This window comes from Triticum urartu, chromosome 5A, assembly GCF_056163025.1.
Source record: "Triticum urartu cultivar PI428250 chromosome 5A, HENAU_Tu73, whole genome shotgun sequence".
NCBI classification, from domain to species: Eukaryota; Viridiplantae; Streptophyta; class Magnoliopsida; order Poales; family Poaceae; genus Triticum; species Triticum urartu.
In genome coordinates, this window is record NC_141877.1 from 591750831 (window position 1) to 591822919 (window position 72089).

Here is a 72089-nt window from a genome sequence, read left to right on the forward strand (position 1 = left end):
CTTATTTGCTTAGAACAACGGTAGTAAATAAGATGATCCCTCACAATAATTTCAAGAAAGTGTTCCCCCTAACTGTGCGCCGTTGCGAAAGTTCGTTGTCTCGAAGCACCACGTGATGATCGGGTGCGATAGATTCTAACGTTCACATACAACGGGTGTAAGCCAGATTTACACATGCAAAACACTTAGGTTGACTTGACGAGCCTAGCATGTACAGACATGGCCTCGGAACACAAGAGACCGAAAGGTCGAACATGAGTCGTATGGAAGATACGATCAACATGGAGATGTTCACTGATGATGACTAGTCTGTCTCACGTGATGATCGGACACGGTCTAGTTGAGTCGGATCATGTATCACTTAGATGACTAGAGGAATGTCTAATCTGATTGGGAGTTCATTAAATAATTTGATTAGATGAACTTAATTATCATGAACTTAGTCTAAAAACCTTTGCAAAATGTCTTGTAGATCAAATGGCCAACGCTCACGTCAACCTCAACTTCAATGCATTCCTAGAGAAAACCAAGCTGAAAGATGATGGTATCAACTATACGGACTGGGTCCGGAACCTAAGGATCATCCTCATAGCTGCCAGGAAAGCATATGTCCTAGAAGCACCGCTAGGTGATGTACCCATCCCAGAGAACCAAGACGTTATGAACGCTTGGCAGTCACGTGCTGATGATTACTCCCTCGTTCAGTGCGGCATGCTTTACAGCTTAGAACCGGGGCTCCAAAAGCGTTTTGAGCGACACGGAGCATATGAGATGTTCAAAGAGCTGAAAATGATTTTCCAAGCTCATGCTCGGGTCAAGAGATATGAAGTCTCCGACAAGTTCTACAGTTGTAAGATGGAGGAAAATAGTTCTGTCAGTGAGCACATACTCAAAATGGGTGGGTTGCACAATCGCTTGTCCCAGCTGGACATTAACCTCCCGGACGAGGCAGTCATTGACAGAATCCTTCAGTCGCTCCCACCTAGCTACAAGAGCTTTGTGATGAACTACAATATGCAGGGGATGGTGAAAACTATTCCTGAAGTATTTTCAATGCTGAAATCAGCAGAGGTGGAAAACAAAAAGGAACATCAAGTGTTGATGGTCAATAAAATCACTAGTTTCAAGAAAGGCAAGGGTAAGAAGAATTTCAAGAAGGACGGCAAGGGAGTTGCCACGCCCGGTAAACCAGTTGCCGGGAAGAAATCAAAGAATGGACCAAAACCTGAGACTGAGTGCTTTTATTGCAAGGGAAAGGGACATTGGAAGCGGAACTGCCCCAAATACTTAGCGGACAAGAAGGCCGGCAACACTAAAGGTATATGTGATATACATGTAATTGATGTGTACCTTACCAGTACTCGTAGTAGCTCGTGGGTATTTGATACCGGTGCGGTTGCTCACATTTGTAACTCAAAACAGGAGCTGCGGAATAAGCGGAGACTGGCAAAGGACGAGGTGACGATGCGCATCGGGAATGGCTCCAAGGTCGATGTGATCGCCGTCGGCACGCTACCTCTACATTTACCTACGGGATTAGTTTTAAACCTCAATAATTGTTATTTAGTGCCAGCTTTGAGCATGAACATTGTATCAGGATCTCGTTTAATACGAGATGGCTACTCATTTAAATCCGAGAATAATGGTTGTTCTATTTATATGAGAGATATGTTTTATGGTCATGCTCCGCTGGTCAAATGGTTTATTCTTAATGAATCTCGAATGTGATGTTACACATATTCATAGTGTGAATACCAAAAGATGTAAGATTGATAATGATAGTCCCACATATCTGTGGTACTGCCGCCTTGGTCACATTGGTGTCAAACGCATGAAGAAGCTCCATACAGATGGACTTTTGGAGTCTCTTGATTTCGAATCATTTGACACGTGCGAACCATGCCTCGTGGGTAAAATGACCAAGACTCCGTTCTCCGAAACAATGGAGCGAGCAACCAACTTATTGGAAATTATACATACCGCAGGATCTGTTGTGCCGTCGTATGATTCGATATTTACAGGTTTCAAACCCTCTGGGATTTGGTGATCCATTACTTCATCTGTGAAGCATACGGGGTGTGAGGTGCCTCTGTAGTGGGCTATGTCGCGACGCAGCTCGAATGAGTCTTGTCCGCTGTGTTCGGCCCGGCTGGATTATCGTCTCGCGTAGTGGCGCGCCCCCATGATCCGTAGATCGATCTTGCGTGTTTTGCTTTGTCCTCCAATACGTCTCGCAGGTCTAGCGTGTTTCCCCGTGCCTTATCATTTTTATTTGAGTGGTGTTGGGGTGCGGGCTGAGTTTTTGGCTGAAATGCCTCTCTGTCATGGCCACAAGGTGGCCGATCAGCTGCGTCATATGCTGGAGATGTAGGTTTTAATGCTTCCTCCTCCAGTAGGGGTAGCAACCTGCGCTTTGGGTAACTCTTGGAGGGGCGTTCGAGTTCATATTCCTCGGCCGCAAGGACGTTAGTCCATCTGTCAGCTAGCAAATCTTGATCAGCTTGAAGCTGCGGCTACTTTTTCTTAAGGCTATTTGCCGTGGCTATATGCCGGCGCTTGAAGCGCTCTTGCTCGGCGGGATCCTCTGGAACGACAAATTCGTTGTCGTCGAGGCTTGCCTCGTCTTCGGAGGGAGGCATGTAATTATCATCCTCCGCCTCTCCATCTGCCGCTCTCTCGGGAGGGCTGGCTTCTCCATCCTCCTGCTCTAAATCTGGCTGGAGGGGATAGTTGTCGTCTTCGGCACTGTCCGGAGTGCTATTATCTCCTGTGCCGGTGTCATCGCTTTTGCTTTGGCGAGACTTAGAGCGGCGCCGCTGACGTCGACGATTGGGTTGTTTCTTGGAGGGGTCATCCTCCGATGTCTCGTCGCCATTGCCTTCTTTGGGTGTGTCCACCATGTATATATCATATGATGAGGTGGCTGTCCAGTGCCCTGTGGGCAGTGGTTCCTCTTCGTCTCCCGCATCATCGTCCATACCGTCGATGTCTTCGGAGTCGAAGTCGAGTATGTCGGTCAAATTGTCAACAGTGGCTACTAAGTGGGTGGGGGGTGGGCGACGAATTTCTTCGTCATCCGCATCCCAATCCTGCTGAACATAGTTCGGCCAGGACTCTCCTGACAGGGAGAGAGACCTTAATGAGTTCAGTATGTCGCCGAAGGGCGAGTGCTGAAAGGTATCCGTGGAGGTGAACTCCATGATCGGTGCCCAGTCGGATTCGATAGCCACGGCCACAGGCGGTTCGGAGTCTGTGGCCGCGGAAGAATCCGGTAGTTCGGCGTCACGGCTCCCGTGAAGGGTAAGGTCGATACTCGGCTCGATCGCTGCTGAGAATACGGCCTCCATGGCAGGGTCTATCCACCCGTCCATGGATGGCGCAATTGGCTCTGAATTGAGGGTCGGAGCGGTTGCCGGTGCGGTCTCCTGAACACTGTCTGGTGGTAGAGCTAAATTATGCTCATCGTGACCGTGCGGCGCACTCGGCAGGGGCTCGAATCCGTCGAAGATCAAGTCTCCGCGGATGTCGGTCGTGTAGTTTGAGCTTCCAAACCTGACCTGGTGGACAGGGGCGTACCTCTCGATCTGCTCCAGATGGCCAAGTGAGTTGGCCCGCAGTGCGAAGCAGCAGAATACAAAGATCTGTCCGGGGAGAAAAGTCTCACCCTGGATTGCTTCGCTATCGATGATCGAAGGAGCCATCAAGCCTAACGGTGACGACATAGAGGAACTCTCGATGAAAGCACCAATGTAGGTGTCAAAACCGGCGGATCTCGGGTAGGGGGTCCCGAACTGTGCGTCTAAGGTAGATGGTAACAGGAGGCAGGGGACACGATGTTTTACCCAGGTTCGGGCCCTCTTGATGGAGGTAAAACCCTACGTCCTGCTTGATTATTCTTGATAATATGAGTAGTACAAGAGTAGATCTACCACGAGATCAGAGAGGCTAAACCCTAGAAGCTAGCCTATGGTATGATTGTCTGTTGTCCTACGGACTAAAACCATCCGGTTTATATAGACACCGGAGGGGGCTAGGATTACACAGAGTCGGTTACAAGGAAGGAGATCTAAATATCCGTATTTCCAAGCTTGCCTTCCACGCCAAGGAGAGTCCCATCCGAACACGGGACGAAGTCTTCAATCTTGTATCTTCATAGTCGAACAGTCCGGCCAAAGGATATAGTCCGGCTGTCCGGATACCCCCTAATCCAGGACTCCCTCAGTGAGGGAGTCCTGTACTAAGGGGTCCTCGGGCATCCGGACTGATGGGCTGCTAAGATGCGAAGACCAAAGACTGCACCCGTGTCCGGATGGGGCTCTCCTTGGCATGGAAGGCAAGCTTGGCGACCGAATATGCAGATTCCTTTCTTTGTAACCGACCTTGTGTAACCATAGATCCTCCCGGTGCCTATATAAACCGGAGGACTTAGTCCGGAAAGGAGAGAGATTCATTACCATAGCCATACCAGCTAGACCTCTAGGGTTTAGTCATTACGATCTCGAGGTAGATCAACTCTTGTAATACTCGTATTCATCAATATCAATCAATCAGGACGTAGGGTATTACCTCCATAGAGAGGGCCCGAACCTGGGTAAACATCGTGTCCCCTGTCTCCTGTTACCATCGGCCTTAGACGCACAGTTCGGGACCCCCTACCCGAGATCCGCCGGTTTTGACACCAACATTGGTGCTTTCATTGAGAGGTCCACTATGCCATCGATGAAAGGTTCTATGGCCCCTTCAATCGTTGATAGTGACGCTGTCCAAGGAGAAACCTTCCTCCCCGGACAGATCTTCGTGTTCGGCGGCTTCGCACTGCGGGCCAACTCGTTTGGCCACCTGGAGCAGATCGATAGCTACGCCCCTGGCCATCAGGTTAGATTTGGGAGTTTGAACTACATTGCGGACATCCGTGGAGATCTTATCTTCACCGGATTCGAGACCGCAGAGACCGCTCCCTGTGACCTTGACGAACATGACCTAAATTTGTCGTCAAACCGCATCTAGGAGATAACTCCTGTGACCACTTCGACCTTAGATCCATAGCATACTGCGACATCCAAGGATCGGAGGTTCAACCCCACCATGGAGGCCACAGACTCCCCGGCATTGCAGCCGCACATGGACTTGATCTCACGCAATACTCGCGCCACCGGAACTACGGACTCTTCTCTGGGTATAAGTTTCGAACCATGTGAGTCCGCGGATGCCGAACTTGATTGTTTATCGATCTTTGAGTTCAGCGTTGCAGACATCTTCCAGCACTCGCCCTTGGGCGATGTGCTGAACTCATTAAAGAACTTGTCCTTGGCGGGGGACTCACAGCCGAACTATGTACGGTTCGAACTAGAGGCTGATGATGGGGAATTTTGCTTCCCACCCGCCACCCACTTCATAGCCACTGTCGAGGATATAACCGAAATGTTTGACTATGGCTCCGAAGATGTCGCCAGTACGAACGACGATGCCGACAAGGAGCAAGGCCAAAACCCGCCATTCACTGGACGACGGACGACCACTTCTTCCTACCACATATACATGGTGGACACGCCGGGAAAAACTAACAACGATGACAAAGAGGATCTAGTTGAGGATAAACCTCCTGAGAGACAGCCCAAGCGCCAAATTCCTCAACGCCGCACTAAGTCACGTTGTTCCAAAGATTGCAGTACGGGCACCGGAAAAAATAATACTCCGGACGATGCCGAAAATAATGAAGACCCCGTCAAGGCAACCTCCGAACAGGGGGAACAGGATATTGGGCAAGTTAGCCCTGATGAACAGGCCATACATGTAGATTCAGAGGACAGTAATTATCTTCCGCTCTCCGAGGAAGAGGAGAGCCTCGGCAACGAGGATTTCATCGTGCCTGAGGAACCTCTCGAGCAGGAGCGCCTAAAACGTAGGCTAATAGCCACTGCAAGGAGCCTGAGAAAGAAGTAGCTGCAGCTTCAAGTGGACCATGATCTGCTCAATGACAGATGGACCAAAGTCCTGGCCGCCGAAGAATACGGCCTTAGTGGCCCAGCCAAAAACTACCCGAAGCATAGATTTCTACCTCAGTTCGATGACGAGGCACTGGAGCCCGTACCATCATCGCACAATGCGTCAGGTCGACCACAACTTGGTTCGGATAAAGCGGCAACTCAAGCCGAACACCAGACCGCCCACCTCGCCGTAAAGGCAAGAATAAAACAGCTCGGGGTTGTACATATGACCTTCGACAGGACTTGGACAGTAGAGCAAGATACGCGAGATCGATCTACCGATCGCGAGGACGTGCCTCGAAACGCGACGACGACTACCTATTCGGACGTGACAAACCTAGCCACGTCCGGGCCTAAAACCGAAAATGGACTCCATCGGAGGTACGTCACAGTGTGGCCCAACATAGAGGCGCCGCACACCCTCTTTGCTTCACAGACAAAGTAATGGAGCATGAATTCCTAGACAGGTTCAAACCCATGAATATTGAATCATACGACGAAACAACGGATCCCGCGGTATGGATCGAGGACTTCCTCCTCCATATCCATATGGCCCACGGAGATGACCTTCATGCCATCAAATACCTACCACTAAAACTCAAAGGACCAGCTCGGTACTGGTTAAACAATCTGCTGGAAAATCCTATTGGCAGCTGGGAAGATTTGGAAGACGCCTTTTGCGACAACTTCCAAGGAACATATGTCCGGCCACCAGACGCCGATGACTTAAGTCACATTGTCCAGCAGCCCGGACAATCAGCCAAGAAGCTCTGGACTAGGTTCTTAGTTAAAAAGAACCAAATCATCGACAGTCCGGACGCGGAAGCCCTTGCGGCCTTCAAACACAGCGTCCGGGATGAATGGCCTGCACGCCACCTCGGTCAAGAAGGACCTAAATCCATGACAGCCCTTACCACTCTAATGACTCGCTTTTGTGCGGGAGAAGACAGCTAGCTCGCTCGTAGAAACAACAGTGCCAACGACTCGGGCACTGATAACCCACAAGTATAGGGGATCACAACAGCTTTCGAGAGTAGAGTATTCAACCCAAATTTATCGATTCGACACAAGGGGAGCCAAAGAATATTCTCAAGTATTAGCAGCTGAGTTGTCAATTCAACCACACCTGGAAACTTAGTATCTGCAGCAAACTATTTAGTAGCAAAGTAATATGATAGTGGCGGTAGCGGCAACAAAAGTAAAGACAGCAAAAGTAATGTTTTTGGTATTTTGTAGTGATTGTAACAGTAGCAGCGGAAAAGTAAATAAGCGAGAACTAGTATATGGAAAACTCGTAGGCACCGGATCAGTGATGGATAATTATGCCGGATGCGGTTCATCATGTAACAGTCATAACATAGGGTGACACAGAACTAGCTCCAATTCATCAATGTAATGTAGGCATGTATTCCGTATATAGTCATACATGCTTATGGAAAAAACTTGCATGACATCTTTCGTCCTACCCTCCCGTGGCAGCGGGGTCCTATTGGAAACTAAGGGATATTAAGGCCTCCTTTTAATAGAGAACCGGAACAAAGCATTAGCACATAGTGAATACACGAACTCCTCAAACTATGGTCATCACCGAGAGTGGTCCCGATTATTGTCACTTCGGGGTTGCCGGATCATAACACATAGTAGGTGACTATAGACTTGCAAGATAGGATCAAGAACTCACATATATTCATGAAAACATAATAGGTTCAGATCTGAAATCATGGCACTCGGGCCCTAGTAACAAGCATTAAGCATAGCAAAGTCATAGTAACATCAATCTCAGAACATAATGGATACTAGGGATCAAACCCTAACAAAACTAACTCGATTACATGATAAATCTCATCCAACCCATCACTGTCCAGCAAGCCTATGATGGAATTACTCACGCACGGCGGTGAGCATCATGAAATTGGTGATGGAGGATGGTTGATGATGACGACGGCAACGAATCCCCCTCTCCGGAGCCCCGAACGGACTCTAGATCAGCCCTCCCAAGAGGTTTTAGGGCTTGGCGGTGGCTCCGTATCGTAAAATGCGATGATTTCTTCTCTCTGCTTTTTTCTCTCCGAAAGCAAATATATAGAGTTGGAGTTGGCGTCGGAGGGCATCCAGGGGGCCCACGAGGTTGGGGGGCGCCCTAGGGGGGGGCGCCCCCCACCCTCGTGAGAAGGGTGTGGGCCCCCTGGCCTTCATCTTTGGCGAGGATTTTTAATTATTTTTTCTAAGATGTTCCGTGGAGTTTCAGGTCATTCCGAGAATATTTGTTTTCTGCACATAAAACAACACCATGGCAATTCTGCTGAAAACAGCGTTAGTCCGGGTTAGTTCCATTCAAATCATACAAGTTAGAGTCCAAAACAAGGGCAAAAGTGTTTGGAAAAGTAAATACGACGGAGACGTATCAACTCCCCCAAGCTTAAACCCTTGCTTGTCCTCAAGCAATTCAGTTGACAAACTGAAAGAAAGAAAAACTTTTACAAACTCTGGTTGCTCTTGTCATTGTAACTATGTCAAGCCATCATTCAAGTTTTCAGCATAGATCATAACTAACCACATTTGCAATAATTCTCAGGTCTCATAATTACTCATATCAATAGCATAATCAACTAGCAAGTCATAATAATAAATCTCGGATGACAACACTTTCTCAAAACAATCATAATAGGATATAACAAGATGGTATCTCGCTAGCCCTTTCTGAGACCGCAAAACATAAATGCAGACCACCTTTAAAGATCAAGGACTGACTAGACATTGTAATTCATGGTAAAAGAGATCCAATCATAGTCACACCCAACATAGATTAATAGTGATGAATGCAAATGACAACTGTGCTCTCCAGCTAGTGCTTTTTAATAAGAGGGTGATGACTCAACATAAAAGTAAATGGATAGGCCCTTCGCAGAGGGAAGCAGGGATTTGTAGAGGTGCCAGAGCTGGGTTTGGCAATAGAGATAAATTGTATTTTGAGCAGTATACTTTCATTGTCAATGTAACAACAAAGAGATGGCGATATCTTCCATGCTAAACACATTATAGGCGGTTCCCAAATAGAATGGTAAAGTTTATACTCCCCCTCCACCAACAACCATCAATCCATGACTTGCTCCAAACAACGAGTGCCTCCAACATACATCAGGTCCCAGGGGGAGTTTAGTTTGCAATTAATTTTGATTTAGTTTGCATAAAGCATGGGACTGGGCATCCCAGTGACCAGCCATTTTCTCGTGAGTGAGGAGCGGAGTCCACTCCTCTTGAGAATAACCCGCCTAACACAGAAGATAAGGACATCCTTGGTTGATACATGAGCTATTCGAGCATACAAAACAGAATGTTTATTTGAAGGTTTAGAGTTTGGCACATACAAATTTACTTGGAACGGCAGGTAGATACCGCATATAGGAAGGTATGGTGGACTCATCTGGAATAACTTTGGGGTTTAAGGGATTGGATGCACAAACAGTATTCCCGCTTAGTACAGGTGAAGGCTAGCAAAAGACTGGGAAGCGACCAACTAGAGAGCGACAACAGCCATGTACATGCATTAAAATTAATAAACATTGGATGCAAGCATGAGTAGGATATAATCCACCATGAACATAAATATCGTGAAGGCTATGTTGATTTTGTTTCAACTACATGCGTGAACATGTGCCAAGTCAAGTCACTTAAATCATTCAAAGGAGGATACCACCCCATCATAGCACATCATAATCATCTCAATAGCATGTTGGCACACAAGGTAAATCATTATAACTCATAGCTAATCAAGCATGGCACACGCAACTATGATCTCTAATTGTCATTGTAAACATGTTTATTCATAATAAGCTGAATCAAGAACGAGGGACTCATCATATTTACAAAAACAAAAGAGGTCGAGTTCATACCAGCTTTTCTCATCTCAGCCAGTCCATCATATATCGTCATAATTGCCTTTCACTTGCACGACCGAACGATGTGAATAATAATAAGAGTGTACGTGCATTGGACTAAGCTGGAATCTGCGAGCATTCAATAAACAGGAGAAGACAAGGCAATATGGGCTCTTGGTTAAATCAACAATAATGCATATAAGACCCACTTCAACAATTTAATTATGGTCTTCTCCTACTGACCCCCAAAGAAAAGAAAAAAAACTATTTACACGGGAAAGCTCCCAACAAGCAAAAGAAGAACGGGAAATATTTTTGGGTTTTCTTTTTAATTATTACTACTACGGCAGAAAAATAAACTACTACTAAATTATTTTTTTGGTTTTTCTTAAGGTTTAACAAACACACAAGAAGAAAGCAGGAAAAGGAAACTAAACTAGCATGGATATTACAGTGAAAAAGTATGAGCACCGTCATCTAGTAATGAGTGTGTGTGAACATAAATGTAATGTCGGTGAGAAATACGTACTCCCCCAAGCTTAGGCTTTTGGCCTAAGTTGGTCTATGGCCACGGCTGGCCTAGCGGATATCCATAATAATAGTTGTTGGGGTCATACTGTGATGAGGAGTAGTTGGGATCATACTGATGTGCAGCGGTTATCGCCTGCTGAGCTGCAGTGTGGAGTCGAGCTGCCTCCGCTCTCCTCTCGTACTCTTCTGCCTCCTCTCTGGTAATAACATATCTTCTTTTTGTCTGTGAATCAAAGAAGGCAGGAGCAGGGAGAGTAATATGGAAAACACGTCGTTTATCAAAAATTAAACGATATAAGAGAGGTGATTCAGGCCTCTCGACAAACTGGTGCGAAGCCATAGAGTCATAATCTAAATATGAAGGAGGCAACTCCGTATCACCCTCACGAATGTCTATCTCAAGAAAATGAGCTAAGCGGGTTGCATAAATTCCTCCAAAGAAATCTCCATTATGTCTATTATGATGCAACCTACGAGCTACAATGGCTCCCATATGATAAGATTGGTCTCCTAACACAGCACTCTAAGAATGCTAAGATCAGGGACACACATATGACATGCTTCATCCTTAGCATTTATGCATCTACCGATGAAGAGAGCAAAATAATGTATAGCAGGAAAGTGAATGCTCCCTATGGTAGCCTGCGTTATATCTCTAGATTCCCCCACAGTTATACTAGCAAGAAAGTTTCTAAATTCAGATTTAGGGGGATCCCTAACACTACCCCATGATGGAAGTTTGCAAGCAAAAGTGAAATCCTCTAAGTCCATGGTATAAGATTTGTCATAAAGATCAAACATGACTGAAGGAGAATTACGCGAAGATGAATACTCAAACCTCCTCACAAATGAACTTGTGAGATCATGATACTGGGGGCATTTGTTAGCCTCAAAATCCTCAAGGCCGGCATTGCGCAAATATGCTTTGAATTATTCTTTAATTTCCGCATGGTCCATAAAATTTTTCGACGGCCATTCGCAAGGCCGTACCGAAGCGTCTCTTGGTGGATCCTCGTCAGCATCGCGCATAGCAATCCTGGGTCCTTGCTTCTTAGAGGAACCACCTTGGAACATCTTCCTAAGCATATTGTTTTTCTCTGAAAAATTCTGAAATTTTTAGTAACTTCAAACAAAAGTGAACCAACTTCAATAAAACTGATAGCAACTACTCCTACAAGTGCCTAGAGCCTAAATCAAGCATTAGAACTACTTGGGCCATATAAATTTGACATGCAAGCTCAAGAACATGGTCACCTATGCAGCACAAATTTGCAAAGAATAAAGCACTAGAACAAAAACTAATTGGACCAATGGAGGAGTCACATACCAAGGAACAATCTCCCCAAGCAGTTTTGCGAGAGGTGCTTTGAGCAAGGAGGTCGAAAATCATAGCAAAAGTGGCTGGAACTCATGCTTGAGTTGGTTTTTCGGGTTTGTGTGAGATAGAGGAAGAAGATGTGTGCTGGGATAAGTGGAGGAGGGCCACCATGGGCCCACGAGGCGGGGGAGTGTGCCCTAGGGGGGCGCCCACCACCCTCGTGGCCAGGTGGCAGCTCCTCCCGCGGTAATTTTTGCACAGTAAATCCTCAAATATTCCCGAAAAAATCATATTAAATTGGCATGGCATTCTGAGGACTTTTATTTTCGGGATACTTTTATATTGCATGGATAAGTCAGGAAACAGACAGAAAATACAATTTTTACATTATTTAATATAAATAACAGAAAGTATAGAGAGGGTACAGAAGTTTGTGCTTCTAGTTTCATCCATCTCATGCTCATCAAAAAGAATCCACTAACAAGGTTGATCACGTCTTGTTAACAAACTCATTCCGATAATCATGAAACCAGAGAAATTTCGAATAACACTAAGTTACCTCAACGGGGATATGCACATCCCCAATAATAAGAATATCGTATTTCTTCTTGACAGTAGGAAGAGGAAATTCAAAACCTCCAAATATAATCGATGGAATTTTTCCAATGGAGTTGATACTATGAACTTGAGGTTGTTTCCTCGAAAAGTGTACCGTATGCTCATTACCATTAACATGAAAAGTGACATTGCCTTTGTTGCAATCAATAACAGCCCCTGCAGTATTAAGAAAAGGTCTTCCAAGAATAATAGACATACTATCATCCTCGGGAATATCAAGTATAACAAAGTCCGTTAAAATAATAACGTTTGCAACCACAACAGGCACATCCTCATAGATACCGGCAGGTATAGCAGTTGATTTATCAGCCATTTGCAAAGATATTTCAGTAGGTGTTAGCTTATTCAAGTCAAGTTTGCGATATAAAGAGAGAGGCATAACACTAACACCGGCTCCAAGATCACATAAAGCAGTTTTAATATAATTTCTTTTAATGGAGCAAGGTATAGTAGGTACTCCGAGATCTCCAAGTTTCTTTGGTATTCCACCCATAAAAGTATAATTAGCAAGCATGGTGGAAATTTCAGCTTCCGGTATCTTTCTTTTATTAGTAATGATATCCTTCATATATATAGCATAAGGATTTGTTTTGAGAGCATCAGTTAATCTCATACGCAAAAAGATAGGCCTAATCATTTCAGCAAAGCGCTCAAAATCCTTGTCGTCCTTTTTCTTGGATGGTTTCGGAGGAAAAGGCATGGGTTTCTGAACCCAAGGTTCCCTTTCTTTACCATGTTTCCTAGCAACAAAGTCTCTTTTATCATAATGTTGATTCTTTGATTGTGGGTTATCAAGATCAATAGCAGGTTCGATTTCTACATCATTATCATTACTAGGTTGAGCATCATATGAACATCGTCATTAATATTTTTACTAGGTTCATGTTCATTACCAGATTGTGTTTCAGCATCAGACATAGAAATATCATTTGGATTATCAGGTAGTTCAGCAATAGGTTCACTAGAAGTTTGCACAGTTCTATCATTTTTCTTTTTCTTCTTTTTAGAAGAACTAGGAACATCAATATTATTTCTTTGAGAATCTTGCTCGATTATCTTAGGGTGGCCTTCAGGATACAAAGGTTCCGGAGTCATTCTACCAGTTCTAGTAGCCACTCTAACAGCATAATCATTTTTCTTACTATTCATTTCATCAAGCACTTCTTTTTGTGCCTTAAGTACTTGTTCTACTTGAGTAGTGGTAACCATAGAAGCATGTTTGCTAACAAGTTTAAGTTCACCTTTAATATTAGCCATATAATCACCCAAGCGTCTAATCATATAAGCATTTTCTTTTAATTATCTACCAAAATAAGCATTGAAGTCGTCTTGCTTAAACATAAAGTTATCAAACTCATCCAAGCACTGACTAGCAATTTTAGTAGGAGGGACTTCAGCTTTATCATATCTATAGAGAGAATTTACCTTTACTACCTGTGTCGGGATATCGGGATCAGGAGGTTCTTCAGTAAATAAAGAATTAAGATCATATGTTTCTTCAATAGGCGGTATATTAAGACCATGTATTTCTTCAATTGGAGGTAAATTCTTAACATCTTCAGCTTTAATACCTTTTTCTTTCATAGATTTCTTTGCCTCTTGCATATCTTCGGGACTGAGGAATAGAACACCTCTCTTCTTCGGAGTTGGTTTAAGAATAGGCTCAGTAATTGGAGCAGGAGCTAGCTCAGGAGGTGCCCAATTATTTTCATTTGTCAACATATTATTCAATAGAATTTCAGCTTCATCCGGTGTTCTTTCCCTGAAAAGAGAACCAGCACAACTATCCAGGTAATCTCTGGAAGCATCGGTGAGTCCATAATAAAAGATATCAAGTATTTCGGGTTTCTTAAGAGGATGATCAGGCAAATCATTAAGTAACTTGAGAAGCCTCCCCCAAGCTTGTGGGAGACTCTCTTCTTTAATTTGCACGAAGTTGTATATTTCCCTCAAAGCAGTTTGTTTCTTATGAGCAGGGAAATATTTAGCAGAGAAGTAATAAATCATATCCTGGGGACTACGCACACAACCAGGATTAAGAAAATTAAACCATATCTTAGCATCACCCTTTAATGAGAACGGAAATATTTTGAGTATATAGAAGTAACGCGATCTCTCATCATTAGTGAACAGGGCAGCTATATCATTTAACTTAGTAAGATGTGCCACAACAGTTTTAGATTCATAGCCATAAAACGGATCAGATTCAACCAAAGTAATTATATCAGGACCAACAAAGAATTCACAATCCTTATCAGGAACACAAATAGGTGAAGTAGCAAAAGCAGGGTCGGGTTTCATTTTATCTCTAAGTGATTCTTTGTTCCATTTAATTAATAACCTCTTAAGCTCATATCTATCTTTGCAAGCTAAAATAGCGGCAGAAGATTCCATATCAAAAAGATAGCCCTCAGGAATAACAGGCATATTTTCATCATCACTATCATCATCGTATTCAGATTCAATATTTCTTTTTCTCTAGCCCTAGCAATTTGTTCATCAAGAAATTCACCAAGGGGCACAGTAGTATCAGGCATAGAAGCAGTTTCATCATAAGTATCATGCATAGCAAAAGTGGCATCATCAATAACATGCGACATATCAGAACGAATAGCAGAAGCAGATGTAGGTGTCGCAAACTTACTCATAACAGAAGGTGAATCAAGTGCAGAGCTAGATGGCAGTTCCTTACCTCCCCTCGTAGTTGAGGGACGGATCTTGGTTTTTGCATCTCTCAAGTTCTTCATAGTGATAAGCACATATAAATCCCAAGTGACTCAAAGAATATAGCTACGCTCCCCGGCAACGGCGCCAGAAATTAGTCTTGATAACCCACAAGTATAGGGGATCGCAACAGCTTTCGAGGGTAGAGTATTCAACCCAAATTTATTGATTCGACACAAGGGGAACTGTCGTGGTTTTGTCACGGCAGATGTCCTAGAGAAAGGACTTAGTCGTGGAGCCATCGCGATGGGTTAGCTTGAAGGGTTAAAGCGGACACAAGGACGCAAGAGAGTTTATACTAGTTCGGCCCCTTCGATGAAGGTAAAAGCCTACGTCTAGTTGTGATGGAATTGATGGGTGTTTCGATGACTAGGGAGCAAATAAGCTTCGCCTATGTCTCGAGTTCTCCTCTGTCGTCCTTGAACCGCCGCCGGGTCGTCCCCTTATATACATGGGTGACGCCCGTCGGTTTACAGGGTCCCAACACCGGCTCATAGATGTGTCCGGTTTGGTCTCTACTTATTCCTAACTTACAATACAAGTTACATATTGACGCCGGTTTACGGCTACAGGCTCTCAACCGATTATGGGTCTTGAGCCCTCATCTATCTTCATGGGCTTTAACATGCTTAACTATTGATGAAGTTAATCTGGCCCAGATAGGCCGGTTTATGCCCAGTAGTAATATCCCCAACATTAGGCCCCAGATTGATTTGAACAGGTTCATGTCAATCCTTAGCAAAAACTTCATCTTCAACATCTTCTTGTAGTTTGGTGAACCGCCGTGATGTCATCTTCTCTGATTGCTGTGACGTCATTTGTCATAAAGAAATTATCCATGATACCTTCCTGTTTAGTAGATCTGCAATAATCGAGGCAACAGCTCTGTTTCCAAACTTGCGGCCCCTTGATTTTCGCGCCTGACCCTTGTCCCTTGCTTTATAAATAGGACCGTAGGGTCATTTCTTTTCCCCTTCGTGCCCTTCTGCTTCATCTTCCTCGCGTCGCCCAGTCTTCGGAGCTCCGCCGCCGCCGTCGACCTCTGCACCAACCTTGGCCGCTGCATCACCCTGAACGTACCAGAGCACCGCGGCGACCTTCCGCTTCTTCCTCAGCTCTGGTAAGTCTTCTATCCTTTTCATCATAGATCTGTTCTAGGGTTTCCATGTTCTCCAGTGTTCATCGCTTGCTTCTTGTTCATATGGTAGATCCTTAGACGAGTCTGTGAATCTTCGCTCTGTGTAGCAGTAGTTTTTATCCTCCGTCTTCACTGTCCGTCATATTAAGACCATAGATCTTATCCATACCTTTGCTTATTGATTCGGCACTGCTCCTTTTGGGCCTTGAATATTTATCTCCTTTATAAACATGTTCCAGATCCAAAGCTGTAGTATAATCTTGTGAAATCTATTTTTGCATACTTACTCATCTGTAATCTTGACTATTCAATGCTTAGACCAGGCGGTTTAACTTTGTAGAAAAATTTGACAAACCGGTATATACCATTAGTCCCCTTGTTGAACCGCCAGATGTTGGTTGCTTCATGAAACTCCGGTTCAGATAGTTCTATCTCCGGTTTAATAGTGCCCATACCAACGTACCTTGATCAAATGCATTTTTGAACCGGGATCTTCTACCTTGTAGATTCCATCATGGCCAAGCAAGTGTATGAGTGCAATTGGGTCCCTTCTCGCGTCACAGAGGATCAACTGGACGATTTAGTCCTGATTGGCGCCTTGGGCAGTAAAGACACCATCCATTGGAGGGCTCCTGGCAAAGAATGCCCCCCCACACCTCGAGAAGGAGAGGTTGTTGTTTTCGTAGATCACTTAGCCCGGGGCTTTAAGCCGCCCGGTTCTAAATTTTACCGGGATGTTTTAGCCGATTTCCAACTCCATCCGCAAGACACTGGCCCCAACTCTGTTACAAATATGTGCCACATCCAAGTTCTCTGTGAGGTGTTCTTTCAAAGATAGCCCACAGTGGAATTATTCAGAGATCTTTTCCATCTAAACCGCCGTACTGAGTTTACTGATGGCTCCAATACGGAGTTGGGTGGCATGGCGATTCAAGAAAGGAAAGAGGTCACATACCCTCACGCCAAGCTGCACAGTCACCCCAAGGAGTGGAATCAGACATGGTTCTACTACAAAGACACCTCCCCTGCTGGTGAGAATCCCTTGCCTGGCTTTCGTCCGGAGCGACTCAGCAATACACACCCTTTTCCTCAAAGATTGACTGCCCAGGAGAGAAGCAAATATGCTCCCCAGCTTTCAAAGCTCAGAGCCTTTATGGCCAACGGTTTAACAGGGGTTGATCTCGCTCGCTGTTGGATATCATGGAGCATACTGCCCCTTAGTCAGCGCTCCGGTTTCATGTGCGAGTATACTGATAATGTTGATGACCCACTGCGACATTCAAAACTCCAGCTCTCCGGTGAAGAAATCACAGAGGCTGTGCGTAAGATACTGAATGAACCGGAGCACATCTGCGCTAGAACCAGCCTGCTTCCCTTCTGTGCCACCAACAAACCGCCAGCTGTAAGACTTTGGATTTTCTTTTTGCTGAATCTGTTATTGACATGTCTGGTCATTGTTTTTAATATCAGTGTCTGCATAATCAGGGCGATGATCCGTTTTGGAGCAAAAAGCCGCCGCGGGAGAAACCAGAGAAAACAGATAAACCGGAAAGAGCAACCCGGCAAAAGACTAAAGCTGTGAAGAAGACTGCCCACCAGAAAAGAACCACTGCATCTTCTAATCCGGCCCCTGATGACGAGGTGGATAATCCGGACTTTGAGGTAGAGCTTGACTCACTTGGTTTATTTTTCATGCGTCTTATTGATGATGATATTTTTCAGGATGATGCCGAAGCCAGCCACGCGGATGTTGCAGAGGTAATTATTCTCTCTTCCGATTCAGAAACTTTGCCTTCACAAAAAATCCATCAGGCAAACTGGAAAGTTAAATTTTCTCATCCTCTTGCTTATTTGGATCCTAAACTTCTTATGAAGACTCAACAACACGAAGCTCGCTGCACCACCCGGCACAGCGGCCAGGTAGTTACCTCCACCGGTTTACAAACAGTCTGGTTCGGAAACGTCATTCCGAGGTCTCTAATTCGCTTGTCAGTGCTTGTCCTAAAGCGGGCTGCTTTCGTCAACCTCTTAATCCGTCTGACTCCGATAACCAGGTTATTTCCCACTCATCTTCTGGCGAGTCATCGGCTACTCAGCTCCCACCGCTCAAAACGGTGCTTGGGTAAGCTATATTTATTGTGATGTTTGCAGTATATTGCCTTAGAACATATGCTGTATTTAATTTTGTTATTCTTCTCAGGGCCAAACCTAGGCCAAGCAAGAAGGCCCACCTAGACAAAGCGGTCGAAGAAGATTTCATTCTTGAACCAGGCAAAACATCCAATCTTGAAGCGGCTATTCCTGAGGATATTCCCAATGATCCACCACAGCCAGATGATGATCTTATTGCTGAAGAGATACCTACTGATACCTCAGGTCCTATCCATCAGCCCACAGGTTCCATCCGGATTGGACGCTCCACCGGTCCAGCAAACCCTGCTGACAAGCCAACAGCTCCAGTGCAAACCGGCGGTACCAAGGATGATGAGGTTGTCATTACTGGTACTGGCCATACTGAGCCAAGCAACCCTGTCGCTTTATCCAAACATTCTGCCAAGGAAGAGTTTGCTGCTTTTGGCAAAGGCAAGTGGAATGCCGATCTGACGACTTACGCTGCTCTGAACGCCCAAGATATCCATTCCGGCTATCTGAACCGGCTATATACCAACCGTGACTATGAAGCCGGTCTGGTTAACATGATGAAAGATAAATATGAGGTAACTTCCATATGCTCCTTCCTGCTTGTATGCTTTCATTCTTGCTGACTCTCCTAGCCCCTAAGGGCCGATTTGAAATATTCTTTCAAACCGGGACTTAATAATATAAACCTTGATGCTTTGAAAATTTGCTGATGTAGCCCCCAAGGGCCGGTTCAACTTAGTGTAGTTAAACCAGCACTTCAAGTAATTGAAACTACCACATCAGAATACATATGATCAAATAGCCATTAGCCCCCAAGTGCCAAGTTGAATGCTTGTATTGATCTTGGGACTTTGTAAACATTTGAAAGATGAAGATCGAATACGCATTAGCCCCCAAGTGCTAAGCGCATAACTTGTTATGTGGTTGGTACTTGAATCCCTCTACCGATTTGTTGAAACATATATCTGTATGCCTGCAGGCGGAGCTGAAGGCGAAAGAAAACCAAGTCATCGATCTGCAAGAAAACCTGAAGACCCAACAGGCTGAAACCTCCAAAGCAAAAGAGGAATTGGACAGTGCCTTAAGCACCATGGAACAACTTAAGGAGAACTTCAAGAAGAAACGGGCGGATTGGGCCACTGAAAAGGCCGCTTTGATCAAACAAGCAGAGGATGCCGAGGCTGCACTAAAACCAGTGACGGATGAACTGACCAGCATAAAGCAGCACGTTCATGCCATGACCACTGCTATCTTTGGTAAGTCAGCTTGCCTTCTGAATTGGTTCTGCCTTCTTACAGAGTCGCCGGTTTATTAATCCTTTATGGTATTTCAGGGACACGCATTGGTCACTTGGGGTCAGATGTGCGGAAGAAATTGAAAGCCGCCTATACCTTGGTTGAACAATTGTATACTGGTGCCCAGCGGATCATCTGTACCGCGTCTCATAACAAACCGGCGCCCACTTTGATTCAAGATACTCTGATGAAACTGTCAGTGCTTCCTGCCCGGGTTGAAGAGCTGAAGAAATCTGCTGCTTGAACCGGTGCAATCAATGCTTTAATCCGAGCAAAAGCCTGGGTGCCGGATTTTAATCCTATTGAAGCGGCTCAGGGCTATCCCAGCTTGAAGGAAGACGGGTCAGAATTTGGTGAAGCGGATTTGCGAGCAATAAACCGGGAGGTACGTCCGCTAGCTTGTCAACTGGTTGAGGAAGCAGACTTGTCTCATTATCAAGCCCAATATGACAGTCAGAACAAGCGAATAGCTGCACCAATCCATGAATCGGAAAATCTGATCCCTCCAATCCGTAAGCATACTTACGCTCCCGATATTGACCCGTCATTGCTAATCCATGATGAAGCCGTTTTTCAAGCATTAATGGGAATAGACTGGACAACTGTGGATTTCCAGCCACTGGATAGAGAAACGGAAGCTGAAGCGGCGCAAGATAACCCACAACCATCAGGCCAGGCTGGTGGTCAAGCTTAAACCGGAAGCCGGTTTAAAAACTTCCTCTCCTTTGTGAAAAAACAATTATGTTATTATGGGCACCATGTTGCCTTGTAATAGGCTAGCTGATACCTTTGATGTTGATATGCCTTCGTGCATAACTTGTTCTTCCTGTGGTAATGAACTTTCCAAAACACTATCTGAAATAAGAAATTCATCAAATGCCACCGCGGTTGTACCGTCAGGCGGAGTATGATGTCTGTATATATAAAATCAAAACATCCAAAACAAAATTTTAAGTATATGATCAAATTTTTGAGATACATAATACCTGCCATCATTGAGTGTGAAGTCAGCTTGGCCAACATTGAAGCGGAGTTTTGCAAACCCACACTGTTGGAGGAAATAACAACTCCTGTATATATATATGACGTTGTTTATCATGTAAACCGTGCTGGGTTATAATAAACACCGTGTTACTCCATAAGAGGATGTTAACAGCAAGGATCAAACCGGACAAATAGTCTCCGGATTGACGTGAACTGTGTTCCGTCAATTGATTGGTTAAAAAACTTTGTCGGTTAAAAAACACAATGAAAAGCAAAAAAACCCTTTAAAGAAAAGTATAAAACAACAACAAAAACGTTTGCCAAAAAAGATTCATTTAAGCTGATCAAATGGTGTTACCATGGCCAAACACGACCAAGCTCCCGTTAGGTGTAACTATGGTTCTAGTTAGCCAGGTCCCCAAGTGATTCTTGTGGCATTTATGCCGACCAAATGGCGTGGTCATGGTTCGGGTTTGACCAAGCCCCCAAGTGATTATGTGGCCTTAGGCCGATCAAGAGGCATGACTGGTTCAGACATGACCAAGTCCCCAAGTGATCTGGTGGCTCTCGCCTATCAAGAGGCATGGTATTGGTTCGGACATGACCAATCCTCCAAGTGATATAACACGATGCTTTTAGCAAAGCGAACTCAAGGGGTAAACCAGAGGACGCTTTAGAGAAACTCCGTGTAACCTCACATGATGTAAAAGAACAGATACCCCGCTTTAGCTAAGGTTCCGGTTTATTATATTTAATCATAATATATACATTGTCGTAATATGTACATAAGTATAGCCAATGGCTCAGGTATAGTAAGGCCGGAGATGGGCTATATTCCACGGCTTGTTAGTCTCCTCCTCTGATGTACGTGAGTCCTTATGCTCTCGAATATCGATCAGATAGTACGACCCGTTGTGCAGATTCTTGCTGACCACGAAAGGCCCCTCCCAAGGTGGGGATAGCTTATGCATATCAGTCTGATCTTGGATGAGCCGAAGCACCAAATCTCCTTCCTGAAAGGCTCTAGTTCTGACCCGGCGACTGTGATAACGACGAAGATCCTGCTGGTAAATCGCTGATCGGGCGGCTGCGATGTCACGCTCTTCATCCAACCGGTCCAAAGCATCTTGCCGTGCTGTCTTGTTGTCCGCTTCAATATAAGCCATGACACGAGGTGAATCATGACGGATATCACTGGGGAGAACCACCTCCGCTCCATAAACCATGAAGAACGGTGTGTATCCTGTTGATCTGTTGGGTGTTGTATTGATGCTCCATAACACAGATGGTAATTCTTCTACCCAACAACCCGGCGTTCTCTGCAAAGGAACCATGAGCCGGGGCTTGATGCCTCTCAAGATCTCTTGATTAGCTCTTTCTGCTTGACCATTGGACTGTGGATGTGCCACTGATGAAACGTCGAGCCGGATGTGCTCCCGTTCGCAGAACCCCTTCATAGCACCTTTGGACAAATTGGTACCATTATCTGTGATAATACTGTGCGGAAAACCAAACCGGAAAATCACCTTTTTGATGAACTGAACCGCCGTGGCCGCATCACATTTGCTAACAGGTTCTGCCTCCATCCACTTTGTAAACTTGTCAACCGCCACCAGGAGGTGGGTCTTCTTATCTTTGGACCTTTTGAAAGGCCCAACCATATCCAGCCCCCAAGTCGCAAACGGCCAAGTAATTGGAATCATCCTCAATTCTTGAGCCGGTACATGAGCACGTCTTGAAAACCTTTGGCAACCATCACATCGTCTGACCAGATCCTCCGCATCAGCATGAGCAGTTAACCAATAGAAACCATGGCGAAACGCTTTAGCCACTAGAGACTTTGAACTGGCGTGGTGACCACAATGTCCTTCGTGGATCTCACGCAAAATTTCACGGCCTTCTTCAGGAGACACGCAACGTTGAAAAGCTCCTGATACACTGCAATGATGCAACTCGCCGTTGATGACAGCCATGGACTTGGATCGCCGGATTATCTGCCGGGCCAGAATCTCATCTTCTGGCAACTCACCCCGGTTCTTGTACACCAGGTAAGGAAGCCTCCAACCCGGAATAACATGAAGAACTGCCACCAATTGAGCCTCCGGATCAGGAATAGCCAAATCCTCTTCACCAGGGATCTTCACCGACGGGTTGTGCAGCACATCCAGAAAAACATTAGGCGAGACCGGTTTGCGCTGAGAGCCCAGCCGGCTTAAAGCGTCCGCCGCTTCATTTTTCCGCCGGTCCATGTGGTCCACCTGATAGCCTCTGAAATAACATGCAACAATATCCACCTCACGACGATATGCTGCCATGAGTGGGTCCTTGGAGTCCCAAGTGCCAGACACTTGCTGAGCCACAAGGTCCGAATCACCGAAGCACTTAACTCGACTTAGATTCATCTCCTTAGCCATCCGAAGACCATGGAGCTAGGCTTCATACTCAGCTGCATTGTTAGTACAAGGGAACATTAAACGGAGAACATAAAAAAACTTATCACCTCGTGGGGAAGTTAATACGACTCCAGCCCCCGAGCCTTCCAATTGCCTGGATCCGTCAAAATGGATGGTCCAATACGTATGATCCGGCTTTTCTTCAGCTGCTTGCATTTCTGTCCAATCATTGATGAAATCAACAAGTGCTTGAGACTTAACCGCTGTCCGAGGCACATACTTCAAACCGTACGGCCCCAGCTCTATAGCCCACTTTGCAACCCGGCCAGTTGCTTCCCGGTTCTGGATGATATCTCCCAAAGGAGCAGAACTGACCACCGTAATTGGGTGCCCTTGGAAGTATTGCTTAAGCTTCCGGCTTGCCATAAAAACTCCGTACACCAGCTTCTGCCAATGCAGATACCTTTGCTTGGAATCAATGAGTACCTCGCTGATATAATAGACCGGACGTTGAACCGGATGCTCCTTACCTGCCTCCTTTCACTCCACCACAATAGCCACGCTGACCGCACGAGCATTAGCAGCAAAATATAGCAGTAACGGCTCCTTGTCAATGGGAGCGGCGAGCACAGGAGGATTGGCCAATTGCCGCTTTAAGTCCTCAAATGCTTCATCAGCAGCAGAACTCCAGACGAACTGATCCGTCTTCTTCAACATCTGATACAAAGGGATCGCCTTCTCACCAAGGCGGCTGATAAACCGGTTTAACGCGGCAATCCGGCCTGCCAGGCATTGAACATCATTGATACACTTCAGTTTAGCCAGGGAGGTGATGGCTGTGATCTTCTCCGGATTAGCCTCAATTCCCCTGTTGGACACCAGAAAACCCAATAACTTGCCCGCCGGTACACCAAAGACACACTTGTCCGGATTAAGCATCATCTTGTACGTCCTTAGGTTATCAAAGGTTTCCTTCAAATCGTCAACCAGAGTCTCCTTCTCCCTGGATTTAACCACGATATCATCCACGTAAGCATGTACATTACGGCCAATCTGCTTGTGAAGACAATTTTGTACACACCGTTGATAAGTTGCCTGGGCACTTTTGAGCCCAAAGGGCATAGACACATAGCAGAAGGCTCCAAAGGGAGTTATGAATGCCGTCTTCTCCTGGTCCTTAACTGCCATTTTGATATGATGATAGCCAGAATAGGCATCCAAAAAACTTAAACGCTCACAACCCGCCGTAGCATCAATGATTTGATCAATACGGGGGAGGGCAAAAGGATCTGCTGGACAAGCCTTATTAAGATCTGTGTAATCCACACACATGCGCCAGGTGCCGTTTTTCTTAAGGACTAGCACCGGATTGGCAAGCCACTCAGGGTGAAAAACTTCAATAATAAAACCAGCTGCTAAGAGCCTGGCTACCTCTTCTCCAATCGCCTGCGTCTTTCTTCATTAAACCGGCGGAGGAACTGTTTCACCGGTTTGTATTTAGGATCCACATTAAGGGTGTGCTCAGCGAGTTGCCTCGGTACACCTGGCATGTCAGAGGGATTCCATGCAAAAAGGTCCCGATTCTCACGGATGAACTCGATGAGCGCGCTTTCCTATTTCGGATCCAAGTTGGCACTGATGCTGAACTGCTTGGACGAATCGCCAGGTACGAAGTCAACAAGCTTAGTTTCTGCTGCCGATTTGAACTTCAGGGCCGGATCATGCTCCGTAGTTGGCTTCTTCAATGAGTCATGTCCGCCGGATCAACATTGTCTTTATAGTACTTCAACTCCTCGGTGGCACAAACTGACTCTGCATAAGCCGCATCTCCTTCCTCGCATTCCAAAGCGATTTTGCGACTTCCGTGAACCGTTATTGTCCCCTTGTGACCCGGCATCTTGAGCTGCAAATACACATAACAGGGCCGAGCCATAAACTTGGCGTATGCCGGTCGCCCAAACAGGGCATGATATGGACTTTGGATTTTTACCACTTCAAACGTCAATGTCTCCGACCTGGAATCATGATCATCCCCAAAGGCTACTTCGAGAGCTATCTTACCAACGGGATATGCTGATCTGCCAAGCACTACACCGTGGAATACTGTATTAGACGGTTTGAGATTCTTATCTGTTAGTCCCATACGACGGAAGGACTCATAGTACAGGATGTCAATGTTGCTTCCTCCATCCATGAGCACCTTGGTGAACTTATAACCTCCCACCTGAGGCGCCACCACCAGAGACAACTGACCCGGATTATCAACCTGGGGTGGGTGATCCTCTCTGCTCCATATGATTGGCTGTTCGGACCAATGTAGATAACGGGGTATGGCCGGTTAAACAGAGCTGACTGCCCGTCTCTGAACCTTCCGGTCTCGCTTGTCTAAGCTAGTGGTAAAGACATGGTACTGCCCACTACTCAACTGCTTTGGGTTGCTCTGGTAACCTGACTGTTGCTGCTGTTGGTTGTAACCACCCTGGTTGTTCTGACAATTTTGACCATTATGTCCGCCCGGATTACCATTAAATCCTGAACCGGAACTTCCTCCACCGTAACCCGGCCCGGACCCTGAGCCACTGCCAGATCCGTGATCATACCGGAAATTATTAGAATTCTTGAACACCTGCATAATAAAGAAATCCTTCCATAGGTGGTTTGCTGGCTCCTCCTTCGTCCCATGTCTTGGACAGGGCTGACTTAGCAGATAGTTCAGGCGGTTTGGGTTAGGGTTGGGTGCTCCACTACGATTTTTTGGCCTACCCTTGCGCCATTGGCCATTGTCCTGTATGTTGGTATTAGCCAAAAAATCCATGTTACCATCCGCTTTACGCTTGCCTCCTCCGCCATTGCCTACCCAGTGATGCTACTGACCTTTGGAGCTGCTGTTCTTCTTCCCCTTCCCTGTCTTGTCATCATCAGATTCGGGATCCTTGGTACTATCAGAATCAACATATTTTACCAAAGCGGCCATGAGGGTCCCCATGTCGGTGCAATGACGCTTCATCCGTCCCAATTTCAACTTCAGGGGCCCAAACCGGCAGTTGCCTTCTAGGGTTAATACTGCGGTGTCAGCGTTGATGCGGTCTGAGGAGTGCAATACTTGTGAAACCCGGCGCACCCAATGAGTCGTTGATTCTGTTGGGTTTCGTAGTAATTTCAAAATTTTCCTACGCACACGCAAGATCATGGTGATGCATAGCAACGAGAGGGGGAGAGTGTGATCTACGTACCCATGTAGATCGACAACGGAAGCGTTAACTTGGTTGATGTAGTCGTACGTCTTCACGGCCCGACCGATCAAGCACCGAAACTATGGCACCTCCGAGTTCTAGCACACGTTCAGCTCGATGACGATCCCCGGACTCCGATCCAGCAAAGTGTCGGGGAAGAGTTCCATCAGCACGACGGCGTGTTGACGATCTTGATGTACTACTGTAGCAGGGCTTCGCCTAAGCACCGCTACAATATTATCGAGGACTATGGTGGAAGGGGGCACCGCACACGGCTAAGAATATGATCACGTGGATCAACTTGTGTGTCAAGGGGTGCCCCCTGCCCCCGTATATAAAGGATCAAGGGAAGGAGGCCGGCCGGCCCTCTATGGCGCGCCAAGGAGGAGTCCTCCTCCTAGTAGGAGTAGGACTCCTACTAGGAGGGGGAAAGAAGTGGGGAGGGAGAGGGAAAGGGGGGCGCCGCCCCCCCCCCTCCTAGTCCAATTCGGACCAGGGGGGAGGAGGCGCGCGGCCCACCTTTGTCTGCCCCTCTCTCTCTCCACTAAGTCCCATATGGCCCATTACTTCTCCCGGGGGGTTCCGGTAACCCTCCGGCTCTCCGGTTTTCTCCGAAATCACCCGGAACACTTCCGGTGTCCGAATATAGCCGTCCAATATATCAATCTTTATGTCTCGACCATTTCGAGACTCCTCGTCATGTCCGTGATCACATCCGGGACTCCGAACTAACTTCTGTACATCAAAACTCATAAACTCATAATATAACTATCATCGAAACCTTAAGCGTGCGGACCCTACGGGTTCGAGAACAATGTAGACATGACCGAGACACGTCTCCGGTCAATAACCAATAGCGGAACCTGGATGCTCATATTGGCTCCTACATATTCTACGAAGATCTTTTATCGGTCAGACCGCATAACAACATACGTTGTTCCCTTTGTCATCGGTATGTTACTTGCCCGAGATTCGATCGTCGGTATCCCATACCTAGTTCAATCTCATTACCGGCAAGTCTCTTTACTTGTTCCGTAATACATCATCTCACAACTAACTCATTAGTTGCAATGCTTGCAAGGCTTATGTGATGTGTATTACCGAGAGGGCCCAGAGATACCTCTCCGACAATCGGAGTGACAAATCCTAATCTCGAAATATGCCAACCCAACATGTACCTTTGGAGACACCTGTAGAGCACCTTTATAATCACCCTTTTACGTTGTGACGTTTAGTAGCACACAAAGTGTTCCTCTGGCAAACGGGAGTTGCATAATCTCATAGTCATAGGAACATGTATAAGTCATGAAGAAAGCAATAGCAACATACTAAATGATCGGGTGCTAAGCTAATGGAATGGGTCATGTCAATCAGATCATTCACCTAATGATGTGATCCCGTTAATAAAATAACAACTCTTTGTCCATGGTTAGGAAACATAACCATATTTGATTAACGAGCTAGTCAAGTAGAGGCATACTAGTGACACTCTGTTTGTCTATGTATTCACACATGTATTATGTTTCCGGTTAATACAATTCTAGCATGAATAATAAACATTTATCATGATATAAGGAAATAAATAATAACTTTATTATTGCCTCTAGGGCATATTTCCTTCAGTCTCCCACTTGCACTAGAGTCAATAATCTAGTTCACATCGCCATGTGATTCAACACTAAGAGTTCACATCACCATGTGATTAGCACCCATAGTCCACATCGTCATGTGACCTATACCCAAAGGGTTTACTAGAGTCAATAATCTAGTTCACATCATTTATGTGATTAACACCCAAAGAGTACTAAGGTGTGATCATGTTTTGCTTGTGAGATAATTTTAGTCAACTGGTCTGTCACATACAGATCCGTAAGTATTTTTGCGAATTCTATGTCCACAATGCTCTGCACGGAGCTACTCTAGCTAATTACTCCCACTTTCAATATGTATCTAGATCGAGACTTTGAGTCATCCAGATCTGTGTCAAAACTTGCATCAATGTAACTTTTTATGACGAACCTTTTGTCACCTCCATAATCGAGAAATATTTCCTTATTCCACTAAGGATAATTTTGACCGTTGTCCAGTGATCTACTCCTAGATCACTATTGTATTCCCTTGCTTAACACAGTGTAGGGTATACAATAGATCTGGTACACATCATGGCATACTTTATAGAACCTATGGCTGAGGCATAGGGAATGACTTTCATTCTCTTTCTATCTTCTGCCGAGGTCGGGCTTTGGGTCTTACTCAATTTCATACCTTGTAACACAAGCAAGAACTCTTTCTTTGACTGCTCCATTTTGAACTACTTCAAAATCTTGTCAAGGTTTGTACTTATTGAAAAAAACTTATCAAGCGTCTTGATCTATCTCTATAGATCTTGATGCTCAATATGTAAGCAGCTTCACCGAGGTCTTTCTTTGAAAAACTCCTTTCGAACACTCCTTTATGCTTTGCAGAATAATTCTACATTATCTCTGATCAACAATATGTCATTCACATATACTTATCAGAAATGCTGTAGTGCTCCCACTCACTTTCTAGTAAATACAGGCTTCACCGCAAGTCTGTATAAAACTATATGCCTTGATCAACTTATCAAAGTGTATATTCCAACTCCGAGATGCTTGCACCAGTCCATAAATGGATCGCTGGAGCTTGCATATTTTGTTAGCACCTTTAGCATTGACAAAACCTTCTTGTTGCATCACATACAACTCTTCTTTAATAAATCCATTAAGGAATGCAGTTTTGTTTGTCCATTTGCCAGATTTCATAAAATGCGGCAATTGCTAACATGATTCGGACAGACTTAAGCATAGATACGAGTGAGATACTCTCATCGTAGTCAACACCTTGAACTTCTCAAAAACCTTTTGCGACAATTCTAGCTTTGTAGATAGTAATACTACTATCAGCGTCCGTCTTCCTCTTGAAGATCCATTTATTCTCAATTGCTTGCCGATCATCGGGCAAGTCAACCAAAGTCCATACTTTGTTCTCATACATGGATCCCATCTCAGATTTCCTGGCCTCAAGCCATTTTTGCGGAATCTGGGCTCACCATCGCTTCTTCATAGTTCGTAGGTTCGTCATGGTCAAGTAGCATGACCTCCAGAACAGGATTACCGTACCACTCTGGTGCGGATCTCACTCTGGTTTACCTACGAGATTCGGTAGTAACTTGATCTGAAGTTACATGATCATCATCATTAGCTTCCTCACTAATTGGTGTAGTAGTCACAGGAACAGATTTCTGTGATGAACTACTTTCCAATAAGGGAGAAGGTACAATTACCTTATCAAGTTCTACTTTCCTCCCACTCACTTCTTTCGAGAGAACCTCCTTCTCTAGAAAGGATCCATTCTTAGCAACGAATGTCTTGCCTTTGGATCTGTGATAGAAGGTGTACCCAACAGTAACTTTTTGGGTATCCTATGAAGACACACTTTTCCAATTTAGGTTTGAGCTTATCAGGATGAAACTTTTTCACATAAGCATTGCAACCCCAAACTTTAAGAAATGACAACTTTGGTTTCTTGCCAAATCACAGTTCATACGGTGTCGTCTCAACAGATTTAGATGGTGCCCTTTTAACGTGAATGCAGCTGTCTTTAATGCATAACCCCAAAACGATAGTGGTAGATCGGTAAGAGACATCATAGATTGCACTATATCCAATAAAGTACGGTTATGACGTTCGGACACACCATTATGCTGTGGTGTTCCATGTGGCATGAGTTTGTGAAACTATTCCACATTGTTTTTATTGAAGACCAAACTCGTAACTCAAATATTTGTCTCCGTGATCAGATCGTAGAAACTTTATTTTCTTGTCACGATGATTTTCCACTTCACTCTGAAATTCTTTGAACTTTTCAAATGTTTCAGACTTATGTTTCATCAAGTAGATATACCCATATCTGCTTAAATCATCTGTGAAGTTCAGAAAATAATGATACTTGTCGTGAGCCTTAACACTCATCGGACTGCATACATCAGTATGTATTATTTCCAATAAGTCAGTTGCTTTCTTCGGAGAACGGAGTCTTAGTCATCTTGCCCATGAGGCATGGTTCGCAAGCATCAAGTGATTCATAATCAAGTGATTCCAAAATCCCATCAGCATGGAGTTTCTTCATGCGCTTTTACACCAATATGACCTAAACGGCAGTGCTACAAATAAGTTGCACTATCATTATTAACTTTGCATATTTTGGTTTCAATATTATGATTATGTGTATCACTACGATCGAGATCGAACGAACTATTTTCATTGGGTGTGTAACCATATAAGGTTTTATTCATGTAAACAGAACAACAATTTATTCTCTTACTTAAATGAATAACCGTATTACAATAAATATGATCAAATCATATTCATGCTTAACGCAAACACCAAATAACACTTATTCAGGTTCAACACTAATCCCGGAAGTATAGGGAGTGTGCGATGATGATCATATCAATCTTGGAACCACACATCGTCACTTCACCCTTAACTACTCTGTTTATTCTGCAACTCCCGTTTCGAGTTACTAATCTTAGCAACTGAACTAGTATCAAATACTGAGGGGTTGCTATAAACACTAGTAAAGTACACATCAATAACATGTATATCAAATATACTTATGTTCACTTTGCCATCCTTCTTATCTGCCAATCACTTGGGGTAGTTCCGCTTCCAGTGACCAGTCCCTTTTGCAGTAGAAACACTTAGTCTCAGGCTTAGGACCAGACTTGGGCTTCTTCACTTGAGCAGCAACTTGCTTGCTGTTCTTCTTGAAGTTCCCCTTCTTCCCTCTGCCCTTTTCTTGAAACTAGTGGTCTTGTCTACCATCAACACTTGATGTTTTTCTCGATTTCTACCTTCGTCAATTTCCGCATTACGAAGAGCTTGGGAATCGTTTCCGTTATCCCTTGCATATCATAGTTCATCACGAAGTTCTACTAACTTGGTGATGGTGACTAGAGAATTCTGTCAATCACTATCTTATCTGGAAGATTAACTCCCACTTGATTCAAGCGATTGTAGTACTCAGACAATCTGGGCATATGCTCACTAGTTGAGCGATTCTCCTCCATCTTTTAGCTATAGAACTTGTTGGAGACTTCATATCTCTCAACTCGGGTATTTGCTTGAAATATTAACTTCAACTCCTGGAACATCTCATATGCTCCATGACGTTCAAAACATCTTTGAAGTCCTGATTCTAAGCCATTAGGCATGGTGCACTAAACTATCAAGTAGTCATCATCTTGAGCTAGCCAAACGTTCATAACGTCTGCATCTGCTCCTGCAATAGGTCCGTCACCTAGCGGTGCATCAAGGACATAATTCTTCTGTGCAGCAATGAGGATAAACCTCAGATCACGGATCCAATCCGCATCATTGCTACTAACATCTTTCAACACAATTTTCTCTAGGAACATATCAAAATAAACACAGGGAAGCAACAACGCGAGCTATTGATCTACAACATAATTTGCAAAATACTACCAGGACTAAGTTCATGATAAATTTAAGTTCAATTAATCATATTACTTAAGAACTCCCACTTAGATAGACATCCCTCTAATCCTCTAAGTGATTACGTGATCCAAATCAACTAAACCATGTCCGATCATCACGTGAGATGGAGTAGTTTCATTGGTGAACATCACTATGTTGATCATATCTACTATATGATTCACGCTCGACCTTTCGGTCCCCGTGTTCCGAGGCCATATCTGTATATGCTTGGCTCGTCAAGTATAACCTGAGTATTCCGCGTGTGCAACTGTTTTGCACCCGTTGTATTTGAACGTAGAGCCTATCACACCCGATCATCACGTGGTGTCTCAGCACGAAGAACTTTCGCAACGGTGCATACTCAGGGAGAACACTTCTTGATAATTAGTGAGAGATCATCTTATAATGCTACCTCAATCAAAGCAAGATAAGATGCATAAAAGATAAACATCACATGCAATCAATATAAGTGATATGATATGGCCATCATCATCTTGTGCTTGTGATCTCCATCTCCAAAGCACCGTCATGATCACCATCGTCACCGGCGCGACACCTTGATCTCCATCGTAGCATCATTGTCGTCTCGCCAATCTTATGCTTCCACGACTATCGCTACCGCTTAGTGATAAAGTAAAGCATTACAGCGCGATTGCATTGCATACAATAAAGCGACAACCATATGGCTCCTGCCAGTTGCCGATAACTCGGTTACAAAACATGATCATCTCATACAATAAAATTTAGCATCATGTCTTGACCATATCACATCACAACATGCCCTGCAAAAACAAGTTAGACGTCCTCTACTTTGTTGTTGCAAGTTTTACGTGGCTGCTACGGGCTTAAGCAAGAACCAATCTTACCTACGCATCAAAACCACAACGATAGTTTGTCAAGTTGGTGCTGTTTTAACCTTCACAAGGACCGGGCGTAGCCACACTCGGTTCAACTAAAGTTGGAGAAACTGTCACCCGCAAGCCACCTATGTGCAAAGCACGTCGGGAGAACCGGTCTCGCGTAAGAGTATGCGTAATGTCGGTCCGGGCCGCTTCGTCCAACAATACCGCCGAACCAAAGTATGACATGCTGGTAAGCAGTATGACTTATGTCGCCCACAACTCACTTGTGTTCTACTCATGCATATAACATCAACACATAAAACCTAGGCTCGGATGCCACTGTTGGGTTTCGTAGTAATTTCAAAATTTTCCTACGCACACGCAAGATCATGGTGATGCATAGCAACGAGAGGGGGGAGAGTGTGATCTACGTACCCTTGTAGATCGACAACAGAAGCGTTAACTTGGTTGATGTGGTCGTACGTCTTCACGGCCCGACCGATCAAGCACCGAAACTACGGCACCTCCGAGTTCTAGCACACGTTCAGCTCGATGACGATCCCCGGACTCCGATCCAGCAAAGTGTCGGGGAAGAGTTCCGTCAGCACGACGGCGTGGTGACGATCTTGATGTACTGCTGTCGCAGGGCTTCGCCTAAGCACCGCTACAATATTATCGAGGACTATGGTGGAAGGGGGCACCGCACACGGCTAAGAATATGATCACGTGGATCAACTTGTGTGTCAAGGGGTGCCCCCTGCCCCCGTATATAAAGGATCAAGGGGAGGAGGCCGGCCGGCCCTCTATGGCGCGCCAAGGAGGAGTCCTCCTCCTAGTAGGAGTAGGACTCCTACTAGGAGGGGGAAAGAAGTGGGGAGGGAGAGGGAAAGGGGGGCGCCGCCCCCCCCCCCCTCCTAGTCCAATTCGGACCAGGGGGGAGGAGGCGCGCGGACCACCTTTGTCTGCCCCTCTCTCTCTCCACTAAGTCCCATATGGCCCATTACTTCTCCCGGGGGGGTTCCGGTAACCCTCCGGCTCTCCGGTTTTGTCCGAAATCACCCGGAACACTTCCGGTGTCCGAATATAGCCGTCCAATATATCAATCTTTATGTCTCGACCATTTCGAGACTCCTCGTCATGTCCGTGATCACATCCGGGACTCCGAACTAACTTCTGTACATCAAAACTCATAAACTCATAATATAACTATCATCGAAGCCTTAAGCGTGCGGACCCTACGGGTTCGAGAACAATGTAGACATGACCGAGACACGTCTCCGGTCAATAACCAATAGCGGAACCTGGATGCTCATATTGGCTCCTACATATTCTACGAAGATCTTTTATCCGTCAGACCGCATAACAACATACGTTGTTCCCTTTGTCATCGGTATGTTACTTGCCCGAGATTCGATCGTCGGTATCCCATACCTAGTTCAATCTCATTACCGGCAAGTCTCTTTACTTGTTCCATAATACATCATCTCACAACTAACTCATTAGTTGCAATGCTTGCAAGGCTTATGTGATGTGTATTACCGAGAGGGCCCAGAGATACCTCTCCGACAATCGGAGTGACAAATCCTAATCTCGAAATACGCCAACCCAACATGTACCTTTGGAGACACCTGTAGAGCTCCTTTATAATCGCCCAGTTACGTTGTGACGTTTGGTAGCACACAAAGTGTTCCTCCGGCAAACGGGAGTTGCATAATCTCATAGTCATAGGAACATGTATAAGTCATGAAGAAAGCAATAGCAACATACTAAATGATCGGGTGCTAAGCTAATGGAATGGGTCATGTCAATCAGATCATTCACCTAATGATGTGATCCCGTTAATCAAATAACAACTCTTTGTCCATGGTTAGGAAACATAACCATCTTTGATTAACGAGCTAGTCAAGTAGAGGCATACTAGTGACACTCTGTTTGTCTATGTATTCACACATGTATTATGTTTCCGGTTAATACAATTCTAGCATGAATAATAAACATTTATCATGATATAAGGAAATAAATAATAACTTTATTATTGCCTCTAGGGCATATTTCCTTCAGATTCTCCTTCCTCCTGGACGCATGCAGCTAAGTCCACTATCGACATAGGTTGTTTACAGGTATCCTTGAAATTGTTGATAAACCGGGCTCGTAATTGGGCCCATGAACTGATAGAATTAGCTGGCAAGATTTTTAACCAAGTACGGGCCGTTCCTTCAAGCATCATGGTGAAGTATTTCGCACACGCCGTGTCATCCACATCAAGCATCTCCATGGCCATCTCATAGCTCTCTACCCATGTCTCTGGAGGTTGATCCGCCGTATAATTTGGTACCTTGCGTGGGCCTTTGAAATCCTTGGGCAGGCGCACGTTGCGTAAAGCGGGGATAAGGCAAGGCACCCCCAAAGAACTAGAAGTAACACCAGGCTCGATCGAGATGGTTGGACGAACCGGTGTGAGCTGCCGAGCCTGATGTTGTGCGGCTAACTCGGCCTCCCTGCGCGCTCGGGCCCGGTTCACCACTTCCTGAGCGTCATCAACACCACCCGTCGGGTTGTTGCCACGGGGTGCTCCATGTCATTCATTACTCGACACCGCCGGTTCATCCATATGTCTGCTATAGCTCCGGCTTGGACGGGGAGTCGAGTGGATCCGGTCGCGGCTGTACGAGTACGCTTCCTATTGGGCCAAAGCTGTCCTCAGAAGTTCCTTGACCCGTCGCGTCTCTACTGCATGCGGCGAGTCACCTTCAATTGGAATGGCCTCCAGTCGTGCAGCAGCGGCAACAAGATTGTCCATTGGGTTGGAGTAGTGACCCGGAGGTGTTAAAGCATCCTGAGGTATAACGGTATTTTGATGAGGCGGGTCCATCTGACGGGGCTGAACCGGTGCACCGGTCCCAGGGGCTTCTGCCCGGTTCCCCTCCAGCGGATTGCTGGCTCTTGGTCCTGTAGTGTTGAAAAGGTCTCTGGCCTCGAAAACCGGTGGTAAGCGGGATCGGTGCTTCCTCCTCATGACTTCATGCGACGCGCTCTGGTCCAACATAAGCCTGTAAGCCTGTGCGTCTAAAGCGGCCCGCTCTGCGGCCATCCTGGTATCCTCAGCTGCCAGATCCATCTTGGCCTGGGTGATTTGTTCCTTTACCTTTGCAATCTCCGTGTTGTGAACGTCCTGATCTGGCGGATTAACTTCCGCCATAAGCACAGCCAACGCATCAAATAGTTCTGATAGAACCTGAGCCGGTGGGCGCACAGGGCCTCCTGCCCCGGCAGCCATCGCCGCTGCTGAACCGGAGATCGTTGTTGCGGCTGTCGAAGAATGAAGCGCTGCTTGTGTTCCGGTCATGAATATTCCAACCCGGTTAGGCAGATCAGAGGGGTCCGGAATACTGTCGCCATCGGAACAGCTCTCAATCCGGCCATCTTGTAGCTGATAAAGAGATTCGGTTTCTCCGGTCAAAGATTCGTCACCGGAACAAACGGCAGTCGCCCCGTGAAGGTCCGATCTGTCCTCATAACTTCCTCCATGGATCACCCCCACGAAGGCATGCTTCATGGCTAGTTTAACCTGGGCGGATCGCGCACGCTGAGCCGTTTCGACGAGTTCGGTGCAGATGTCCGGCTCAGGGCCCGGTTCACCGATCTTGCCAATGAAAACGTGAATACTACCAAAGGGGACCCGGTACCCGTACTCAATTGAGCTGGCCTCGAGGCCCCAGCCTGCATCGTCGATGTAGAGCTTGCCGCGACGACTCTTAGTCATCTGGCCTAGAGCGTAGCCCTTGAGTCCTTCAAAGCGGCCCTCCAAGAACCGGAAACCATCGTGCGATAGCCCCACGGTGGGCGCCAACTGTTGTGGTTTTGTCACGGCAGATGTCCTAGAGAAAGGACTTAGTCATGGAGCCATCGCGACGGGTTAGCTTGAAGGGGTTAAAGCGGACACAAGGACGCAAGAGAGTTTATACTAGTTCGGCCCCTTCGATGAAGGTAAAAGCCTACGTCTAGTTGTGATGGAATTGATGGGTGTTTCGATGACTAGGGAGCAAATAAGCTTCGCCTATGTCTCGAGTTCTCCTCTGTCGTCCTTGAACCGCCACCGGGTCGTCCCCTTATATACATGGGTGACGCCCGTCGGTTTACAGAGTCCCAACACCGGCTCATAGATGTGTCTGGTTTGGTCTCTACTTATTCCTAACTTACAATACAAGTTACATATTGACGCCGGTTTACGGCTACAGGCTCTCAACCGATTATGGGTCTTGAGCCCTCATCTATCTTCATGGGCTTTAACATGCTTAGATGAAGTTAATCCGGCCCAGATAGGCCGGTTTACGCCCAGTAGTAATATCCCCAACAGGAACCAAAGAATATTCTCAAGTATTAGCAGCTGAGTTGTCAATTCAACCACACCTGGAAACTTAGTATCTGCAGCAAAGTGTTTAGTAGCAAAGTAATATGATAGTGGCGGTGAGCGTCATGAAATTGGCGATGGAGGAAGGTTGATGATGATGATGGCGACGGATTCCCCTCACCGGAGACCCGAAGGACTCCAGAGCAGCCCTCCCGAGAGAGTTTAGGGCTTGGCGGCGGCTCCGTATCGTAAAACGCGATGAATCCTTTTTCTTTATTTTTTTCTCCCCGAACACGAATATATGGAGTTGGAGTTGAGGTCGGTGGAGCTCCAGGGGGCCCACGAGGCAGGGGGCACGCCCAGGGGGTAGGCGCGCCCCCCACCCTCGTGGCGAGGGTGTGGGCCCCTGGCCTTGATTCTTTGCTAGTATTTTTTTTATTTCCAAACATAATCTCTGTGATGTTTCAAGTCATTCCGAGAACGTTTACTCGTGCACATAAATAACACCATGGTAATTCTGCTAAAAACAGCATCAGTCCGGGTTAGTTCCATTCAAATCATGCAAGTTAGAGTCCAAAACAAGGGCAAAAGTGTTTGGAAAAGTAGATACGATGGAGACGAATCAACCCCCCCAAGCTTAAACCTTTGCTTGTCCTCAAGAAATTCAGTTGACAAACTGAAAGTGATAAAGAAAAACTTTTACAAACTCGGTTTGCTCTTGTTGTTGTAAATATGTAAAGCCAGCATTCAAGTTTTCAGCAAAGATTATGAACTAACCATATTCACCATAACTCTTAGGTCTCATGTTTACTCATATCAATGGCATAATCAACTAGCGAGCAATAATAATAAATCTCGGATGACAACACTTTCTCAAAACAATCATAATATGATATAACAAGATGGTATCTCGCTAGCCCTTTCTGAGACCGCAAAACATAAATGCAAAGCACCTTTAAAGATCAAGGACTGACTAGACATTGTAATTCATGGTAAAAGAGATCCAGTCAAGTCATGCTCAATGTAAACTAACAGTAATGAATGCAAATGACAGCGGCGCTCTCCAACTAGTGCTTTTTAATAAGAGGATGATGACTCAACATAAAAGTAAATAGATAGGCCCTTCGCAGAGGGAAGCAGGGATTTGCAGAGGTGCCAGAGCTCTGTTTTGAAATAGAGGTGAATAATATTTTGAGCGGTATACTTTCATTGTCAACATAACAACCAAAAGATGGTGATATCTTCCATGCTACACACATTATAGGCGGTTCCCAAACAGAATGGTAAAGTTTATACCTCCCCCCTCCACCAACAAGCATCAATCCATGGCTTGCTCGAAACAACGAGTGCCTCCAACCAACAACAGTCCCGAGGAAGTTTTGTTTGCAATTATTTTGATTTGAGTTGCATAAAGCATGGGACTGGGCATCCCGGTGACCAGCCATTTTCTCGTGAGTGAGGAGCGGAGTCCACTCCTCTTGAGAATAACCCGCCTAACATGGAAGATACATACAGCCCTAGTTGATACATGAGCTATTCGAGCATACAAAACAGAATGTTTATTTGAAGGTTTAGAGTTTGGCACATACAAATTTACTGGGAACGGCAGGTAGATGCTGTATATAGGTAGGTATGGTGGACTCATATGGAATAACTTTGGGGTTTATGGGATTGGATGCACAAGCAGTATTCCCGCTTAGTACAGGTGAAGGCTAGAAAAAGAGTGGGAAGCGAGAAGCTAGAGAGCGACAATAGTCATGAACATGCATTAAAATTAATCAACACCGAATGCAAGCATGAGTAGGATATAATGCACCATGAACATAAATATCATAGAGGCTATGTTGATTTTGTTTCAACTACATGCATGAACATGTGCCAAGTCAAGCCAATCGAATCATTCAGAAGAGGATACCACCCTATCATACCACATCACAACCATTTTAATAGCATGTTGGCACGCAAGGTAAACCATTATAAGCTCCTAGCTAATTAAGCATGGCATAAGCAACTATAATCTCTAATTGTCATTGCAAACATGTTTATTCATAATAGGCTGAATCAGGAACGATGAACTAATCATATTTACAAAAACAAGAGAGGTCGAGTTCATACCAGTTTCTCCCATCTCAATCAGTCCATCATATATCGTCATAATTGCCTTTCACTTGCACGACCGAATGATGTGAATAATAATAACAGTGCGCGTGCATTGGACTAAGTTGGAATCTGCAAGCATTCAATAAACATGAGAAGACAAGGCAATATGGGCTCTTTTGTCAGATCAACAATAATGCATATAAGAGCGACTTTAACAGTTTAATTAAGGTCTTCTCCTATCGACCCCCAAAGAAAAGAAAAGAAAAGAAATAAAACTATTTACACGGGAAAACTCCCAACAAGCAAAAGAAGAACATGAAATCTTTTGGGTTTTCTTTTTAATTACTACTACAAGCATAGAAATTAAAGCTAGCTAAAAGCTACAACTATTTTTTTTGTTTTTTCTTAAGGTTTATCAAACACACAAGAAGAAAGCATAAAAAGGAAATAAACTAGTATGGATACTACAATGAAAATGTATGAGCACCGGCAACTAGCAATGAGTGTGCGAACATAAATGTAATGTCGGTGGGAAATACGTACTCCCCCAAGTTTAGGCTTTTGGCCTAAGTTGGTCTATGACCGCGGTTGGCCTGGCGGATATCCAAAGTAATCACTATAAGAAAATCTGCCTGTAGAGACATGTACTTTCATAGCTAGAGACGTGCTATTTCATCTCTAGGCAACCGTAGAGTCGACTTAGTAAAGCGTCTTTGGAGTGTCTTCTCACGGACCGTCTCAAAACATGTAGACATGCTCGCTAAGCATGTCTACGTGGCATGAGACGCTATATTGAGACGTTCAAAATTGTCTCTAGGTATGTTGAGATGTTATCTTACATGCGCTCTATCACGTCTCTACATAAAGACCTTCATTTGTCATGGGCCCATTCTTATACACATTGTGTAGATACGTCATGTTCATCTCTAAATATATGTATGCTTCTTTGTAACCATGAAATATTTTACATTAAGCATTATTTGATTTATTTCAAATGTGCCATTCATCATTTAAATTCACTTACTTTATCGCACCACAGATGCATTCACCCATATCAACATTTACATTCCTAAGCAACAAATATCATTATATAAAGGCATTCACCCATATCACCAATTGCTTTCACAAGAATCCCCTTTGCACAATTAGCATGCTTGGTAAAAACAGGCAGCGGACTAATTAGTAGCAACAAACACCTTGAGTTCATTACTAAATCAAATCAGACATTCAATTGAAAGATACAAATAATTATGAAAAGATCTTGCAAACTAGAACAAAGTTTTCCTATGAAGCTAAAATCTATAAATAATTCAAAATATTTGTTCATTTAAAGACTAATTCTTCTATAGTTGCTCTTGGCTCCTTCTATGCACTCCTTTTCTAAATCTTCAGCTGCCCTGAAAAAGAAAGATAACAGAGAAAAATTTAAATGGCAGTTGACCATCCATTTGGAAGAAAATTTCCATCAGTCTCCATAATTTGTTTCCCCTGCATAATTCTGATAAAGTTTTAATTCAGAATTTCCATATAACCTGTATCACATCTCCACTCGCCCCTGCATGCAAGAATATCACATTGGCTTATAAATGGACAATATACATCACATTACATATGTGTTTGAAGAAAGTTTGAGCATAAAAATTATTTTAATTTGGCTAGTAGATTTAGGAGGCTTTTTTGGTAATAAATCATCAATCTTTGGAGGGCCTTGTAAATTTTCTTCATCTAGTTGTACACTTTCAGCAGCCTGCACTGAGATGTTCAACCTTTGAAGCCACCGAGGTTACCTCGGCATAATATTTTTGCCAAAACAATGTTAAAATCATATGTTAATCAACAAGCTAATGACCTGTAACGTGTGCACAGAAATGTATGGCAAGGTCATGCATTGCACTACATTATCTAATAAACAACTGAACCATGCAAGATCCGATAGGTACATAATAGAGACTATAAGAAAATTGCATACATATTAAAGGGATCTGGCACAAATAGATCGCCTTCTATGCAGAGAGCTAAATCTACTAATATATCACCTTGTCCTATCAATGCTGCTTCGTAAATCAGTTGGCCAGCATATCAATTACTTTGGAAAGAAACGAAAATGAATTGTAAGCAATGTTCTGTTCTGTAACTATGACTATTACATCGTAGATAAGAAAAAGGTATCATGCATTATATTAGTTGATGAGAACAGAATTGCAGTAATAGAGGCAAATATTGAAATTAACACATTAAAATTTATGATATCTCTTGAAAGTTGAAACTAAGTCATGGTTCCTATACAATTTTTTATGTTTAGTGCAAATGAACATGGCATACTTTTTACACCAGAGTGAAAAATGCATGGCTCGGTTACTCAGATTTTTGCATTCGTAGAAAAGGCAGAATGATTTATCATGTAGTATATATATAGCCCATAGCTATCGCACACCTTTGCATTTGCATGCCAAATATACGCTAATCTATCAAGTTCACTTGGATTTGTCAATGAATATCTTAGCTATACCTGAAAATGCAGATCTTTTATTTGGTTCACTTAATCACAATGATAGTTAAGTATTACTACTCACCAGTAGGTAGCTCTCCATTATTTTGGGTGAGATCTGATTTTGGACACAAGGTTGCGTATCTGGAGCAATGGATGGAAATTCGGCTGACATCAGTACCTCATGACAGTGGTCACATATTTCCAAGACCCCTGGAGGCTATATACAATAACACAAACACAACAATTCATCAGTGATGGATGTTCATATCTCAAGAGAAAGAAGAGATCTGGTTCGGATTGCTGTTTACAGGTTAGAGCTGCCATCTATCTACAAAGATATAGTAGGAGTTATCAGAATACCCAGTTTGCTTAATAAAGGCAGATTATAGTTAGTTGATTATGAGAAACCCTGTATCCTGCTAGCTGCAGTTGCGGTCAGTACAACCGAAGTTACCATGGCGTGCAAAGTGACATAGCACTATCACGTTTTATGCTCCAGGGTAAATGGAATGTGAGGTTGATTTGGCCTACCTATCTAAGAATGACTTGTACTGCTTTTGAGTTTCACCATATAAAAATTTGAGTTTCACCATATAAAAATTTGATTGGACCAAATAGTTGCTAACATACTTTTGAGGAAATCTGTCAGAATTGATATCTAGGCAAGCAAACAATTCACCAAACACTTAGAGTGCATTGTCTACATGAAGGAAGTAAGGAGACGGAGGTAGAAGAGGATAGAGAGTTGAGATGTATATAAACGAAGGAGGCCACTATGATTGATTTAATGTTAATGGTAAAACTGTAGGGGATATGGGACAAGGGATCACCTGCTTACATGGCGAAGGCTGAAGATGCTGGCTGGAGGCGGGCAATGCTTGCGGGACGGTGTAGCGACGAAACTCGCCGCGGTGCTTCGGGTGAGAGATGAGACCCACGTGGATGCGGCTTGGTGTCAGTGAGGACGACGTCGGGGGGAGCACGGCTTCCTGTTGGTGAGGACGCCGGACACCGACGGGGCTCCAAGCCTCCAACTACCGGCGCTGCGAGGGAGGAGAACGGGAGTCGCGTCGGGCGGAACTAGCGGCAGAGGGCGATGCTTCGGGATGAGGCTGCCGCCGTGTGGGTGGGAGATCGGGCGGTGCGCGGGGTTGGCTTGAAGTCAGCGCAGATTGGATCGGGGAGGTTGAAGAATGGGGAGGTGGGCAGATGGCATCGTGGGGAAAGAAATATCTGGAAAAATTCGAGAGACGCGGGAAGTTTAGGCGGTAAAAAAATAGATTGAGAGCCCCGAATCTGATTACTAGGAGAAAATAATTTTTTTGGCAGCAATCAACCGTGTATCATGTATGGACAAATATTACTGTAGTATTTGTTTCTAAAAAAGGGCAAATATTATTTTTGGGCTATTTCTTTTTGTTGGATCAAATTGCATTCACATGGTGGGCTCGTGCACAAAAGGAAACATGAAAAGAATAGGGCGCTTCGGCCGTTGTGTGATCGAGCGTGCGAAGGAGCGATTTCTTGTAATATCCACATTGTTTAATAAAAAAATATAAAGCTTGTGCAATCGTAGATCAAAGGGGCGGAGTGCAACTCAAGAGCGTGACGCGGTAGTAAAAATAAAAGGAAACTCATAGGCCGAAGAGGCAGCAGGAATGTACATCATCAAGGCATTGACACCATCGCGTACACATCGAGATGGAAAGGCTCTATCAACGACGTGCCATAGTGAAACTCTAACCCTCGCGTATCTATGAGATAGAACCGAGCCCCCCGCGAACCAACCTCTGGTTGAAATGGTTAGGTGGACAGTGATATCCTCAACTCACTTGGGTTCAAATCCTGGTGCTCACATTTATCCTGGATTTAGTTCAGGAATTCCGGCGATACGCTTTCAGTGGGAGGAGACGTTCCTGTCGACTACGAGGCGCCTACTGTGACTTCGTAAAATCTCAAGATGATATGCCAGCTCAGTCTCTCGGAGGTGTTCAGGGTAGGGTGTGCATGTGTGCGTTCATAGGAGTGCGTGTATGCGCGTTTATATGAGCGCTTGCGTCTGTACTGTGTTCAAAAAAAAGAACCGAGCCCCCCCCCCCTCTTCCTTTTCCGAGGGGAGTTGCGTAAATTCAGGGATAATTAAGGTTTTGTGTCTTGTCTGTCTTGACAATAGAATGTTACAAAGGTAATACTATTATCGAGGGTATTATTAAGGTTACAATCAAATACAAAAATGCCTTTTTTACGGGAACCGAAGGCGCGCCGCCGTCATCGCCCCTCCATCGCCGAAGTCGGGCACAACTTGTTATAGTAGACATTCGGGAAGTCGTCGTGCTAAGGCCCCATAGGACCAGCTCCCCAGAACAACAACCGCCGCCGATGAAAAATAACGTAGAGCAGAAGGATCCAAACCGAAGACACACGAACATAGATGAACAACAACGAGATCTGAGAAAATCCACCAAAGATAGATCTGCCGGAGACACACCTCCACACGCCCACCAACGATACTAGACGCACCGCCAGAACGAGGGCTAAGCGGGGAGACCTTTATTCCATCTTCAGGGAGCCGCTGTCGTCTCACCTTCCTGAGCAGGACAAACCATATCAAGATTGTAAAAAATGACTAAAAATGGAGCCCTCCCGTCGGCCCTTGCTAGGATCCACTGTGCCTCCATGGCCCTAGGGCCATCGGAGACGAGGCGGATCTGCATCGGCGCCGGCGAGAGGCACGACTTCCTTTCTTGGAGGAGGAGGAGGCAGCTAGACAAAGATTTACAAAAATGCCTCTTGATTCATTCTTTGGTGTGGTTACTTCGATCATGTTTAAATTTTAGCACAACTAATTTTTATAGCTATCTGATTTTAATGTTTTTGATTATTCAAAATTCTCATAAGCCAAGATAAGAAAAGAATCGCGTATTAAAGCGTCTCACACATCGTCTCTAAGTTAATTAAAATTACATACTTATTTTCTAAATTACTAATTATAAGAAATGTTTCTGGCGTTATGTAAGCGTCTTAAGAAGCGTCCTCAGCCCGCTAGTGTTCATACGCATAGAGAAGAATACAAATAGGGTCTCAGAAAAAGCGACTATACGTGGCATTTTTGTTGTAGTGAATAGTTGGGGTCGTACTACGAAGAAGAGGGCTCTGATTGCCACTGGTTGGCAATCATCTCCGGATCCCACTAGTAATTAGACTTTCGTGGAGGATCAAATTGTGGTTCCGACTCTGGCTCTGGGGCTGATGTAGGGTTCCGGTAGGCGTGAGTAGCCTCCAGCGGAACGAGATACTGGCCTGTAGATAAATCAAACAGTGAAGGAGCAGGCAAGGTGATAGTCTCAGGATGATGTTTATCAAAGAACAATTTGTATTTAAGCTCCCTTTCCCTATTCTTTACAATAAAATCATGTGCTACCATACTCTTATCATCTAAATAAACAATAGGCAGTAATTTTTCTTCTTTTTCATAGTGCCTAATAGGTATGTTATAGTATGCAGCAAGGCGTGAAGCATAGACACCTCCAGAGATGGGGCCCTTTGTACGGTTCGGACTTAACCGTTTAGCCATAATACCGCCCATAATAACAGAGTCGTCACGGAATAAACCATGGAACAAAATAATAATAATATCAGGAACACTAAGGTTTCCATAGTTTCCACGACCAATTAAGCAATGACTAGCAAATATTGCAAAGTAGCATAAAACAGGAAAATGTATGCTAGTGATTCTTGCATCGGAAACTTTCCTAGTTTCCCCTACAGTGATAGTGTCAATAAACCCGTCCACATCTCTAGGATGTGGTTCCTCTAAGCTACCCTCGAAAGGTATTTTGCAAACCCCGCAAAATTCATCTAGTGACATCTTCTTAACCACATCATATAAATGAAACTCTACTGAAGGAGGTGATTCCTTAGGATAATAGTAGAAGTTTTGCACAAAAGTATTGGTGAGTAAGAGATATTGTTTGCGTTGGTCGCGGAGGAAGTCGGTGAGGCCTGCATTCTTAGCCAATTCATAAAAATCATCATAAATCCTGGCTGCTCTCAAGAAATCATCGGAAGGCCATTCACACGGCCGAACCTCTGCGGTGCGAGGCAAATTATATTTGGGCCTCTCTGCTTCTTCATTTTGCTTTTCCTTCGAGCTTTGGCTCGATGAGCCCCTCAAAAATCTCTTCATTATTTTCTGAAAAATTGTGAAATTCTTAGTAACTTCAAATAAAAGTAAACCAACTCAAAAAAATTGATAGCAACTACTCCTACAAGTGCCTAGAGCCTATATCATGCATTAGAACTACTCGGAACCATATAAATTTGACATGCAAGCTCAAGAACATGGTCACCTAGGAAGCACAAATTTGCAATGAATAAAGCACTAGAACAAAAACTAATTGGACCAATGGAGGAATCACATACCAAGGAACAATCCCCCGAAGCAGTTTTGTGAGAGGTGCTTTGAGCAAGGAGATCGAAAATCACAGCAAAATGAGCTAGAACTCGTGCTTGAGCTGGATGGTGATTTTTTTGGGAGGAAGAAGAAGTGTGTGGGTGCAGGAATAAGTGGAGGGGAGCCACCATGGGCCCATGAGGCAGGGGGCGCGCCCAGGGGGTGGGCGCGCCATGGACCCTCGTGGCCAGGTGCTTGCTCCCCTGCTGTGTTCTCAGTGCCAGATATTCTCAAATATTCCATAAAAAATCATATTTAAATTTCAGGGCATTTGGAGAACTTTTATTTTCGGGGTATTTTTATATTGCACGGATAATTCAAAAAACAGACCGAAATTACTATTTTTGCTTTATTTAATATAAATAGCAGAAAGTAAAAATGAGGGTACAGAGAGTGTGTTTTCTAACTTCATCCATCTCATGCTCATCAAAAGGAATCCACTAACAAGGTTGATCAAGTCTTGTTAACAAACTCATTTCGAGTAACATGAAACCGGAGAAATTTTGAATAACACTAGGTTACCTCAATGGGGATATGCACATCCCCAATAATAAGAATATCATATTTCTTCTTGACAGTAGGAAGAGGAAATTCAAAGCCTCCAAAAATAATCGATGGGATTTTTCCAATAGAATTGATACTGTGGACTTGAGGTTGTTTCCTCGGAAAGTGTGCCGTATGCTCATTACCATTAACATGAAAAGTGACATTGCCTTTGGTGCAATCAATAACAGCCCTTGCAGTATTCAAAAAGGGTCTTCCAAGAATAATAGACATACTATTGTCCTCGAGAATATCAAGAATAACAAAGTCCATTAAAATAGTAACGTTTGCAACCACAACAGGCACATCCTCACAAATACCGACAGGTATAGCAGTTGATTTGTCAGCCATTTGCAAAGATATTTCAGTAGGTGTCAACTTATTTAAATCAAGTCTACGATATAAAAAGAGAGGCATAACACTAACACCGGCTCCAAGATCACATAAAGCATTTTTAACATAGTTTCTTTTAATGGAGATTGGTATAGTTGGTACTCTTGGATCTCCTAGTTTCTTAGGTATTCCACCCTTAAAAGTATAATTAGCAAGCATGGTGGAAATTTCAGGTTCCGGTATCTTTCTTTTATTAGTAACAATATCTTTCGTGTACTTAGCATAAGGATTCATTTTAAGCATATCAGTCAAACGCATACGCAAAAAGATAGGCCTAATCATTTCAGCAAAGTGCTCAAAATCATCATCATCCTTTTTCTTGGATGGCTTAGGAGGAAAAGGCATGGGTTTCTGAACCCAAGGCTCTCTTTCCTTACCGTGTTTCCTAGCAACAAAGTCTCTTTTATCATAACGTTGATTCTTTGATTGTGGGTTATCAAGATCAACAGCAGGTTCAATCTCTACACCATTATCATTGCTAGGTTGAGCATCAGCATGAACATTATCATTAACATTATCACTAGTTTCATGTTCATCACCAGATTGTGTTTCAGCATCAGAAATAGAGATATCATTGGGATTCTCAGGTGTGTCAATAACAGGTTCACTAGAAGCATGCAAAGTCCTATCATTTTTCTTTTTCTTCCTTTTAGAAGGACTAGGTGCATCCATATCATTTCTCTAAAGGACTAGGTTCACTAGAGAAGTAATAAATGTTGGAAATATGCCCTAGAGGCAATAATAAATTAGTTATTATTATATTTCCTTGTTCATGATAATCGTTTATTATCCATGCTATAATTGTATTGATGGGAAACTCAGATACATGTGTGGATACATAGACAACACCATGTCCCTAGTAAGCCTCTAGTTGACTAGCTCGTTGATCAATAGATGGTTACGGTTTCCTGACCATGGACATTGGATGTCATTGATAACGGGATCACATCATTAGGAGAATGATGTGATGGACAAGACCCAATCCTAAGCCTAGCACAAAGATCGTGTAGTTCGTATGCTAAAGCTTTTCTAATGTCAAGTATCATTTCCTTAGACCATGAGATTGTGCAACTCCCGGATACCGTAGGAATTCTTTGGGTGTACCAAACATCACAACGTAACTGGGTGGCTATAAAGGTACATTACAGGTATCTCCGAAAGTGTCTGTTGGGTTGGCACGAATCGAGACTGGGATTTGTCACTCCGTGTGACGGAGAGGTATCTCTGGGCCCACTCGGTAGGACATCATCATAATGTGCACAATGTGATCAAGGAGTTGATCACGGGATGATGTGTTACGGAATGAGTAAAGAGACTTGCCGGTAACGAGATTGAACAAGGTATAGGGATACCGACGATCGAATCTCGGGCAAGTACAATACCGCTAGACAAAGGGAATTGTATACGGGATTGATTAAGTCCTTGACATCGTGGTTCATCCGATGAGATCATCGTGGAACATGTGGGAGCCAACATGGGTATCCAGATCCCGCTGTTGGTTATTGGCCGGAGAGGTGTTTCGGTCATGTCTGCATGGTTCCCGAACCCGTAGGGTCTACACACTTAAGGTTCGATGACGCTGGGGTTATAAAGGAAGCTTGTATGTGGTTACCGAATGTTGTTCGGAGTCCCGGATGAGATCTCGGACGTCACGAGGAGTTCCGGAATGGTCCGGAGGTAAAGAATTATATATAGGAAGTGCCATTTCGGCCATCGGGACAAGTTTCGGGGTTATCGGTATTGTACCGGGACCACCGGAAGGGTCCCGGGGGCCCACCGGGTGGGGCCACCTGCCCCGGGGGGGCACATGGGCTATAGGGGGTGCGCCTTGGCCTACATGGGCCAAGGGCACCAGCCCCAAGGGGCCCATGCGCCTAGGGTTTCACAAAAGGGAAGAGTCCCAATGGTGGAAGGCACCTCCTAGGTGCCTTGGGGGGAAGGGAAACCTCCCTGGCCGCCGCCTCCCCTAGGAGATTGGATCTCCTAGGGCCGGCGCCCCCCCCCCCTTTGGCCCTCCTATATATAGTGGGGAAGGAGGGCTTTTCATCGATGCCTTTGGTTGCCTCCTTCTCCCTCTCCAACACCTCTTCCTCCTCTTCTGCGGTGCTTGGCGAAGCCCTGCAGGATTGCCACGCTCATCCATCACCACCACGCCGTTGTGCTGCTGCTGGATGGAGTCTTCCTCAACCTCTCCCTCTCTCCTTGCTGGATCAAGGCATGGGAGACATCGTCGGGCTGTACGTGTGTTGAACGCGTAGGTGCCGTCCATTCGGCACTAGGATCTTCGGTGATTTGAATCACGACGAGTACGACTCCATCAACCCCGTTCTCTTGAACGCTTCCGCTTAGCGATCTACAAGGGTATGTAGATGCACTCTCCTTCCCCTCGTTGCTTGTCTCTCCATAGATAGATCTTGGTGACACGTAGGAAAATTTTGAATTTCTGCTACGTTCCCCAACAGTGGCATCATGAGCCAGGTCTATGCGTAGTTTCTATGCACGAGTAGAACACAAAGTAGTTGTGGGTGTTGATTTTGTTCAATATGCTTGCCGTCACTAGTCTTATCTTGATTCAGCGGCATCGTGGGATGAAGCGGCCCGGACCAACCTTACACGTATGCTTACGTGAGACCGGTTCCACCGACTGACATGCACTAGTTGCATTAGGTGGCTGGCGGGTGTCTGTCTCTCCCACTTTAGTCGGATCGGATTCGATGAAAAGGGTCCTTATGAAGGGTAAATAGCAATTGGCGTATCACGTTGTGGTTTTGCGTAGGTAAGAAACGTTCTTGCTAGAAACCCATAGCAGCCACGTAAAACATGCAAACAACAATTAGAGGACGTCTAACTTGTTTTTGCAGGGTATGCTATGTGATGTGATATGGCCAAAGGATGTGATGAATGATATATGTGATGTATGAGATTGATCATGTTCTTGTAATAGGAATCACGACTTGCATGTCGATGAGTATGACAACCGGCAGGAGCCATAGGAGTTGTCTTTATTTATTTATGACCTGCGTGTCAACTTAAACGTCATGTAATTACTTCACTTTATTGCTAATTGTTAGCTGTAGAAGTAGAAGTAATAGTTGGCAAGACAACTTCATGAAGACACGATGATGGAGATCATGATGATGGAGATCATGGTGTCATGCCGGTGACGATGATGATCATGGAGCCCCGAAGATGGAAATCAAAAGGAGCAAAGTGATATTGGCCATATCATGTCACTATTTGATTGCATGTGATGTTTATCATGTTTATACATCTTGTTTACTTAGAACGACGGTAGTAAATAAGATGATCCCTCATAACAATTTCAAGAATGTGTTCTCCCCTAACTGTGCACCGTTGCTAAAGTTCGTCGTTTCGAAGCACCACGTGATGATCGGGTGTGATAGATCCTTACGTTCACATACAACGGGTGTAAGAAAGTTTTACACATGCAAAACACTTAGGGTTAACTTGACGAGCCTTCATGTACAGACATGGCCTCGGAACACAAGAGACCGAAAGGTCGAGCATGAGTCATATGGTAGATACGATCAACATGAAGATGTTCACCGATGATGACTAATCCGTCTCACGTGATGATCGGACACGGCCTAGTTGACTCGGATCATGTAATCACTTAGATGATTAGAGGGATGTCTATATGAGTGGGAGTTCATAAGATGAACTTAATTATCCTGAACATAGTCAAAAGGTCTTCGCAAATTATGTCATAGCTCACGCTTTAGTTCTACTGTTTAGATATATTCCTAGAGAAAATTTAGTTGAAAGTTGATAGTAGCAATTATGCGGACTAGGTCCGTAAACTGAGGATTGTCCTCATTGCTTCATAGAAGGCTTATGTCCTTAATGCACCGCTCAGTGTGCTGAACCTCGAACGTTGTCTAAGGATGTTGCGAACATCTGACATACACATTTTGATGACTACATGATAGTTCAGTGCGTAATGCTAAATGGTTTAGAATTGAGGCACCAAAGACGTTTTGAAACGTCGCAAAACATATGAGATGTTTCGAGGGCTGAAATTGGGATTTCAGGCTCGTGCCCACGTCAAGAGGTATAAGACCTCCAACGTTTTTTTCTTAGCCTGCAAACTAAGGGAGAAAAGCTCAATTGTTGAGCTTGTGCTCAGATTGTCTGAGTACAACAATCATTTGAATCAAGTGGGAGTTGATCTTCCAAATGAGATAGTGATGTTTCTTCGAAGTCATTACCACCAAGCTGCTAGAGCTTCATGATGAACTATAATATATCAGGGACATATATGATGATCCTTGAGATATTCGCGATGGTTGACACCACAAAAGTAGAAATCAAGAAGGAGCATCAATTGTTGATGGTTTGTGAAACCACTAGTTTCAAGAAGGGCAAGGGCAAGAAGGGATACTTCATGAAACGGCAATTCAGCTGCTGCTCTAGTGAAGAAACCCAAGGTTGAACCCAAACCCGAGACTAAGTGCTTCTGTAATAAGGGGAATAGCCACTGGAGCAGAATTACCCTAGATACTTGGTAGATGAGAAGGCTGGCAAGGTCGATAGAAGTATATTGGATATACATTATGTTAATGTGTACTTTACTAGTACTCCTAGTAGCACTAGGGTATTAGATACCGGTTCGGTTGCTAAGTGTTAGTAACTCGAAATAAAAGCTACGGAATAAACGGAGACTAGCTAAAGGTGAGCTGACGATATGTGTTGGGAGTGTTTCCAATGTTGATATGATCAAGCATCGCACGCTCCCTCTACCATCGAGATTGGTGTTAAACCTAAATAATTGTTATTTGGTGTTTACGTTGAGCATAGATGTGATTGGATTATGTCTATCGCAATACGGTTATTCATTTAAGGAGAATAATGGTTACTCTGTTTATTTGAATAATACCTTCAATGGTCTTACGCCTAAAATGAATGGTTTATTGAATCTCGATCGTAGTGATACACATGTTCATGCCAAAAGATATAGGATAGTAATGATAGTACCACCTACTTGTGGCACTGCCACTTAAGTCATATCGGTATAAAACGCATGAAGAAGCTCCATGTTGATGGATCTTTGGACTCACTCATTTTTGAAAAGTTTGAGACATGCGAACCATGTCTGTTGGTGTATATGCATGAAGAAACTCCATGCAAATGGACCATTTGGACTCACTTGATTTTGAATCACTTGAGACATGCAAATCATACCACATGGGCAAGATGACTGAAAGCCTCGGTTTCAGTAAAATGGAACTAGAAAGCAACTTGTTGGAAGCAATACATTTTGATGTGTGCAGTCCAATGAGTGCTGAGGCATGTAGTGGATATCGTTATGTTCTTACTTCACGGATGATTTGAGTAGATGTTGAGTACATTTACTTGATAAATCACGAGTCTGAATTATTGAAAGGTTCAAGTAATTTCAGGGTGAAGTTGAAAGATCATCGTGACAAGAGGATAAAGTATCTATGATATGATCATAGAGATGAATATCTGAATTACGAGTTTGGCACAGAATTAAGACATTGTGGAAATTGTTTCACAACTAATACAGCCTGGAACATCATAGTGTGATGGTGTGTCCGAACATCATAACTGCACCCTATTGGATATGATGCATACCATGATGTCTCTTATCGAATTACCACAATAGTTTATGGGTTAGGCATTAGAGACAACCACATTCACTTTAAAAGGGGCACCACGTAATTCCGATGAGATGACACCGTATGAACTATGGTTTAGAGAAACCTAAGCTGTCATTTCTTAAAAGTTTGGGGCTGCGACGCTTATGTGAAAAAGTTTCAGGCTGATAAGCTCAAACCCAAAGCGGATAAATGCATCTTCATAGAATACCCAAAACAGTTGGGTATACCTCCTATCTCAGATCCGAAAGCAATAAGGGATTGTTTCTAGAATCGGGTCCTTTTTCGAGGAAAAGTTTCTCTCGAAAGAATTGAGTGGGAGGATGGTGGAGACTTGATGAGGTTAATGAACCGTCTCTTCAACTAGTGTGTGACAGGGCACAGGGAGTTGTTCCTGTGGCACCTACACCAATTGAAGTGGAAGCTTATGATAGTGATCATGAAACTTCAGATCAAGTCACTCCCAAACCTCGTGGGATGACAAGGATGCGTACTACTACAGAGTGGTATGTAATCCTGTCTTGGAAGTCATGTTGCTAGACAACAATGAACCTACGAGCTATGGAGAAGCGATGGTGGGCCCGGATTCCGATAAATGGCTCGAGGCCATAAAATCCGAGAGAGGATCCATGTATGAAAACAAAGTGTAGACTGGCAGAACAGCTCGATGGTCGTGAGGCTGTCGAGTGCAGATGGATTTTGAAAGGAAGACGGACAATGATGGTAAATGTCACCATTAAGAAAGCTCGATTTGTCATTAAAATGTTTTCCGACAAGTTCAAGGAGTTGACTACGATGAGACTTTCTCACTCGTAGCGATGCTAAGAGTCTGTTGGAATTATATTAGCGATTACTGCATTATTTATGAAATCTTGCAGATAGGATGTCAAAACATTGTTTCCTCGACGATTTTCTTGAGGAAAAAGTTGTATGTGATACAAACGGAAGGTTTTTGTCAATCCTGAAAGATGCTAATAAGTATGCAAAGCTCCAGCAATCCTTCTAAGGACTGGAGTAAGCATCTCGGAGTTGGAATGTATGCTTTGATGAGATGATCAAAGATTTTGGGTTTATACAAAGTTTATGAGAAACTTGTATTTCCAAAGAAGTGAGTGGGAGCACTATAGAATTTCTGATGAGTATATGTTATGGATCAGAAATGATGTAGAATTTCTGGAAAGCATATAGGGTTATTTGGAAAGTGTTTTTCAATGGAAAGCCTGGATTAAGCTACTTGAACATTGAGCATCAAGATCTATAAGGATAGATCAAAACTCTTAATGGTACTTTCAAATGAGCACATACCTTGACATGATCTTGAAGGTGTTCAAGATGGATCAGTCAAAGAAGGAGTTCTTGCCTGAGTTGTAAGGTATGAAGTTAAGACTTAAAGCTCGACCACGGCAGAATAGAGAGAAAGGACGAAGGTCGTCCCCTATGCTTAAGACATAGGCTCTACAGTATGCAATGCTGTGTACCGCACCTGAAGTGTGCCTTTCCATGAGTCAGTCAAGGGGTACAAGAGTGATCCAAGAATGGATCACAGTACAGCGGTCAAAGTTATCCTTAGTAACTAGTGGAGTAAGGAATTTTCTCGGTTATGGAGGTGATGAAGAGTTCGACGTAAAGAGTTACGACGATGCAAGCTTAACACCTATCCGGATAGCTCTGAGTAGAGATACCGGATACGTATAATGGAGCAACAATTTAGAATAACTCCAAGTAGAACAGTTATTTGAAATGGCTCCAAATAGAGCGTGGTAGCTGCATCTAGGAGATGACATAAAGATTTGTAAAGCACAACGGATCTGAAAGGTTCAGACCCGTTGACTAAAACCTCTCTCACAAGCAACATGATCAAACCCAGAACTCATTGAGTGTTAATCACATAGTGATGTGAACTAGATTATTGACTCTAGTAAACTCTTTGGATGTTGGTTACATGGCGATGTGACCTGTGAGTGTTAATCACATGGCGATGTGAACTAGATTATTGACTCTAGTGCAAGTGGGAGACTGTTGGAAATATGCCCTAGAGGCAATAATAAATTAGTTATTATTATATTTCCTTGTTCATGATAATCGTTTATTATCCATGCTATAATTGTATTGATGGGAAACTCAGATACATGTGTGGATACATAGACAACACCATGTCCCTAGTAAGCCTCTAGTTGACTAGCTCGTTGATCAATAGATGGTTACGGTTTCCTGACCATGGACATTGGATGTCATTGATAAAGGGATCACATCATTAGGAGAATGATGTGATGGACAAGACCCAATCCTAAGCCTAGCACAAAGATCGTGTAGTTCGTATGCTAAAGCTTTTCTAATGTCAAGTATCATTTCCTTAGACCATGAGATTGTGCAACTCCCGGATACCGTAGGAATGCTTTGGGTGTACCAAACGTCACAACGTAACTGGGTGGCTATAAAGGTACATTACAGGTATCTCCGAGAGTGTCTGTTGGGTTGGCACGAATCGAGACTGGGATTTGTCACTCCGTGTGACGGAGAGGTATCTCTGGGCCCACTCGGTAGGACATCATCATAATGTGCACAATGTGATCAAGGAGTTGATCACGGGATGATGTGTTACGGAACGAGTAAAGAGACTTGCCGGTAACGAGATTGAACAAGGTATAGGGATACCGACGATCGAATCTCGGGCAAGTACAATACCGCTAGACAAAGGGAATTGTATACGGGATTGATTAAGTCCTTGACATCGTGGTTCATCCGATGAGATCATCGTGGAACATGTGGGAGCCAACATGGGTATCCAGATCCCGCTGTTGGTTATTGGCCGGAGAGGTGTTTCGGTCATGTCTGCATGGTTCCCGAACCCGTAGGGTCTACACACTTAAGGTTCGATGACGCTGGGGTTATAAAGGAAGCTTGTATGTGGTTACCGAATGTTGTTCGGAGTCCCGGATGAGATCTCGGACGTCACGAGGAGTTCCGGAATGGTCCGGAGGTAAAGAATTATATATAGGAAGTGCCATTTCGGCCATCGGGACAAGTTTCGGGGTTATCGGTATTGTACCGGGACCACCGGAAGGGTCCCGGGGGCCCACCGGGTGGGGCCACCTGCCCCGGGGGGGCACATGGGCTATAGGGGGTGCGCCTTGGCCTACATGGGCCAAGGGCACCAGCCCCAAGGGGCCCATGCGCCTAGGGTTTCACAAAAGGGAAGAGTCCCAATGGTGGAAGGCACCTCCTAGGTGCCTTGGGGGGAAGGGAAACCTCCCTGGCCGCCGCCCCCCCAGGAGATTGGATCTCCTAGGGCCGGCGCCCCCCCCCCCTTTGTCCCTCCTATATATAGTGAGGAAGGAGGGCTTTTCATCGATGCCTTTGGTTGCCTCCTTCTCCCTCTCCAACACCTCTTCCTCCTCTTCTGCGGTGCTTGGCGAAGCCCTGCAGGATTGCCACGCTCATCCATCACCACCACGCCGTTGTGCTGCTGCTGGATGGAGTCTTCCTCAACCTCTCCCTCTCTCCTTGCTGGATCAAGGCATGGGAGACATCGTCGGGCTGTACGTGTGTTGAACGCGTAGGTGCCGTCCATTCGGCACTAGGATCTCCGGTGATTTGAATCACGACGAGTACGACTCCATCAACCCCGTTCTCTTGAACGCTTCCGCTTAGCGATCTACAAGGGTATGCAGATGCACTCTCCTTCCCCTCGTTGCTAGTCTCTCCATAGATAGATCTTGGTGACACGTAGGAAAATTTTGAATTTCTGCTACGTTCCCCAACAATAAATTATATCCTGGGGACTACGCACACAACCAGGATCAAGAGAATTAAACCATATCTTAGCATCACCCTTTAATGAGAATGGAAATATTTTAAGGATATAAAAGTAGCGAGTTCTCTCATCATTAGTGAACAGGGTGGCTATATCATTTAATTTAGTAAGATGTGCCACAACAGTTTCAGATTCATAACCATAAAAAGGATCAGATTCAACCAAAGTAATTATATCAGGATTAATAGAGAATTCATAATCCTTATCAGTAACAAAGATAGGTGAAGTAGCATAAGCAGGATCATATTTCATTCTAGCATTCAGAGTTTTTTGTTTAAGCTTAGCTAATAATTTCTTAAGATCACTTCTATCATTGCATGCAAGAAAGTCTCTTTTAGTTTCTTCATCCATAACATAGCTGTCGGTGTCAAAACCTGCGGATCTCGGGTAGGGGGTCCCGAACTGTGCGTCTAAGGCGGATGGTAACAAGAGGCAGGGGACACGATGTTTACCCAGGTTCGGGCCCTCTTGATGGAGGTAATACCCTATGTCCTGCTTGATTGTTCTTGATGATATGAGTATTGCAAGAGTTGATCTACCATGAGATCAAAGAGGCTAAACCATAGAAGCTAGCCTATGGTATGATTGTATGTTGTCCTATGGACTAAAACCCTCCGGTTTATACAGACACCGGAGGGGGCTAGGGTTACACAAGGTCGGTTACAAAGGAGGAGATATACATATCCGTATTGCCTAGCTTGCCTTCCACGCCAAGTAGAGTCCCATTTGGACACGGGACGAAGTCTTCAATCTCGTATCTTCATAGTCCAACAGTCCGGCCAAAGGACATAGCCCGGCTGTCCGGAGACCCCCTAATCCAGGACTCCCTCAGTATCCCCTGAACCAGGCTTCAATGACGATGAGTCCGGCGCGCAGTATTATGTTCGGCATTGCAAGGCGGGTTCCTCCTCCGCATACACCATGGAAGAGTTTTGAATACAAGGATAGTGTTCAGCCCTACAAAATAAGTTCCACATACCACTGTAGAGAGAATAATATTTCCACGAATCCAATCTACTGACACGTTTTGATAGAATGACATCACGCCATGGCCCGGTCATTATTCGAACCGTTTTTCTCAACCAGCTCCGCACATAACGCGAGGCGGTTTTCTTGACACGTCTTGTCAAAGCAAAGATTGTGTCCTCCTTATAATGGGATTCTCATCAATACAGACGTGGGTAACCCAACCATGCTTGTTGGTATGACTCCTAGATCTTGGGAAAGTCCCAAACGGCCACGAGGAGGACGCTTGATATTCACCCTCTTTATAAAGGGGACGGGGTTTTTCTTTTTTCCCTCCCGTGCTCAATCGAATCCTTCCCCCGCCTCGAGTTTTAACACCCAAAGCTCAGGTCAGGTGCTTCAGACCTTCAACTATCTTCGGATCCAACCTTCAAGGTCGGTGGATGCCTTCCTCCGTCACAAAGGAGGACATCAAGAAGTTGAGAGAGGCCAGATATCTGACCGCCGAAATTTCGCATAGGCTGCCTGCCCGAGGGTAGGTCGTCCCTACTCCCGAACCGAATGAGAGCGTCGTGTTCATCTCCCACTTCCTCCGAGGACTAGACCTTGCTCTGGATCCCTTTGTTAGGGGTCTTATGTTCTATTATGGGCTGGATTTTCACGATCTGGCCCCGGATTCCCTTCTTCACATCTCGTCATTTATTGTCGTATGTGAGGCCTTCCTCCGCATTACCCCTCACTTCGGCTTGTGGCTCAAGACCTTCGATGTGAAGCTGAAGATGATCGAGGGGCGGCACGCACCATGCGGAGGTGGTTTAATAAGCAAAATCGCTGACGCTCCATGGCCAGAGGGTTCCTTCCCAGAGGTGTCCGGATTATGGCAGCGGGAGTGGTTTTACATCACAGCTCCCCGAAGTGCCAAGTGGGTAGCTGCCCCCACCTTTCGCTCGGGCCCCCCACCACAACTGATGTCATGGATCAGCAGGGGGCTGAGCTGGGGTCCAGCAAAGGACGTGCCGGTACTGTAGAGCCGTATCCGAGATCTCTTTGAGAGAGAATTCAATCTGATTATGGTAATGCAAGTTATGCTAGTTCGTCGAGTCCAGCCTTGCAAACGCCGGCCCCTCCGCATGTGGGAATTCAACTCGGAAGGACCGCGAGCTATTCAGCATTTCCTCGGCATGACGCTCGAAGAGATGTAGAAATCGTTCTTCGGACCCCAAATAGTGTCCGGACACCACCGAGGACGTGGGTCTGAGCTGCAACCGCCCCGCTGCCCAAGTAAGTAATCCCATGTCGAACCTACTGTCCTTTTATTTATCATGGCATCATTCTAAAGAGCCGCTCTTTGACCAGGACTGGATAGCAAAGGCAATGATGATCAGGTGTTCGACCCCCCTTCTTGAGGGTTTGGACAATCCGGTACTGGACAAGATGCTCCAGTCGGCGCCTTATCCAATGCCCTCAAAGGAAGATGATGGGGGGAATAGAGAGGGCGAAAGCGGGCCTCACTCGCTACTTATTCCAGCCATGGGAATGAGCGCCTCCGTGAGGGAGGACAACCAAAGGGAAGAATCTGACATTCTCTCTCCCTGGGGAAGGAAGAGGACTACCTCTGAAGATCCGTAAACTAAGGTTTCCAAACGGGAGAAGAAATCTTCATCAGAGGGTCCTGCCTCGGAGGGTATTCTTGCCGCACAATGTCCGCGCGGGGATCATCCCTCTACCGAGCTGTAAGTAATCGAAAAGTACTTAATAGTGGAAACATCCTACCTTACTTCCGAAGACAACAACCGATGCTTATAAATTGTAGTCCAGATCGTAGCCCTTCTCGACAGAGTTCGTCTTCGGGGGATCTTCTTCCGGAGATGATGGAGAGCGAAACGCCTCCCCCTGACACCCCGCCTTATGAAGCGGGCGACCTTGAAGTGTCGTCGCGAAGGGTATCTCTGGATCCACTAAGGCCAGAGGATAACTCTTTGGCTACTCGAAATCCCCAGTATCCGGCTCCTAAGGAGAGCGACAGCAAGGGTCCGGAACCGTACAGTGTGCGGTCGGACGCGCTGAAGGATCTTCTGGGGCAAGCGGCCGTCTTGGAAGCGCATCGTATGCTAATGGGTACGGTAATTGAAAGGATTTCATCCGCTGAAAGCGGCTTGCATGAAGCCTTTATGAGTCTGCTGAAAGGCTTCGAGGTACGTCAAATAGTGTATGATTTTGATAGTACCACATACGTTAGGTGTGCCCTATGCAGATAGTAGCCCCTGAGACTCTGGTTGTCGTCGAGAACGGCGGCAACCCGAGGATCATATACCCAGGTAATAACTCGACTGCCTTTATGTGCAGGTGGTTGAGGCTATGGTGGCTAGCCGAACTGATGGGTTTACCGAGCTAAAGCGGCAACTTGATACGGCAGATGCCGATATCGTGCTTGTCAACCAGCGACTTGACAAGGCACATGGTGAGTGATTTCTCTTGTGATCGTCACATAATAAGAGTAGCACGATGCCAGTATCTTTAATATGTTGTGACTGCAGATGGAGCTGTCATCGTGGAGACCCTTCGGGCGGAGCTTGCCCGAGCACTACAAAAAAATTACACTTCCGTGATGATACGTGTTTGTCACTGTAGGTCGCGTTTTTTGTCATGCATGTACATCGATGACGATTTTATAACAGAATCAAGATAGTCATACCTGTGCTATCGTAGAAGCGTTCCATGACATTACCAAAATTATCATCACGGAAGTGTCCACTTCCATGACGATAAATCGCGCGTCACAGAAGTGCTTTCGTCAAGGGTGACCAACACGTGGCATCCACCGTAACGGAACGCCGTTAAGCTATCGGGTCGGGTTTTGGATCCGATAACCCATTAACAGCCCCAACCAATGGGGATTTTCCACATGTAAAATCATCATTGGCTGGAGGAAACACGTGTCGGCTCATCATTGGGACAGATGTCATCCACTCATTGGACGGAAGGCGCCTATGATACGTCGACACGTGGCATGACCCAACAGAGGCCCATTCCCGTGAAAAGGCCAGCCCATTTGACTTGGTCAAAAGGTGGCAGGCCGGCCCATGGAAAGCGTGTTAACGGCCTGTTCGCATATAACCCATTTACGGCCCACTAACCCAAGGCCCGTTACGCCCTATCCGAATTAGGCCCAGTAGCATCATCTGGGTCATCCAATATGATTCTAGCCTGTTTTCACTTCTGGCGCATGTATGGCCCATGACGTCTTTCGGCCCATATGAGGCCCTATGTAACTATTGTCCTATTAACGGCCCGTGGTGAAACTGGCCCGTAATGAACAGTGTATCACTTTACGCCCATTAACGGCACGTGGTGAAACTGGCCCGTAATGAATAGTGTATCACTTTATACCCATTAACGGCCCATTATTCCATTGGGTCGTTTCCAGCCCATGTTATCTTTCGGCCTTCTCAGAGCCCATTTATTCTTGGGCTCATTTCCAGCATTCGTTTACTTACGTCCCGTTACTGTCATTTTCTGCTTATGGGCCAAATTCAAACCGTGGTTACAGTCGGCCCGTTTGTGGTCCGTTAATACGTTGGGCCGTTTTCATAGTGTCATCAAATACGGCCTATTAACGATGGCCCGTTATGGTCGGCCCATGAACGGACGATTCCAACTCTACCCCGTTTACGGCCATAATGTGGTTTGTTTGGCCCATGTTTGGCCAATCGATCATACGGCCCGTATAAGGCCCATTGATGATACGGCCCACAGAAGGCCCATTGTTTCTACGGCCCGTAGAAGGCCCACTGTTTCTACGGCCCGTAGGAGGCCCAGTGTCACTACAGTAAATATTAGCCCATGGTTATTATGGCCTAACTTAAAAAATAGGTTATTGCAGCCACTAGCTAACCGCGGAAAAAGAACTGCAATGACTACAAGCAAACAAATAAACAAGACAACAAGGAAATAAATAAGCAAGCAACTAACGCTAGGCTATCACGGCTATTACACATATTACATCCACTGGGCATCAAAGTTCACCACCAGTGCAAATATAGGGAACAAAGCAGCATATCATATACACTGGTTGTCAAAGTTGGCGACCAGCGCAAATAAACATCGCAGCAAAACAAATCTAGAACTGAAACCACTTCAGAAGATCTCAAGAAACAATATCCTAGGTACCCATAATGCTGGCAAGATGCTTAGCAAGCTTATTAACTTTCTCTTGTTTGGCGCTTAAATCCTCCAGCGCTTGCTGTTGCACCAGAAAATATGCATCTGAATTCTGCAGGGACTTCCTCAGTCCTTCAGCTTCCTGTCACTGCACATCTGATCGATGTCTTTCAACTTGAAGTTGAGACTCAAGAAGACGAACTAATTCAGGCAGCGAGTTCGAAGAGCCTGTGCCAGCAGTAGTGGCCAGTAACTCGAACACTACATCAAGACAGGACTTTTGGGTTCCCTCACTGTCGTCAAGATAGTTTTTATCAGCTTTCTTGGAGACCAATAGGGATGTCTCACTATCTTGAACCTTATCTGCATTACTTCCTTTACCATTGGATAACGCGGTACTGTTCTCCAATATTTTGTCCGCATTCTAAAAGAGAAACAAGCAGACACATCACATGTTTACCATGTTGTATATGAAACTCATTTTGGTAAATGAGTTCAGTAGTAAAGTGGACAGGATAACAGCATGAAACAAACATATATCTATGTACCATGGTCACTTTATGGTCTATATCATTCTAGTTTTTGTTGCCAAATCAAGATAGAGACATAGTTTAAATAATATTTGTTCAAGACAAAGCAGAATAGACAGAATATAAGTGTGGGTAACTATAGAGCAATAACAACACTTGTAATGTGCATGACATGAGAACATAACTGTTTATTCAATTGAAACTGAAATCAAGATAGAGCAGGTTACAACAGCAAACCAGTTAAAGAAACAGGTTTAAAACATACCTGTTGCGCCATTGGAGTTTCAATTCCATCCTTCAAATTTGAAAATAGTTGGTATGAGTAAATACAGAAATGCAAGAGCAAAGGAGTATGAACCATAGCTACAGAACCTGACCTGAGAACAAATCTTCTTCTCCTTTAAGCGTTGAGTTGGGATTCGGAGTAGTGGTCCTTGTGCTTTGGGCACTGTAGTTCCCTTACTAACTGCTCGTGTTTGAGTGCTCTGTGGTGGAGACAGTGTTGTGTCAACTAGAACTGGGTTACTATCTGCCGGGGTTGGGGTTAGAAGGGGTGTAGCTGGTTCTCTGTCCAACTGGGTAGGGGTACAATCTGCAAGAGTCTGGGTTATGTGTGGTGGATCTGGTCCTTGGGAAAGTACAACCGTGGTTCTATCTGCATCAACTGGTAGCACTATCTTTTCTGAAGACCGTGTTGTTACTCCCTTAGATACTGCCATCACGCTCTCCAATTCAAATGGCTGATTAACAAGAAAAGTAATTGAAAGTATAGACATTGTATGATAGACGGGTGCAATGGATAGTGGGGAATAAAACAGGGCATAAATAATTCATATTTATGTTGTCTAACCAAATAGGATAGCATGACACGATTTCACATATATGATGGCTAACTAAACAGGATAGCATGACACAATTTCACATTATGATGGCTAACTAAAAAAGATGGAAAGACATAGTTCAAAATATGAGACTATGTAAATAGGATGACATGACATAACTATATAATGTGTTTATTAAATAGGTTGGCATGCCATAATTCACATACATTCACGGATAGAATGCCATAATTCAAAATATGATGACTGTAAACACTAAATAGGATGAGATGATATAACTATATGATGTCTTTATTAAATGGGTTGCCATGCCATAATTCAGATAGATGATGTGTATGTACTATGTAAATATGATGGTGGCATGATATAATTCAAATATATGATTTATATAGTAAGCAAGTAAGCAGATGGCAATCCATATATGATGTAAAAACTAAGCAATGCAAGACAACATGCATGACATGGGTAATATAACCCTGCCAAGTTTGAGCATAGACCTCAGGGGGGAAATAGGACTGGTCATCAGTCTCTGAATCCTCCTCTGAGGAGCTCTCTGTAACCAGCAAGATGTCTGCTTCAGCAGGTAGCATTGTCTGCTCTGAATACCTTGTTTTCACTCCAGATACTTCCATCACCGCTTCAAATGGTTGATGCACAGGAAGAGTAGTTGAATATACAAACGTTGTCGACAAATGGAACACGTAATACAAAAAAAGATAGCATGATATAATTCACATACATGATGATTGGCTAAACAGCATGGCATTGCATAATTCACATATATAATGCCTTTGCAACAAGATGGCATTGTATAATTCACATATATAATGTCTTGCAACAAGATGGCAATGCGTAATTCACATATATGGTAATTAGACACTGAACAGGTGGCATTCACATAAAGCATGTCTAAACTAATCAAATGACATAGCAATGAGAGACACCATACACACGATATGAGCAACATAACCCTACCAAGTTAGAGCATACACCTCGGGGGGGGAATAGGACTGGTCATCTGTCTCTGAATCCTCCTCTGAGGAGCTATCCGTAACCAGCGAGATATGCGCTTCGTCAGATAGCATAGTCTGCTCTGAAGACCTTGTTTTCACTCCAGAATTTGCCATCACCGTGTCAAATGGCTGATGCACACGAAGAGCAGTTGAATGTACTAACATTGTTGACAAATGTAATATGTAACGAAAAAAAGGATGGCCTGATATAATTTACATGAGTGGCTAAGCAGGATGGCATTGCAAAATTCACATATATGATGCCTGGCTAAACAAGATGGCGTTGCATAATTCACATAAACGATGAATAAACTAAACAGATGGCATTCGCACAAAGGATGTCTAAACTAAGTAGATGACATATTTGATGTATAAAGTAAGCAATCCAAGACATCATATGCATGATATAACCAACATCAGCATGCCAAGTTAGAGCAAAGACCTCAGGGGGTAAATAGGAGTTCTCTTCTCCTTCTGAATCCCTCTCAGAACAGATATCTTCCTCTCGATTACAATCCGAAATGCGTGGAGGGGGGCTGCCTTTGCGCCCACCATGGAGCGACGTCTGCATGAAATTTTATTGCCACACAAGGCTCGTCTCTTTTGCTCTACATGTTCAGTTCCATTGTTTACAATAACCGGCATGCATAGGAATAAAACATAGTGAGATTATGTAAGGAGTGCATGCAGAAATCCAGAGTGATGGTAGCAACCTGTGGATAGACCCAAAACCAATAATAGCAGGCAGATAATGGCTTCAGTTAAAAAATACAGATAATGGCTTCTTTACTATTTGTTTCCCACCCAACATGAAACTCATAGTAGACACCGGAGATTAACCAAATAGTAGATAGATACTATTGATAGCGGCCCCGATATGTACCCCACAACCATTTAAAAACTCAAGTTTGACCATTATTTTGGAGCTGACTCAGAGTCTAATCGGTGAACAGGACGATAAAGTAGCATGTAATATTAAGCGATGCATAACGTAAGTAGACACGAAAGAGTGTGACCTCTCTTGCGGACCCGTGTAGTCCTCGAGGTCATCTGCTCGGTTGATGATGGTAATGCAGTTTTCATGGCTGCCAGCGGTAGGGAAGAAGATCTGAGGCGGCAAAATACAGTCTGGAGGCCGGATCCCTGTTGTGCTGGACCCTTCTGTCGTTGGAGCAGCTGAGCTGGGGTGGACGACGGCGCAGCAGGAGCGGGACAAACCACGCAAGGTTTTCTTTGACAACTATCTATAAGAGAAGTAATTCTGTAAGGGCTCATTTGGATTGGAGGATTCCAACAATGCAGGGATAGGAAATAGACAGGAATAGGATAGGAATGCACGTGCAAAATAGAGAATTTAAAAACACAGGATTTCTGCCAATCTGGGTGTTTGATTCACAACAATTGGAAGATCACAGGATGCAAAGAAGCATGGTGAGATTAAGTCAAACCACAAGAAAATGTACGGTTATAATGCTATTATGCTACTATATCTTAGTCTTGTGCTTCATGAATAGGAATTTGAAAAGGAGGACAAGTAAAAATTAAAATTCCTACGTTTTTTCTTTCAAGGAGACACTAAAGGAACAAATCCGTGTGCTCAGTGGACAATATATATAACATGTAGAGTAAAAAAGAGATGCAACAAGTGTACAACCTCTTTGGCGAAGCCATGTCGATCTCAGCATGATTGGGTTGGCCGGTGAGGATGCTCCAGCTGACTTTGCTGTCGGAGGAGGGGAAGAAGATCTTAGGCGTCTGGAGATGGAGCCCGAGGTACTGCTCCGCTGTGATGGAGGGTTTCGTCGTTGGAGCAGCTCCAGTGAGTTGTACGACGCCGAGGCTGAAGCAGGATGTCGGTGTCAAAACCGGCGGATCTCGGGTAGCGGGTCCCGAACTGTGCGTCTAGGCCGGATGGTAACAGGAGGCAAGGGACACGAAGTTTTACCCAGGTTCGGGCCCTCTCTATGGAGGTAAAACCCTACGTCCTGCTTGATTAATATTGATGATATGGGTAGTACAAGAGTAGATCTACCATGAGATCGGAGATGCTAAACCTAGAAGCTAGCCTATGGTATGATTGTTGATGTGTATGTTGTCCTACGGACTAAAACCCTCCGGTTTATATAGACACCGGATAGGGTTAGGGTTACATAGAGTCAGTTTCAATGGTAGGAGATCTGCATATCCGTATCGCCAAGCTTGCCTTCCACGCCAAGGAAAGTCCCTCTCGGACACGGGACGAAGTCTTCAATCTTGTATCTTCATAGTCCAGGAGTCCGGCTGAAGGTATAGTCCGGCTATCCGAACACCCCCTAATCCAGGACTCCCTCAGTAGCCCCTGAACCAGGCTTCAATGATGACGAGTCCGGCGCGCAGATTGTCTTTGGCATTGCAAGGCGGGTTCCTCCTCCAAGTACTTCATAGAAGATTTTGAACACAAAGATAGTGTCTGGCTCTGCAAAATAAGTTTCCACATATTGTCGTAGAGAGAATAATATTTACACAAATCTAATCTGCTGACGTATTCTGTAGCGTGACACACCATGGCCAAGCCTTTAGCCGAGTCGTTTCATTATCCCACCTCAGCGCGTTATGCGAGGCGGTTTCCCTGGCACGTCTTGTTAAAACGGAGATCGTGTCCCCTTATTCCGGGATTCTCATCAATACGGGCGTGGGTAACCCAACCGCTTCTAGGACTCCTAGATTATAGGCAAGTCCAAACGGACACGGAGAGGACGCTTGATATTCACCCTCTTTATAAAGGGGACAAGGCTTTTATTTTTCCCTCCCGTGCTCAATCGAATCCTTCCCCCACCTCAAGCTCAAATGCCCGAAGTTCAGGTCAGGTGCTCCGAACCTTCAGTCATGTCCGGATCTAGCCTTCAAGGCCGATGGGTGCCTTCCTCCGTCACGGAAGAAGACATCAAAAAGTTGAGGGAGGCCAGATATCTGACCGCCGAGATTTTGCATCAGCTGCCTCCCCGAGGGCAGGCCGTCCCCACCCCCGAACCCAACGAGAACGTCGTGTTCGTCTCCCACTTCCTCCGAGGTCTAGGCCTTGCTCTGGATCCTTTCGTAAGGGGTTTTATGTTTTACTACGGGCTAGACTTTCATGATCTAGCTCCAGACTCCTTTCTTCATATCACGACATTTATTGTCATGTGCGAGGCCTTCCTCCGGGTTACCCCTCACTTTGGCCTATGGCTCAAGACCTTTAAGTGAAGCCGAAGATGATCGAGGGGCAACATGCAGCGTGTGGAGGTGCCTCAATATGCAAGATGACGGGAGCTCCGTGGCCCAAAGGTTCCATCCCAGAGGTGTCTGAATTGTGGCAACAGGAGTGGTTCTACATCACGGCTCCTAGAAGTGCCAAGTGGGCACCCCCCCCCCTGTTTTCCGCTCGGGCCCCCCACCATAGCTGATGTCATGGATCAGCAGAGGTCTGAGCTGGGGCTAGCCAAGGACGTGCCTATACTGCAAAGCCGCATTCGAGATCTCTTCAATGGAGATTTCAGTTTGGTTGCGGTAATACAGGTTATGATGGTTCATCAAGTCCAGCCTTGCAAACGGCGGCCTCTTCGCCTGTGGGAGTTCAATCCCGAGGGACCGCGTGCCATTCAAAATTTCCTCGGCCTGACGCACGAGGAGATGTACAAGTCATTCTTCGGACCTCAGGTGGAGTGTCCGGAAATCACCGAGGACATGGGCCTGAGTAGTAACCGCGCCGCCGAACAGGTAAGGCATCTTCTGGCCGAACATACTATCTCTCTTTGTTACGAAGTTATTTCTGAAAGTTTGCTTTTTGACCAGGACTGGCTAACAAAGGCGAAGTTGATTCGGTGTTCGGCCCTCCTCCCTGAGGGTTTGGAAAATCCGGTATTGGAAAAGATGCTCCAGACCGCACCTTGCCCGGAGCCCTTAAAGGAATATATTGTGGAGGATAATGCGGGCGGACGCGGGCCCCCAACGCTGCCCATTCTAGCCAAGGGAGCGAGCGTCTCCATGAAGGAAGATGACCAGAAGAGGAAAAGGACTGCGCCCAGGGATTCGGAAGCTGAAGCTTCCAAACGGGAGAAGAAGTCTCCCACAGAGGGTCCTACCTCGGGGGGCGCCGTTGCCGCACAAAGTCTGGGGGGGGATCAATTCTCCCGCGAGTCATAAGTGACCCAAAATACTTTTAATAGTACAGATATGCCATCTTTTTCTTCTGAGAAAATAACCACTGCATATATTTTTGCAGTTCGGGCCTTAGCCCCTCTCAAATGAGCTCGTCTTCGGGGGATCTTCTTCCAGAGATGATGGAGAGCGAAACGCCTCCTCCGGACTCCTCCGCTCCAGAAGCGGGCAACCCTGAAGTGTCGTCGCGGAGGGCCTCTCCGAGTCCGGTGAGGCCAGAAGATAATCCCATTGACCCCCGAAGCTCCCAGTGTCCGGCTCCCGAAGAGAGCAGACAAAAGAGTCCGGCACCATCTGGTGTGCGATCGGATGTTCTGAGGGAGTTGGTGGGGCGAGCAGCCATCTTAGATGAACACCGTGTGCTGATGAATACGGTGATGGAGAGAATATCGTCCGCCGAAAGCAGATTGCATGAAGCTTTTATGAGTCTACTGATAGGCTTTGAGGTACGTAAAAGAATGTATGATAGTCCTGCACATGCTAGGTGTGCCCTGTGTAGATAGTAGCCCCTGAGACTCTGGTTGTCATCGGAAACGACGACGAACAGAGGATCATATTCCCAGGTAATAACCATACTGCCTCTATGTGCAGGTGATGGAAGCTCCGGTGGCTGGCCGGACTAGCGAGTTTGCCCATTTAGAACGGCAGTTGGATGCGGCAGACGCCGACATCGAGCTTGTTAACAAAAGGCTTGATGAGGCGCAGGGTAAGTGTCATTATCTGGTAAATGCCACATAGGAAGAGCAGCATGATGCCAGTATCTTTAATATGTTGTGACTGCAGATGGAGCTGCCACTGTTGAAGCCTTGCGGGCAGAACTTGCCCGAGCCAAGGAACAAGCGAGGTTGGGTAATGCGGCTGCTGTGAAGGCGGCCGAAGAGTTGCAAGCCGAGAAGGCCGCGCATGGCGAGACCCGAGACAAGATGGCCAAGATGGCTATAGAGTTAAAAGCCGCCGCCGACCGTTGCCGGGTTCTTGAAAAGGAAAACCAAGCGAAGGCATCGGACCTTGAGAAGGCTGCTGCGACGAAAAAGGATCTCCCCTCTGCTATGAGGGCAAAGAAGGAGGAGTTGCGGGAAGCCGGGGATATTGTAGCTGGGAAATCCTTTATGTTGCGGAGGAAATTCGGAGATCCACGGTATGCCCCTCTGGATCGGTTGTGGAGTTCGGAGGATGTGTATATGGATTTGGCGGCGAGCGCAGCCGATGCGGCCAAGTACTTCCAGGGTCAGACGGACCGTGAAGTAGACCAGCTGTTTTGGAGACAATTCCATTCTCCCGAGCGTCCACTTTCATTGACTGACCAATTAGCCGAATGGGCCGAACTAAATAGGTTGTCCGGACTCTCCATGAGGTCTATTGTGGGTCAGCTATGGCCGGAAAGGTCAAAACCGAACAGCTATTTCGGCTTGGTGCAGCAGGTCCTTGACGTGGTGATGCGCATTAATGCGATGAGGAGGTCAACATGCATAGAGGGCGCACGGATGGCCTTTTCTCGTGTTAAGGCATACTGGGCGGAGATGGATGCTACCAATGTTGCAGCCGGGATTCGGCTATAGGTCGAAAGGCTGCTGAGCACTACTTTGAAGAAGTTCTTGAGGGTGCCCGTTTGATAGAGACCTAGTGCTCAAAAAATATTATGTTTGAGTGATATGTAATCTCATTGTAAGCGAAATGCTTTTATAAATTTTTATAAGGCTATTTTTATACTTTTGCCTGAAAGTAATATGATGCCTCCTGGGCGGCCGTTTATGTATACATGTGTATAACCTGAAAGATTGCAGTCGTCGGCTTCAACCCCCACGCATATAATGCGGAGGTGCTCGCAAAAATACGCGTTCACACTTAACCCAACGTCTTGGTCCTATTAAGGAGGTGATAGCGGAGCGAGCGAGGCAACCGGACTATAATGCTTTAGCACTTTCACTTAGCCATAGGAGTTTGACAGTGGGGCTACTAGATAGCCCCTGGTGGCTCCGCACTCTCCCGATTCCGGGGTGCGTACATGCCTGGCCGGAAAACGGCCCTTCGTTAAGGCGAAGGAATTCTAACATTCCCACAGGTCATCGTGTGGTTGACCAGTCTCACGCTATATCATGACAGTCAGTTTTCAGCTTTCTCTACTGAGGTGCTCGTCCGGATGAACCAGGGCACAATCGCAGTAGTTCTCCTGGTGCTACCTTAGCCGACAAGGCGGAACGTAAGGCACCAAAACACAGGAGCCGGGCAATCCCAACATTTGACCAAAGACAATGATTCGGAGTTGATGCATATAGGGCCAAACTCGCGACGCCGAACACTCCCTAAGGTGTTCGGTCTTTATGGCATAAACCGGGCCTAAATAGTGGCCTTTGTAAGAAGCCCCTTGTGTCTAGGTATGTGCATTGTTCTGGCATGGCCACATGCCAAGACATCAGCATCCTTCTCAACGGTGGATATGTATCAACAAGAGACAGTAAAAAAAGGTTTACGCAGGGTCTTAATCTAAAAAGAATCCTTGGAGCGGGTCCCTGCTGCACGTCTGCGCCTGTGTCTCCATTGTGTTGTATCCTGGATGGGTGTAGCACGATGATCGTCTGTAAAAGAGAGGAAGTTAAGTGAAAAAGTAGTCGTGCAAAAAGATAGTTTTTAAAGAAACCATGTATATTTCAAGATGATAAGAAATTGCCACTTGTCTGCGCGCGTTGAGCCCCTTGTATTGACAAATAGGGGTGTGACCACTTATTCCGTATAAATAGCAGCGCCGGACTTGATTATTTGTATCTGAGGTCTTGACGACCTATTGGATGCTTTCGCTTGTCCGGGCGCCTTTAGTGTGCGGCTGCCAAGGCAGCCTCACTCTCTTCGGCACGCAGAGATCGCTTGATATTTCTGTGCACTGTAATGATGCCACGTGGACCGGGCATCTTGAGTGTGAGGGAGGCGTAGTGTGGTATTGCATTAAAGCGAGCGAAAGCTTCGCGTCTGAGCAGTGCTTGATAGCCACTTTGAAACGGAGCGATGTGGAAAGTTAAATGCTCGCGACGGAAGTTATCGGGGGAGCCGAATATAACTTGTAGTAGGAGGGAGCCCGTACAACGAACCCCTGGGCCTGGCGTTACTCCTTTAAAGGTAGTATTGCTATGGCGAATTTGTGTTGGGTCTAACCCCATCCTGCGGATTGTATCCTGATATATTAGGTTTAGGCTACTGTCGCCGTCCATCAAGACTCTTGTGAAGTGATATCCGCCAATTACTGGGTCTAATACCAGGGCAGCCCATCCTGTGTGTTGGATACTTGCTGAGTAATCGCGATGGTCGAAAGTGATCGGTTGAGATGACCAGTGGCAGGACTTCGTGGTGACAGGCACTTGGGTATATTTTCCTGGGAGTGCCGCGTTGTCTTTTCCCTTGATTACGTATAACACGTTTACTGTTTTGACTTCTGGTGGAAATTTCTTTTGTTCCCCGTGTCTTGCTTGGGGGGCTCGTCCTCGTCTTCACTTGGTGTATCCTCCCCCTTGTGTACGGCGTTGAGCTTGCCGGACTGCTTGAAGACCCAACATTCTCTGTGGTTATGATTAGCAGGTTTACCAGGGGTACTATGAATCTGACATACTTGGTCCAGAATTTTGTTGAGGCTGGACAATTCATCACTGGTGCCTTTAGGGGGGCGGCTTTTGACCTGGCCGAGAGCTTTTGAATCCGGCATTTACTATCGTGCCCTTCATGCTGTCTTCTTTATTCCGGCATTTGTTATTGCTGTTGCGCCGTGATTTCCCGTTTCCATCTCCAACTTCAGATATACTGGGGTCGTTGGTGTTGCATCTGGCTAGCCAGCTGTCCTCACCCGCGCAAAAGCGGGTCATGAGGTTTGTTAGTGCGGCCATCGTTCTCGGCTTATTTTGGCCGAGGTGTCTGGCGAGCCATTCATCACGGACGCTATGCTTGAAAGCTGCCAAGGCTTCAGCGTCCGGACAGTCGACAATCTGGTTCTTTTTAGTAAGAAACATGTTCCAAAGCTTTCGGGCTGACTCTC

At 45.1% G+C, this 72089-nt stretch overlaps 1 protein-coding gene across 1 annotated transcript; it reads left to right on the forward strand.

The window, feature by feature from the left end:
* The first annotated feature begins 477 nt into the window (after positions 1–477).
* On the forward strand, positions 478–59821 carry LOC147973144 (uncharacterized). The gene is made up of 2 exons (XM_087524587.1): positions 478–1335; positions 59699–59821. Exons 1-2 carry the CDS (start codon positions 478–480, stop codon positions 59819–59821), a joined length of 981 nt encoding a protein of 326 aa, XP_087380713.1.
* Positions 59822–72089: the final 12268 nt, after the last annotated feature.

What these genes read in the sequence shown, in the direction of transcription:
- LOC147973144 (XM_087524587.1), top strand. Translation starts at nt 478, where the DNA reads ATGGCCAACGCTCACGTCAACCTCAACTTCAATGCATTCCTAGAGAAA. An exon ending in AAGGTATATGTGATATACAT is followed by an intron (nt 1,336 to 59,698) that starts GTAATTGATGTG and finishes CTTTATGTGCAG; the next exon opens with GTGGTTGAGGCTATGGTGGC.